This window comes from Dendropsophus ebraccatus, chromosome 15 (genome assembly GCF_027789765.1).
Source record: "Dendropsophus ebraccatus isolate aDenEbr1 chromosome 15, aDenEbr1.pat, whole genome shotgun sequence".
Lineage (NCBI taxonomy): Eukaryota > Metazoa > Chordata > Amphibia > Anura > Hylidae > Dendropsophus > Dendropsophus ebraccatus.
The window spans coordinates 37,588,779-37,651,595 of record NC_091468.1 but is presented as its reverse complement, the minus strand read 5'-3'; the positions used below and the strand labels follow the sequence as shown (position 1 = coordinate 37,651,595).

Genomic DNA, 62,817 nt, shown 5'->3' with positions numbered 1-62,817 from the left:
GGCTATGTTCTATATTGGTCTCATCTGACCACATGACCTTCTCTAATGCCTCCTCTGGATTATCCAGATGGTTAATGGTGAACTTAAAAACGGGCCTGGATATGTGCTGGCATGAACAGGGGTACCGTGCATGCCCTGCAGGATCCTAATCCATAACAGTGTAGTGCATGGGTCTCCAAACTGGTTTTGCAACAGCTGGTGGGCCGCAGTTTGGAGTCTCATGGTGTAGTGTGCTATTAATGGTAATTGTTGAGACTGTGGTCCCAGCTCTCTTCAGATCAATGACCAGGTCGTCCTGTGTAGTTCTGGGTTGATTCCTGGCCTTTTTCACAATCATCCTTATCCCACAAAGCAAAACCTTGCCTGGAGCCCCAGACCAAGAAACATTATCAATCATCTTGTGTTTCTTCCATTTTCTAATAATTGCACCAACAGCTGTTGCCTTCTCACCAAGCCACTTGCCTATTGTCATGTAGCCCATCCCAGCCTTGTGCAGGTCTACAAGTTTGTCCTTGGACAGCTATTTGGTCTTGGCCATGTTGGAGAGACTGGAGTGTGAATGATTGTGTAGATAGGGTTTTATTTTTTTATATACAGGTGAGTCCCCCCACCACCACCCACGGAATCATCTCTGATATGATGGAAGCAGGGGAACTGTATGGATATGCGCCATGCATATCCATACACTTCCCCCACTCCCAGTATCATATCAGAGATGCTGCTGGTCAGGGGGGTGACTCCGTTACAGGCCTTTCACATTCGTGTTTCATACAAAACACGGAACATGCGGCCTAACAGGTCTGTGAGAGCTAGAATTCTTGCTGGTTGGTAGGTGATTAAATACTTATTTCATGCAATAAAAGTTAGGCTGCATTCACACGTTCCGTGTTCTGTCCATGAAACACGGACGACTAATTTCTGTCCTGGACTGTTTCAATATCATGCTGGGAGCGGGGAAATTGTTTGAATCTCCATGGCACTCCAGCCACACGGCTGCTTCAATACAGTGCTGCAGAGATTCAAACCGATTCCCCCGCTCCTGGCATAATTTTAATACATCATGCCATGCGGCAAAACAGTCCAGGAAGGCATTCCTTGTCCATGTTTCACGGGCAGAACACAGAACGTGTAAATGCAGCCTTAGTTTTTCCCCTAAGCCCATAGGGCAAGGCAACTCGCCATCCATGGCTCTCTCGATGTTTCCTCCAGAGGTTTTACCTCACCTCATCTAGCAGACACTGCTTAAATGCTGTGTGAAACCAGCTCAACCCCTTTACAAAATGTGTTTCAAAAAATAAATAAATAATAAAATAACAAGAAGCCATCATAATAGGCAATACATTTGGTGGAGAAAGGTCACATGGATTTCATATGCAGGCTTCAAGAGGAATGGGAATTTTAAAAGAAAGACCTATACTTGTTACAAAAAGTTGCATGCATGTAAACCCCTTAAAAGGAGAAGTCCAGCGAAAATTTTTATTAAAGTATTGTATTGCCCCCCCAAAAAAAGTTATACAAATCACCAGTATACACGTATTACGGGAAATGCTTATAAAGTGCTTTTTTTCCCCTGCACTTACTACTGCATTAAGGCTTCACTTCCTGGATAACATGGTGATGTCACAACCCGACTCCCAGAGCTGTGCGGGCTGTGGCTGCTGGAGAGGATGATGGAAGGGGGATGCTCGGTGTCCCTCCAGTGCCCTGTGTCCCTTAGTGTCCCCCTGCCATCATCCTCTCCAGCAGCCACAGCCCGCACAGCTCTGGGAGTCAGGTCCTGACATCACCGTTTTATCCAGGAAGTGACATCGCCATGTTATCCAGGAAGTGAAGCCTTGATGCAGTAGTAAGTGCAGGGAAAAAAGCACTTTATAAGCATTTCCAGTAATAAGTGTATATTGGTGATTTGTATAACTTTTGGGGGGCAATACAATACTTTAATAAACATTTTCCCTGGACTTCTCCTTTAGGGTGAGTTCACACGTAGCAGCCATAGTTCTGCCTGAAACTGCAGCTTTCTAAATTAGTAATGGCAATGAAGCTTGGCAGGTAAGCAGCGGTCCTGCCCATAAGATTGCCCCAATAACAGTAAAACAGTTGTTTAGGGTCAACTCAACACATTATGTACACTTCCTGTTCCTCAGTATAAAAAGAAAAGACGACACAGCGCTCATTGCCATATATACAACAGATTTTAATTATACTGAAAATAAATTACAGGAAACAGCTTTCAATTTTAAACAGGACAAAGATTCACAACAAAAATGCTCAATTTTCTTCTCGGCCCATTGGGTAGAGACAGCAGTGTTCAAGGCAGGGGAATTATCACAAATATATCAAAACTTCAGATTGGTTGATGCATTCACACACAAGAGCCACAAACAGCCCCCTGTGCAGGGACTCCACTTAGCCTACCACAGAACCAGGATTTGGCATGGACTACAAAAAACTTGATACAAAATTGGTATTTATATTATTTATATATCATATACATGCCCTATCTGATCTTGTATAGAAAATAACTAAATGCTGTACAGATGATTTCAACTTTCTAAAGCTTGTAGCCTATGCTAAATGGATGGACTGGTGCCGAACCCCCTCCCTTCCCTCGCAACCCCCAATAAAATTAAACAGCATACAGTATTTACATGAAGGCCAAAAAAAATAAGAAAAAAAAATCCACTACCCCCTCCGTGCCAGATCTGCAGCTATGTTATGGCAGGTTTGTGGATTTTTAACAAAAAGGCATTTTTATTTTCACAAAAAAAAAGAAAAGAAAAACCTTCCATACAACGAGCAAATTTTTATGCACACACTGAACTAAAGGGATCATGTACAAGAAGAAGGCAGTGAATCAACCAATAGATTTATTTAGAACGTAATTGTCTATCATAGATGACATCTGCAATATAACGGAATATAAACATTAAAATGGTAAATGAACACTACATTCATTTCTTAAAATAGAATTTGATTCTATGAAACATGTAAATTTTCCATGAATGCTTAGGAGCCTATTCTGAACATGGAGAGAGAGGTTATCCTCACCACTAGGCCACTGTTGGCCAACCATGCCAGCTGTAACTCTAAGCATTGATAGGCCATTGTCCTGGGACACTATAAAACAAATAGGGGACCAGCACTTATGATCCAGTTGGGAACCACTGTGCTAGTGGGCCACCACTCACAAACAGGATTTGCCACTTGGGGGTGGGGGGCAAAGCAGCTTTCATGACTACTAACAATTACGTAGCTTATCCACTTGGAAAACAGATTGACGGCTGTAATATGATGTGCCATTCTCTACTACACCTTCAGTGGTAATTGTAAACTTTGGTTTATTTTATATTCATTTTATACAGTTCTCATTGTACAAAACAAGCATAGGTTAGGGAAGGATGCAGACAAGAGATGGATTGTCAGTCTGTCTTTAGCCGGGAAGCTTGAGTCACTTGCTCTGTAAGACCTGCCTTGATTGAGTTTGTCACAGTTTGTCTTATATTATCCTCCATGAAGGTGTCACTCATTGGCTTCAACACCTGGCGTGTGAAAATAGGCAAAAGAAAAGCAAAATGGTAAAAAAAATAAAATAAATTAGGATATAAAATAAACACAACAACACACATACGATAAAAAAATGAAGGCATGAGAAACAATTGTGCTCCTACAATGTGACACTTCTCGTGTGGATCTGGTAGCTTGAAGCGATGCAATTAAAACGACTACTAAGCAGGCGTATATATATGAAGGTATATAGCAGAGGTAGGCAGCCGGTGGCTCTCCAGCTGGTGGTGCATGCTGGGAAATGTCTGTACTTCAATAGCTGGAGGGCCATTGGTTTCCTAAACCTGCCATGTAGAAATCAGACAATGGTATCATAAGCCCCTTATATCTGTTCTGCTTCAGTGATAGAAACCAAATACTGAGAAGCAAAAGGTAAGGTGAGTACGCTTTAGTTTTTCTTCTTGTTATTGTTCGATGACCTTCTGAGTCTCTGTGTAGACGGTAAAGCGCGGCGAGGCAGCCGACGTCTACAGACTTCATAGAGTTTGGAAAGCACCTAGAACATGAAGGGGGTTAGTTAGGTACAGAAAAGCATTAGAAGATGGAGGGGGATAAGTAGGAATAAAGTATGAGGCACAATTCAGTCATGGAAAGTGACAATTGTTGGGCAGCCCACTTATTGAGGTCTGAGTTGGTATTTTTGGGTATGTTTGTGACACCTTCTGTGATGGGGTAGGTTCACACTACAGAATACGCACGGAGAAGTTCCGGCAGATTCTGTCGCTCGTACCCGCTCTGCTGTGCCATAGACACTATTCTATGGCCAGACAGTTTCCGCTGTCAGAATTGACATGTCAATTCTTTCATCGGAAGGCGGAATTCACCTGCCCATAGAATTGAGTCTATGGGACAGGCGGAGATGCGAGCAGGTACAAGCAACGGAATCCGCCGGAACTTCTCTGTGTGAATTCGGTAGTGTGAACCCACCCATGCTTGGCATTAGTCTCATCACAGAAGACACAAAGAAAATATGTAAGCCATATGTAACAGATAGGCCTTAGTGTTAGAGATGAGCAAATTTACAGTACAAACGAAGCAAATCACTTTTGTTAGCTCAACAATCTGCTTATCAGCCTGCTGCTTTTGAAGTCTGTGCCGCTTTACCCTTGGTGCCTGGAAAAGTTGAATCCAGTCCTGGGAAACTTCCCCCAGGACTAAATCCAGCTTTTCCAGGCACCGGGGGCAGAGACTACAAAGGCAGAAAGCTTATAAGCAGATTGCCGAGGTAACAAAGAGAATCACTTCGTTTGTACTGTAAATTCGCTCATCTCTACTCAAGTGTGTTTAAAAAAAAAAAATAATAATAATTATTTGGCAAAGCTGTGGCCAGATTTTCACAGAATGAAATGAATATTTTCAATATCTATAATGCCGTATTGTCAGAACCACAGGGGTCTGATGGTCACCTCAATTCTGACTAGAGCAATATAATCAGGGGCGGATTAACTTCACTATAGTCCCCGGGCTGTTGACCGAGCTTGTCCCCCCCCCCAACCCCACTGAAACTATGGCAGCACTAACATGGTGTTCATAGTACAGGATAAATAATGTCATGATCCCCTGATTTGTGCAAAAGCAGTGATTTTTGCAAATCATGGCAGAACTGTAGCCAGGAGGCAATATACCACTACCGCCCGCAAAAGACCTATTATAATCCGCTACTGTTTATAATTACTAGGGGTTCCAACCTTTGGGACAGCCATGCTGCAGTGCTGGTTTGGGGGAGCTGTACCATGTACCCATGTAAGAGCATATGGACTTTTGCAACCTAGGAATAAGAATTCCTGTTTATTATAGAGATGCAGTTTTCTGTGGCTGATTCCATGATACATTTCAGTCCTGAATTGTGGCTCATGTGAGGAGATATACATGGCAGCACCTCACCTTCCTGGGATTCCTCTGTGCAGCATAGAAAGAGAGACAGATGTAAGTCACAGCATGTTAAGAAAGAGGAATGGTTAGGGGAAATGTTAGAACTAGCATAGAGCAGGAGAGGATAACTAAAGGGTAAAACCTGCAAAATACACTTAAACAGGACCCTGTATAGTTCTTGCAGTATCAGAGCCCACAAGGCCACAGGGGGTGGCAGAGAGAGTGTGAAAGTGTGTCAAGAAATCTTGTTAAAAAAAAAAAGTATATATAATTACATTACAAGTTAAGTTACACAGCTTCCTCCTGAAAGTAATCACCAGATCCAGATCTTTGGACAAATATTTAAATACTCTTGGACAGTCCATGAAGGGAATTTTTCCAGTGCAAAAAAAAAAAAAAAAAATCTGGCTGAGGATATTCTAGCAGGACAGTGTGCTTATAATTATATTACAGCTCAGCATAAATGCTACTAATGATTTATAATCAGTATAGTAAGTTACTGACATGTATAACTAAGAAACTGAATGACTGTCCATGAAGCATGAATATAGCATGTGGCTGGATGACCTGCACACACATTCACCGTCGCTAGTCCTACAGTGCCATCGGTTTTATTTCAGCACAAATTCATCCATTTGTTTGACAACTGTAACTGGGTCACATGATCAACAGAATGACCAAACAGAAAATATACATTTAAAAGGGGTACTCCCATCTGGGGGTCATTATACCCTATTTAGAGTATGCACAGGACACGGTAAAACAGAGACTGGGGTGGCGGTCAGACCACTGGGGCTCCCCTGTGAACTCAAGAATGGTGAACTCTGAAATCCCAGCAGAAAAGAGCTGTCAGATGTACTAATCTGCCCTGCATCAGCTGACTTCCAATAAACCACCAGATGCCATCACCTATCAGATCCCTCCTGACAGCTTCTCCCCACTCTATATGTACTGTATGCTGCGGATACTGCTTCATGAGCTGAAAACTCATCTGGACACAGGTTGCAAGATGTGTTGTATTACCCTTCATAAAGGTTGGGTTGGTCAGATAGTATATGGATTGCCGAACAATCTATGCCATTCCAGCTCAGCTGCCTTTAGGCTTTACAATAGCATTTCATTAACATCAGTTAGTAGGAGCTTTTTAGCACAAATGACTTCTTCTTTATTCATAATAGGAGAAAAATATGGTTAAAAGTGGTACCATGCATAGCACATGTAGGTAAGATCAAAGAGGAAGAAACCCCTTTCTGTTCAAGTCCATTTAAATACATAGTAGGATGATAAAATAGAACATGAAATAATCAGAAAGGCAGGCTTTAGTGTAACATAAGAATCATGTCCAGGATTTTCCTTTACAAATGTGGCCACTAGATGGCGATGTGTAATGTTACTTTGGACAGGCAGCTTTTCTGGCTATTGAGGTTTATTTGCGGCCACCAGGGACAGCAGCATAAAGTGCAATAATAACAGCATAACTATCGAAATATGGCTATTCCTGAGAAGAAAAATTCAGTGCATGTTATTCAATAAAAAGTCTACAATGGTGGTAAAAGATAGCTATCGGCCAACCACCATCTTATGTGTATGCCTAGACCAAGACACTTAGGCAGATTTCCTACTACAAGAGGCATAAGACCCACCTAAAGTTGTCGAAATGGAACTGACAGAATAACTACACAAAGAAACATGACTGGAGATACCAACCTGTTCCCAAATTATTTCAGCAATTTGATCTATTAAGGTTCCCAAATCCCGAAATTCTCCAGAGTACTTCACATAAGCCCAGGTGCAGAAGGACAGAAGTGCTAATCCCATGATCAGGTTACAAATGTTTGCTATAGAGTTCAGGCCAATGAAACCAGTCAGCCCTGAGATAATGTACATGGCAAACATGACAGCAAACAAGGTGGCAGGGGTGCGAGCAGCGTAAAAGATATTTTTGCCATCATTGTGTTTCATGAAGTTTGCATAGGATTCTTCTAGCTCTGCCTCCAGCTGCTCCTGGTATCGGCGACAGAACTCCTCTCCACCCATCTTCTTCACTGAGCGGAACTGCTTGACACAAGTTTCCTTTAAATCCAAATGCTTTCGTTCAAGATCCGCTGGGGCAATGTATGGCTTGTCTCCTCCACATACCTGTTGGGGACAGGACTGCTTTAAAAACACTATCCAGACCATTGCAGAGACAGACACATTAAGAGCTGCATCTACCACCATGGAGATCAAATTGGTCAGACCCCCATGGATCAGGTGTGTCACTCACATGTAGCTTGCTTCCTATGTCCTAACATAAAACCCTACCATTCCAATAAAGATGACAGAGGGATTCAGAAAGAATTTTTCTTATCGGTAAGATAAATTACTGAACCCAACCATTATGGCCTCCTCAAAATGTTCCCAATATTGTAAAAGTCTGATCAAATGTAGAGCGGTTACTGGTTTTCTAGAGGAGCAAGAGAGACAAAGTCTGACATCAGAGCCATAGAGTATAAAACCCTTACCTGCTCCATGTGTTTGCTGTATGTGTCTTTAGCTCCAGCAACAGCTGCAAGGTTATTGGCTTCTGCTGTTGCCTATAAAAGGGAAAAAAAACACAAACAATTTACAACTTTTTTTAGTTTTTTTTTTTTTCTGGAAAGAAAAAAAAAAACTTTTTTTTTTAGACTCATACCTGCAACATAGACTTTGGGTGGGGGAGCTCTTCTCCTTGATAAATTTTGATGTATGCCTAGAAATAAGGAGGAGCATATTAAAAATGGAGGAAGCAATCTCTCTCTCTCTACACTTCCCTATTCTGCCCACTCCCGAAGCTGGAACTTCTCAGCCGCTCTCTGAAGTGACAGACTGCTCAGCCAATCACTGGCCCATGTATGTGTAAAGTTTATTTATTTACACAGTCATCAGCTGTTGGCGCGGATCGATATTACACATTAGTGACGCGCACCTGGCGGCTGATGATTTTTAGGCAGGGTCAAAAGACACAATCACCCGATGATGGTTTTCTTCATTACAGAGTGATAATCTGCCAAATCAGCCCGATTTGCCAGATTAAAGCTCGGTGTAATAGGGGCCTAAGGCTTTTGGTAAAACTTATACAGATAACACACAGATTACAGACTACAGCCCAGTATAATCAAGAAAACGGGTCCATGGTACCTGAGTGAATGGAGTGACAGCGCACATACTCACTTAATACTCCTTCATATGGGACTGCACTTAGCCATCTCTGGCAGTCTCATAAAGAGTGACTATAGCTGAGAAAGCATGCTGCCACCCCATTCACTAATGGCACAAGCGACCTCCATTCCCTTAATTGTAGGGTCACAGAGTTCTCTCCGATTAGAACATATCACCTATCCTGTGGATTGGTGATTAGTATAGTTGAACAATGTTCTGTGTCCTTCGCTTATGTATCCCAACAACACACAAGTTGTCTATATAGTATCTCTCGTGTGTAACTTACTTTAAAATATTCAAGCAGATCTCGACAAGTCACCTTGGATCCACCAATTTCCTTTTCTACCAAGTTCTTAGGAGAGAGCAGCAAAGGGACCAGGTTATGAAGTTCCTTCTTGAACTCGTCATCAATGTCTAATATGGATTGAGATGAAAATTTCATAAAACTGATCATACTGGGTGGAAGGTTAGAACAGCAAACCAAATACTGGCTGCTACATAAAACAAATGCATGTACCATGACTAGAGATGAGCGAACCTGGAGCATGCGCGAGTCGATCCGAACCCGAACTTTCGGCATTTGATTAGCGGTGGCTGCTGAACTTGGATAAAGCCCTAAGGCTATGTGGAAATCATGGATATAGTCATTGGCTGTATCCATGTTTTCCAGACAACCTTAAAGCTTTATCCAACTTCAGCAGCCCCAGCTAATCAAATACCGAATGTTCGGGTTCGGATGGACTGAAACCCGAACCTGGTTCGCTCATCTTTAACCATGACCTGTAGGAGACTTACCTACTAATCTGCCATCAAAATTAGGATTGGTTGCCACTTTAAGACCAGGATGGGGCAAGAGAAAACAGCCGATATTAGTAAAACAAGAGTGTATATGCTTCCTGACATTCTGCAGCTCCTCGTGTTGGTTCTGTTTTACCTGCACAACAAGAGGGGAAACTTTAAGGCTTCAACTTGCCACGCATTTATATATGTTCCTTGTATAGATACCAGGTGATTACTAATATTCTGCTCCCACAAAGGCAATCCAAAATGCTGAATTCTAGAAATGTAATGGAATACTAAAGCACCAGTAGTAATACAGTCTCAGCTGTTAAAGTAAAATTAACACAAAAACAAAGATGATACAAAATAGTGGAACTATCCCATTGGTGGACTTACAATATATATATATAAAAAAAACACAACACCATCTCTTTACCTGCAACCGTTTTTCCAAAAACAGTTTCCCACCCTCTAAACCATACGTGTGTTCATACGGATAACTCCAGTCTCTGATTAAAAACATAAGGGTCTGTAATAAAAAAAAATAAAATAAAAATACACACAGAGTTAAGACTGCGAGAGCAAAAGACGTTCTGCAATATAGTATCTTGTTCTCCTACCACAATAATGCCCGTGCTCCAACCTGCTTCTCCAGCAACTGGGTCACTGACGGCCTGCTCAGCCAATCAGTGCACGGTCCCGCTGCAGCCACTGACTGGCTGAGGGGGCAGTCAGCAACCCAGGGGAGTAGGCAGTGGCTGCATTCTCATAGCAGAATGAATGTCTGCTAGAAGAATGCAGAGCCATAGGCCATAACAGTACTGGGTACTGCAGCGGACTTCACACCATGAAATCTGCAGCAATACGGTACGTGTAAACATACCCATACAGAAAAAACTAGGGACAGATAAATAAGATGTATCTCACCTGAAAGGGTTTTTTGTATATTTCTTCCATTGCAAGACGACCATACTCAGTAAAAAGCTGGAAAATAAAATTTGTGCACAGTTTATGGAATTTTCATCAAACATGTCCCATGTGGATTCAAGGCAAATCATTTCAGTTACACAGGCCTCTCATGTAATATTTACTGAGCACTGATGTGGAAAGTGTGTTAGATCAATGCATTTAGTGTTAATCCCTTTTAATACTCCATAAATGTAAACTACTGGACATGTAGCATTATACACGTTGTAAATGACACATGGAAAAGTGGTTTGAAAAACCCTGTTTGAAGCAGCCAGATGAGATAAAAGGGAATCTCTGGCTTATTGCTTTGAGTGTATTTGAACCTTGTAAACCAACACCTACCTGTAAATGCTGAAGATCATCTTCTTGAATATTCTGTGACAAATTATACACCTAAAGGGAAACAGAGCCTCACCATTAGTATAAGGCCATCAATAAATTAAGTGGTCAAATACAATGTATTTGTTATGTCAGAGCTTTTGGTCATGATTCAGTGTATATGTTTTCTACCAGTCTGAACTCAATCGCTACACAACAAGTGCTGGAATAAGACAGGTTCCACCACACCTGTCTGATTTCTTCTGCAAGCCTAGGCTGGGCTGTAGATGGGTTAGACTGAATAGTGATGATAGTTGCCTTCACCACTCCCCTCCCTGCCAGTCTGTGTGGCCTGGATACCAGAGGGCTGGTACAATCACACCCTGGACAGGGACTCTGGCATCTCATAAAAAGTCCACTTGTGCCCTGGGACATTGCTTGCAATAGTCTCCTGTAGCTAGAGCTGGCGTTTGTATTTGATCAACAAAGAAAACCGCCTAGTGCCAATCCTCCATCTGGCATTCAATGGGAGCTTGTCAATACTGGTCATAGTCCAATAAATCCCATATAGCAGAATATTCATAAATTACTGCATTTATTTTCCAACAGAAAAAATACAAAAATTCTTTTCGCATATTTGTCAAGCTTGACAAAAAGAATAGACTCTTGAAATGTTGCAGACTAGCAGCGTTGTTTCGACGCTGAACACCTTTGGCTGGATGTACAGTGTGAAGCTCGGTTGAGCTAAAAAAAGACTATGCCGCCGTGTGATTAACGCAATCATCTGAATTGTGCACTTAAGGGTGAATATGTGAAAAGAATTTTTGTATTTTTTCTGTTGGAAAGTAAATGCAGCGATTTATCAATATTCTGGTATATGTGATTTATTGGTTTTGTATTTGATTGCTTGGTATTCTGACCTCTTTGCATGTCCTTCTTACCTGTTTATGCACTTTTCTGCCATCTCAAATTTGACCTGTATCTGCTTGAATATTCTTTACTCTGTGTGTCTGTCTTTTCTCGTGTTGCACTTGCCCAGCACAGGGAATGTCACCCAGTTGTTGCTGACCTCCTAGGGTCTAGCTGACAAGTAGGCAGAGACAGTCTTGAGGGTCCTGGAACTAGGACTCAGAATGTCCCTGTATTTCATCCGGGTTCCTTACAGTATTTGTATTATACAGAACATCTATCCGGTGGGTAGACCACCAATAGCTGATTGGCAGCGTGCCATCACCTAGTACCACCCCAAGAGCGGCCCACTACACAAAGTAAGGAACCAAGAGTAGGTCATCACACATGCCTAGAATATACCCTTAAACAGCACATTTTTCTACATGGGAAAAAGGAACGGTATGAAAACTATACATTGATTTCTATGAAAGAACGAGTTGTGGGCATGCTATGGGACCCCTGCAGAGAAGAGGTAAGCTGCCCACTTCACTATTTTCAATTGTAGCTCCTGTATTATCTGTCTCTAGATTTATAACCGAGGTTTTACGATGTAGAAAACGTTATGAAGAAGGCGCTAAACTTAAATACATCAGTATAACAATTCCTTATTTCAGCTAACTCCAAGCTTTGGGGTCCTCAGGGCGGAGTGACTCTTTGTATGAGTGTCCACTCAAACTCTTAGCCCAAAATAGGTAGGGATATCTATGGATAAAAATACTAAATCATTTCCATTAAAACTAAATCAGTTCAGCTTCTCCCACTCCATAACATTTCATCTGATTAACATGACAGGTTCCCTATAAAGCCATCTTTCGGCTCCAACCTGCTTCAGCTGAGACAGATATGTCGATGATATTGACGTTCCTAACAAGAAGCTAAATATAAGGGCATTAGTACCTGGACAGAGCTGGTCATTGTGCTTAAGGCAAAAACCGTTGCACAATCTTTAATTGTAGACTGGCTGTCAAAGGCTCCCTGAGTGTCCATAAGAATAACTGCAACCTGTTTAGAAAAAAACAAGAAGAGGGAAGAGGGCATGAGCATAAAGGCATCAGTAAATTCTTACTGCAAGGCTGGAAACCATCCCTCAGCCCAAATCTAACATAGCACCGATTATAAAAATAAGAGGTACTAAAACGATTACCTACTAAGGCTGGGTTCACACTACGTTTTTGCAATCCGTTTTTGGAAAAAAAGGAATGGAAAAAATGGATACCTTTGTATGCACCCGTTCTGATCAGTTTTTCTGATTGACTTCCATTATTAAAAAAAAAAAAAAAAAATTCGGATCAAAACGAATCCTTTTCTAGCATACACAAAAACGTAGCTGACCTTATTTTTGTGTACATTAAAAAAAAAAAGTGTTTATGTTATATATAAAGAAAGCCAATGGAAAAACGGATGCACACAAATGCATCTGTTTTTTCCATCTTTTTTTTTTTTTTTTTCAAAAAAACAAAATGGCAAAAACGTAGTGTGGACCCAGCCTACACAATCGGCCAGAGTCTGAGCTAGTTCTGGTCTCCATTCACTGTGAGGCAGGAAACTATCTACCTCAGCCATCGTGCTCAAACATCCAAGCTGTGCAATAGGAACTCTGCTTGGCAGCTGCAATCAGTACATAGACTATATATATTCAGCTCACTTCTTAGTCAGCATACTGATTTGCAATGTTTAGTACTAAACTAAGCTAGATTACACAGCCCAAAATTATTTCAACCCCGCAGCTATGTAATAAAACTAACCAAAAAACAATACAAGTATTTTTCATGCTTATTAACTAAAAAACATAACAAATCAACTGCAATAGGCAGGAGTAGCAGATGCATTCATCTGTCAGTAATATATTAGCATTGCCTGTCCCTATGGGCTGAGAACAATTACTAGTGGACAGATGACGGATATCTGGTGCCACCCTCCTCTTCCTGCAATCTAATAACAGGAGTGAGGAGGTCACAAACATACACCAGAAAACCCATACTAGTGTTGTAGAGCTTACCTTTGTTCCATCAGGTTTGTCCACAACAAAAACTTCGCTCCAAATCTGGATTCCAGTGGTCTCCCGCTCACAACCCCCTCGCCACGTAAAACCAGTGAGTGGCTCAAAATTTCCACCAATCCAACTTGTGTAGTTCTGGAAATAGGAAAGAAGAAGAAAGCCATGAGTAATGTTATTGATAAGGATTTGTACTGAAATCTAAGGGCATGTGCACACAGGCAGAAATCCTCAATGTAATAAAATTACCAGCAATAGGTAGGGAAGGAGCATAGGCCAGACAAAATAGTACAGTCTACAGAAGTTAAAAGGGTATTTCAATCTCATCATATTAGGGTAAGGGCTGTATTACATGATCCAATGCCTGGTGTAAGCAGCTCTGATCTGCTAGATCAGTGCTTGCTTACACGTCTTGATGCAGCAAGGGCTGTGTATCATAAGTAATGTCCAAGCAGCCCTCAATGCGTATATAGAATTTAGCATTACTTTACCTCTTCCTGCTTCCGGTGTCCTTCTGGCTTCTTTACAGCCACAGCTGGCACTTCTGACACATCTCTGAAGTAACAGGCTGCTCAGCCATTCAACGTCCGAGACAGAAAAGTGCCGCAGCCAGTGATTGGCTGAGTGGCCTGTCACTCCAGAGATGGCCTCAGAAGTTCCAGCGGCGGCTGTGGTGAGCAGGAAGAAGCCAGGAGGAAACTTAGGAGAGTGGACAGGTAATTATAGCTTTATTTTCTACATACTCTCATCAGCCGTTGATTTTTAAACTTAATGGAAGACAACATAGGCTCTAATTTGGCAAATAACTTCTCCGTGTAATAGGACATAGCCACAACATACTGACTGGCATGGGTTGGACTGCTGGAACCCCCACTGACCCAGAAAACAGGGACAGAGTTGTCTCTAGTAGAAATGGTGAGCACTGTGTGTGAGCAGTCAGTGCCCCGTTCATCCTCTATGAACAGAACACAGAGAGAATGACGGGTAATAGACAAAAAGCCATTTATACCTGACTGTACATAAACCGAAGCATAAAATCGAGCAAAAAAGATTTCCCTTTACGAAAAGCACCAGCGACAGACACAACGACAACATTCAGATCACGGATGTGATCCTGCATCAAAATGCTCTCCAGGGCCTTTTCATCCAGCTCAAAGTTATGGTCGTCTTCATGGGCGAGGACAACCTGGATGGGGTGAGGTTTGTCCATCACCTCGGCATCGCTCTCAGAATTAAGTTGGATGTCTTCCACATGATCTTCATCTGCAAGAAAAGGGACAATACAAAGTTAGCTACAGGTAAGACAAGTTGCTTCCTATACACCCTAAACAATAGTCACACTGTTCTATGTGCAGTGTAACAATGATCTAGTATTAAAAAAAAAAAGGCAACAAAGGTATCCGAGGAGCACAGAGTGCAGTGCTGTAAGTAACTTCATACATCTGCCCAAAATAAACTGATCTACAAACACCCCTACCAAGGTAATATCCCAGATCACAGGCGGCTCTGTATACAAAGCGGCCAGATGTTGATATAGGTGTATAAATAGTACAGCACCCGCACAGCGAGGCACGGCGTAAACCGACTCCTGTCCTGGAGCCAACTCTCACTGTGACCCTGGAAACTCTATATCAATCCTCAGGCTTCAGAAATAGACTGGAAATGCTAGCTAGAAAGAAGAGCCAGGATTAAGTAATGCGGCTCCTAACACGCCAAAGGAACAGGGCGGCAAACATCACACCAAGTCAGACACAGCGCCGGATATATTAAGAGCAATTGTATGTACTGCGTCCAAACAGAGCCCATCTGATGTCTTCTTCAGTATAGCATCATGGTTCCCCATACATTTGGTTTCCAGATAGCATACTTGACCACTTATTGACTGCTGGATGTTCATTGCCATCTGGATTGTGGCATGGCATATTTTCTAGCAAATTCTTGTACCACACAGAGCAATAAAGCTTATACATTTTTACATGATATCTATGTTTATAATTACTGTTTGATGCAAAGTTGCAGGAGGGTGCTTTCCACTGTGTCCTGTAAGCCGTGAAGAATAATAATTTATATTGCATAGCACTGTAGAGGCTTGTGATGTGTCTGTCTATCTGTGCCCAGTTTTGTTTTTTAGCTTTCCATTACTGGTAATCTTATCAGCAGATGTGCAAGACAGTCATATTTATGGATATGTAAGTGGTGAGTTTCTAATTTCCTGCTTAGAGCCACAAACGCAAATTTGTGCTGAACATTCTGACAGACGTCGTCACACACTTTTGCATCATAATGCAATTTAAGGGGAAACTATTAAAACTTACTAGCATTTAACCTGCCGACATCGTCCTATAGTAGACTGAGGATGCTGAGGATGAAGGAAAGTGTCATCCTCAGCACCATTTCTGTGTAGTTTTTAGTTTAAAGGCCATGGAGCATGATTCTAGAGAAGAGGGGAGATGGTGACACTGAGGGTCCGCGGGCCAGTGCTTGGGAATAAACCGGCGCCTTGCGTGGGAACGAAAGGATCACAGAAACGGCATCTCTGCAGCGGTCTATTCATGTGAAAAGCCACAAAGCGATGTACTACTGGTACATTTGCTTTAATCCATATGCTAATGAGGTTGTTGTTGCACTGGAGCAGGACTACCGCCCCCAGTGCACCAATCCACTCCTAGCCAGCCCACGCCTTTCAATGAACATTGAACCAGTAAGAAACTTACCTTCATCCTCAGTGCCGTGTGCGCTATAGAGACATATCAGCAGGTTAGATACTGCTAACCTGCTGATAGTTTCCCTTTAAGTTTTATTTGTACATGTCCAAGTCACCCGGGCAATAAGCCTTAAACTACACATTTTATGATAACCCAATGCTTGGCTGAGCTTTCACGTCTATGGGGAAGCCCGCTATCTAATGTATACAGGAAGGCCATACGCCCTGCTTACAATACAGGATTGTAAACTAGTATAACATATATGGGACATTTGGGAAGTAGAGTTACTTTCAACAATGAAATTGTGACGCTCACACCTCCTCTTATAGCTGTAGTGTTAAAGGGATCTGAGGCAATAGTGTTTCTGCATTGTACCATATTAGGAACACATCCTGACGGGTTTTAATATTACATGGTTGTGCCTCAATGATATTTTTACAAGGTTAAAAACTTTTAACTCGTTTTTACATTCAAAACAATGAAAAATCTGCAACACTGAATCCTCTAACTAATAGTGAGCCCCCACATAAGGCTTCTCCCTGGCGGTGGTAGCACTTTCCCAGCACTATTTCTATCCTTTAGAGAGCAGCCATAAATAGCAGCGTGTTACGCTGAAGACTTTGGATTCCGCTGGGATCTGCAGCTTCCACAATATGCAAACAGTACATTTGATTAGGAGAGAAGAACGCAGCAAAAAATAGAGAAAATTTCCCTGTGCATGTAAGCGTGTAGTATTGTTAACCCACTTATACCATCGGCTGCCATCTGTATAGTGCAGGAAACACTAACTCATATAAATAGGTCTTTTCAAAAGGGGTGTAAAATAAAAAAGTATAATTACATCCAGACACAAGTAGAGCCAGCAAGCCTGACTTGGCCTAACTCCAGCTCCGAACATTATTGCTAGTAGGTTTTCCATGTACTTAATATCTATATCTACTACGTTTCTACCAACATGTCAGCAAAAAATTTAGAATTTATAGCACCAACATATTCCATATCTGTACATGATGTAGCCACTTCATTCAGTCCCTATCTACACACGCAGATTTTGGCCCATATTTTAAAGCACCAATAGTCAACCCTCGTCTGCATTGTTAGGCCTGTTTTACATGGGGCTATTACACATGCATTTCTGTTTTCGTATTATGGCTGCAAGCCCTGGCCTGACTGCGGGACTGATGACCCTATACGGACACCTGTCAGATCAGGATTTGCATACATCATAGAGGTGTGTGAATCTGGCCTTTAAGGGGCTGTCAGACCTCACAAAGGCAAGGCTGGTAAAAATATCCAAAAAAAAAAGTTATATTCAAATCTCATATCCCTTGTGTGCAGCTCTCACTGCTTTCATGTCAACACACAGGAAGTGCTGGCACAGAGGTGACCGGTATCTGTCAATGACTGGCTGAACAGGAACATCCCTTGTGTGGAGATGAAAGCAGAGAAAGTGCCAGGTGTGGCAGGGAACCGGGGCAGGTGAGTATAAGTTTTTCAGCCAGTCAGTCATGGATAAAGGGAGACTACAGAAAGTTCCTTGAACAAGACACTTGTCAACTGGTTGCATGTGAGGAACAATACAACCTACATAGTGAAACACAGTTTTTGGAAGAAAGCTGCCCTGTTTTATAGTCCACTATAACCCCTTTATATTTAAGGATGTGTAACTTCTGTGTACATCATTCCTCGCTCTCTGCTTCAAGTGCCAAGCTATGCATAACGGCCGACTCCAGCTGACACCTGTAAACCTTGAAATATCAACATTGTAGACGTGGGTATATTTGTGTATTAAAGGGGTACCCTCCCGGGATTACAATCATGCCTTCTGCCTTGCATAAATGTCAGTGAGAGAAGATTTCTTCCCTGAACGCAGCCCATGCATGACTTACCTCTACCCTTCATGACTCCAAATTTACACCCAAAATACAGGCAGTGCAGGCATGCATTTCCCATTGAGGAAGGGTCATATCCAGAGGAGACGATCACAGAAAATAGACATTGTTTCTCCCATATGTCCCAGATGAAGCTCAAAGCCACATGCTTTGACTTGTAAAGCTAATCTGCAGGCTTCACACTGGAATAAGGCATGATGGATACAATGGATGAAAGTTCACAGTAAACCCGTGATAAGGAGGCCCGATAACACTAATGGAGTCACTTATAAGGGCCGCATTTCACAATGTCAAAGGAAAGAACACTTCTGATATGGTGCCAGGTCTTCAGGCAACAACCTCACACATTTTATACCGGCGGCATTTATAAACATGGCCGAAAAGTCATCCACAGAAGGTGTAAAGGGCGCCAATACCGCAAGAAAATGACCTATTGTTTATATCAAACAAAAAAAACTGAATAATTTTGGTGCTTTTTTTGCTTCTTTTTTTTTTAATTATTTGCAAATGTGGCAGATTCCAGTCTGGCTGCTGGGCCTAAAGCTAAGCTAGGCTTCCTGTATTGTACAGATCATCTCAGCAGTGCCCTACTTATCAACACAGATAGGGGTACAGTGACAGGCGATACAGTATATAGGTAAGAGAGGATCCGACCATTCACCAGTCACAGCTCCCCCCACAGTCTATTGACCCTTGATAGACCACGGCTAGAATACTCTACCAAACAAGTCAATAGGTCAGCTCCAAACTATTGCTTCCTATGGGTCTTGCTATAAGCCATGTTCTTAAACCAGGGACGTGGAACCTTCAACCTTCTAACTCCCAATTCCCATCATGCCCAAGTGGCATTTTAGTTTGCAACAGCTGGAGGACTGAAGGTTTCCCATCCAGGTTCTAAATGAGGATTCTCTAAACAAGACGGCTGCCCCATAATAATGTGCTAAAAGGGAAAATAAAATGAATAAATAATTACAGAAAAATGGACAGTGTCTATGACAGGGCTTAAAAGGGGCACTCCAGTCAATTTTCTTTTTCTTTCTAGTCAACTGATGTCAGTTGGGTTCACACTACGTTTTTGCAAAAAAACGGATGAAAAAACGAATGAAAAAAATAAATAAATAAATAAAAAATAAATAAATGTATGCAACTGTGTGCATCCGGTTTTCCATGGACTTCCATTATTTAAAAAAAAAAACAAAACACGAATCAAGACGGATGAAGGTTTTTTTTGTTTTTTTTTTATATAGGGAGTCAATGGAAAAAAGAATGCACACAGTTGCATATGTTTTTTTCCAAAACACAGATTGCAAAAGAGTAGTGTGAACCCAGCCTAAGAGATTTGTCATTTTCTTCTATTTATAAATCTCAAGTCTTCCAGTACCTATCAGCTGCTGTATGTCCTGCAGGAAGTGGTAGTGGAAGTTCTTTCAGTCTGACACAGTGCTCTAAGCTGCCACCTCAGGAACTTTCCAGAGCAGGAAAGGATTTCATTGGGGATTTGTTACTGCTCTGGACAGAGGTGGCAGCAGAGAGCAATGACTGGGCAACAGTACACCACTTTCTGCAGGACATACAGCAGCTGATAAGTACTGGAAAACTTAAGATTTTTTAAAACAACTACAAACTACGATTTTTAAACTACAAACCTGCATAACTTTGACTCCAGTTGATTCTAACTAAATCAACAACAGATGTGATATAAAGCAAGTTTGCAATATATATATATATATATATATATATATATATATATATATATATATATATATAATAAAGTTTCATGTCTAAGACCTTAGACAAAGGAGGATTTTTAAGCATTTTTGAGTGTTAGCTCATTCATCAGCAGATTGCTGGGCCTATTTGAAATCAGCCAATAATATGGTACTATGAGAACGAAATCTAAAACCTCAAGAATCCTATGTGCATATATATATATATAAAGGTTTATGTATGACATCTGTGAGGGCAGGAGAGGCAAGCCTTTTATTATTGGTGAAGGAACATTGCAGTACAGTAGTTGTATGGTCGCTCTCAATAACAGTAAGGAAACCTATAGGAAGTTGTAGAATGGCACTGTAGTGAAGAGGGATCAAACTTTATTTATAACCGCCATAACAGCCACATTACACCTCTCTCCACACGCCATTGTTCTGTTTTCTTCTGACGCCTTTGTGAGGGAGCTGCGTATTCTGTGCCAAGGCCAGAAGTGGATGCCATCAGCCAAACCCTTCCGAATATTCTTTGGGAAGGGCTTTGGTGATGTCACAGGATGGGAGAAAGAACTCTGCTCCCTAAATATACGGCTTATGCATAAAAGCCTACAATAATGGCGCACCACTGACCCTGATGGGAACGCTGCAGCAGTAATGTGAGGTTACAGAAATAAGGTCCCAAATTGGGTAGGGCCTGGAGCGTTACTCGTGAAATACATCATAGCATATACGGGCCAATGTTTCCATCTTCCATGTCCCTTCTCAATATCATATTATAAATATTGTGGACATGTCACGGGAGAAGTGTTTGAGGGGGTGTACATCTCACCTAGGTTACTGCTTAGTGTGAGATGGTGAGTCCAGGAGGGATCTGTTGCTCAGCAGTGTTATGCTGCTGAGCTATTATTTACTGTTGCCGGGCCTGGATTTACATGGAATGGCAGGTAGGTTTTGGTAGTGGGACTTGCCATTCCCTCCCCTCGATCCAGTTCAGGTGTTGGGATCAGGTGAGCTCTGACCCTAATCAGCCTGAGAAGGTAAAAGCTCACACAGTGTGCAGATGGTTGCTCTCAGCCAGGAGTGAACAGCCTGGGTGTCTGTTTGGGAGCAACCTGTGAACATAGCCTCTGCTGGAGCTAATACACACCTTGCGGTATTCAGGTGAAAGACGTCCTGTTTTCAAGTGTTAGATAGGTGAAGAAACCTGTTAGTAAGTGCCTAGACGGGCAAGACCTTTTTGTTTGTTTTATTCTTAAAAGCACGGTGTTGCTGTATTTCTGTTTACTGGACTGTTTATGCTGCAAATAAACGCCAAGTTGATCTTTTATAAGTCCAAGCCTGATGTGAACTGTGTCCAAACACACCATCCCCCGGGAAGATCCTTAATATTAAAAAAAAATTATATATATATATATAATTATATATATATACACACACACACACATACATACAGTATATCTGAGTTTATAACTAAGCTTATACTAAACATCTCTAGTCCCTTCATGGGGCTCATGTGATCAATATGTCAATACACACACTCATTACACCAGCATCATCTCCCCATTATACACCAAGATGAAGAATAGATGCGTGGGGATGGTTTACAGGGATGTATGTAAAATTGGATGTTAAGAGCAAGAACAAAGGGTTCACAAGGCATTACAATCAAAAGGATTAATGCGGATAGAGGGATTAAAAGGAAAAAAAAAAACCCTCTCCCGGTGTAATGTAATTCAGCGACTGCTCCGCACAATATAAGTGGATGACGATTAAGTGAACGGCAGCGTTTAATAAGGGCTTGGGAAAACAAAAGGCGATCGTAGCCAGCAGCGGAGGTATTCCTTTACATACTGCCTGTCCGACACCAGCAATGATGAGAAAAAACACCAGGCACACTGAGGGTTAAGTACAAGAAAAAAAAATAAAAATTGAATATTTTAGTGTTTTATTATTGCCTTCTCTAATAAACACATTTGTATTATTGGAGGGTTTTTCCTGTTTTATAGCTATAAAGAACCAATGAGTTGTCAGCAGAGTCAGGGAATGGACAAGGATGCAAATACACATACAGCAGGAGTTACCACAATGCAAACAATCCTATAGAAAACCATTGACATCAGGTTGAATACTTTATTGCCCCCAAATCCCTACAGCACAGGTGGGAACTCACTGCTCTCTAAAACTACAATTCCCATCATGCCTGGAGAGCTGAGGCTTTACAACCTTAACCTATACAACCTTATCCATAGTATCCAGCGCACAGGGTGAAATTTGGGTAAAAAAAATACATTTCTACCACTTGTGAACTGTAAATCTGGCTAAGTGTTAAAAAATTAACAGTGCTGATCCTAGGAATATGTCACGACTCTAAGTGGATACAGAACTATGTGCGGCAGATACACCAGCAGTAAATGGAGGGGGGGGGGGGGGGCGCACATGTGCAACTCACTGCTTCACTCTAGACTTGATCATTGGGGATCCCGGCTGTCAGAACCCCTCAATGTAACACTCACTCCCCCAATATCCTGGGAATAGGTGCTGTAACTCAGGTCTCCTGTACATCGCACACTTGCCTCCATATAACAAATGGGTATAACACAGCTCTATGGTACAGCTATGTGCATGACGACTCGGGATCCACTGGTCCCTAATAGCTATCAATGAGCAGCAGAAGAGCAGAGCTATAATGGCTGCTCGGTTTAATATAACACTGTTCATGTGGCAGTAGTTATGTATTGGCTCGGAGCGTCTCATCTCCCTATGGAGCACAATGGATAGGTGGTGATTAATCTGAGGTCTATAGATGGGAGACACACACATCCCTGTACTCATACACACAGTATACATACTCCACTCAATATAACAGGGAAATCACTCATCACTAATTGGTTGAATAAACACAATGCAACAATGCAGTTTTCTTCCTACTTTGTCCTATTTCTGTCAAAGGCCGACACACTATTTGACTCCTGTGGGTAATAGTAGCTGGGAGTGTGCATGAAAGGGGCATAGGATACGCTACATCTACAGTATACACTTCTCATACCCATTGTGGTCCATAGCTCCATAAAGGCGGTTTCTTTTGAGAAATAGCAGGTAAAAATGAAAAGTTCTTCTATAGCAATATATTCTGTATGATCAGCAGGTTTGACCACTTCCTCCCCATATACTGCCAAGTAGACACAATGAAGTAATCCGCCATGTATTTCCCATACATAAATATTAAAATGGAATTTCCAGGATATTTTCATCCTCAGGACAAGCCATCTATATTCGATTGGTAAGGGTCTGATGTATTGCACGGCCATGGTGCCGCCATGCACAGAAAATGGAGCTGGAAGATTACAGAAGACATCTGACTGCATGTAATATAGATAGTACCTACCCATACAGCCATATGCTACAGACAGTGCTGGGATCTGATGACTGCTCCAACCATTTCCTATAAGGCAGCAATCATACCAGTATACACTCATGAAGGGCTTACCTGAGAAATGATTCATACAATTGCAGGGGGGTGTGCAGAGTAATGGCTATAACATTATCAGCTATAGCTACAATCTGTAATTGGTAACATTCACTCAATCATACGCCTTGTTCAGAGGGCGCTGGGTGTACAACCACCATACAAATACATTAGCATAAGGAAAAAAATGTACCGAGTCAGACTTAAAAAAAAATCTTTAAAAAAAAAGTAGAATTTAATTTTGATATGAATTTTACAAGTTTTGCTCATGAATATATATTATGAGCAACATTCTAATAGGACACTGGCCCTATTACATAAGGGGGGGTCGAGGAAAAGTTGTCGGTCACTATTTGGCAGTTTGTTTCTGAGCTGGAAGAGTCCATTGTGTGGGGGGAGATCTGTGCTGTTCTCTTCCTGGATGCTGGATGATTGTATTTCAGCAGTAGTATAATATGAAGATATCCTGTGTAATATAGAGGAGGAGGAGAAGACATAAGTAGTGTAGACATAAGTAACCTCTGTCCTCAGTGTGGTGTTTTCTCTCTAGGAGAAGATTGTGTGTTTTTCTTCAGTGTTCTATGGCTGCAGGTGTGTGTGTGTGTGTGTGTGTGTGTGTGTGTGTGTGTGTGTGTGTGTGTGCGCGTGCGCGCTATGGCTGCAGCAGGCTGTGTGTGTGTATGTGTGCTATGGCCGCAGCAAGCCGAGTGAGTGTGTGTGTGTGTGTGTGTGTGTGTGTGTGTGTGTGCGCTATGGCTGCAGCAAGCTGTGTGTGTGTTCTATTGCGTGCCCCCACAGTGACCTTCTATATCACTGTGGGGGCACTGTGTGACCTCTATATCACTATGTGTGACCCCTCTGTATATCACTATGGCTGACCTCTATATTACAGGTATCTGGCATTGTTAGCAGTGTTTCTGTGTATGGTGAATATTTAGTTAGAAACATAGAAGATTTTCAGCCGGAAAAGACCACCTGCTCCATCTAGTCTAGTTCTGAGTAGTTCAGGACATGGAGGCTGGAGACTGGCTGCATCCACTGCACACACAGGAGAATCTGCTTTATATACAGTATTCCTTTATCTATTCAGAAGTCGCCCCAGGATCATGTAGGACATTAGGGAGAAGCTGCTGAGCCAGTGTGATAAATAGCTCCCCTGGTATATGACCGGCCATTTATGAAGGAGCAGGAGTCGGAGCTGCGGCTTACCGACTCCACAGCCCTGTGTGAAAGGTATGGATGTTTATGTGTATGGAGGTAACAGTGCAAAGTAACACACCAGCTGATTATTGCAGATCACTTCTAGGCTTTTATTCTACAGCTCACATATCATCCTTCCACCTATTTGGACTCCATAACCTAAGTCCAGATCAGAACTCCCCAGAATGTCACCCTACAAGAACTCACCACTGGTGTTACATTTTAGCTCTCGTATCTAAAGTGTTTTTGATTGCCTTTTTTAAAACTTTTTATTTTGTGATCTTTTGTACAGTTTATTCTTGTTTGTGTTTCTTTTTTATGTCTGACTTGTTTACAGATCCTTCCTTAGGGTATGTTCACATACATGTTGGCATTCATTGCAGTAACGCAACTTAACATTAAATTTCAGGAAGGCTAATTTCCAAAAACTAAGAGAGGACCTTGGGAACATAGACTGGGACAATGCCTTCAGAAATAAAAGTACACAAGAGAAATGGGACATATTTAAGAGCATCCTGGGTAAATCGTGTGAACTACACATACCATATGGGAATAAACGTAGTAGAAATAAGAGAAATCCAATGTGGTTAACTTCAGCTGTAAGGGGTGCAATAAATGATAAGAAACAAGCATTCAGACAACTAAAACAAGAAGGTAGTGGGGAAGCATTGAGCAACTATAGACTGAAGAATAGAATGTGTAAAACGCAAATAAAAGAAGCAAAAATAGCAACAGAAAGAAGGATAGCCACAGAAAGTAAAACAAATCCCAAAATGTTCTTCACCTATATAAATAACAAAAGACTTAAAACCGAAAATGTTGGTCCCCTCAAAAATAATCTGGGTGTAATGGTGGAGGGGGAAGAGGAAAAGGCCAATCTACTAAATACATTCTTCTCTACTGTATTCACAGAGGAGAATCCCATAACAGACGACATGACTAGGGATAATGTTAATCCTCCCATAAATCTCACCTGCCTAACACAACAAGAAGTGGGGAAACGCCTTAAAAACATTAAAATCCATAAGTCACCGGGCCCAGAAGGTATCCATCCTAGAGTTTTGCAAGAATTAAATACTGTGTTGGACAGACCGTTATTCCTAATATTTAAAGATTCTATTACGACAGGGATTGTTCCACAGGACTGGCGCATAGCTAATGTGGTACCGATATTCAAGAAGGGGTCAAGGAGTGATCCTGGAAACTACAGGCCCGTAAGTCTAACATCTATAGTAGGTAAAGTATTGAGGGGTTTGTAAGAGATGCTATACTAGAGTATCTTAATGAAAATAATCTTATGACGCAGCACCAGCATGGATTTATGAGGGATCGGTCCTGTCAGACTAATCTGATCGGCTTCTATGAAGAGGTAAGTTATAGACTGGACCTGGGGGAGGCTGTGGATGTTGTGTATCTGGACTTTTCAAAGGCATTTGATACTGTGCCGCATGAAAGGTTGGTCTACAAAATGAGGATGCTGGGACTCGGGGAAAACGTATGCAAATGGGTAAGTAACTGGTTGTGTGATAGAAAACAGAGGGTGGTCATTGATGGAAAATATTCAGATTGGGTTTTAGTTACTAGTGGGGTACCTCAGGGGTCAGTGTTGGGTCCACTTCTTTTTAATATTTTTATTAATGATCTTGTAGAGGGGCTACAGAGTAGAATCTCCATTTTTGCAGATGATACTAAACTGGGTAAAGTAATCAGTACAGAGGAGGATAATATCATATTACAGAGGGATTTGGAGAAGCTAGAGGCTTGGGCGGAGAAATGGCAAATGAAGTTTAATGTGGATAAATGTAAGGTTATGCATTTGGGCCATAGAAATAATAAGTACAGTTATGTGCTAAATAATAAAACACTGGGTAAAAGTACTTCCGAAAAGGACCTGGGGGTATTGGTGGACAGTAAACTCAACTTTAGTGATCAGTGCCAGGCAGCAGCTGCCAAGGCTAATAAAATAATGGGGTGCATCAAAAGAGGTATAGATGCTAAAGATGAGAACATAGTTTTGCCTCTTTATAAATCACTCGTCAGACCACATATGGAATACTGTGTACAGTTTTGGGCACCGGTATATAAGAAGGACATAGGTGAACTGGAGCGGGTGCAGAGGAGGGCAACAAAGGTCATTAAGGGAATGGGTGGGTTACAGTACCAAGACAGGTTATCAAGCTTGGGGTTATTTACGCTAGAAAAAAGACGTCTTAGGGGCGATCTGATCACAATGTACAAATATATGAATGGACAGTACAGAGATCTTTGTAGTGGTCTTTTTACTCCTAGGTCTGTAACAATGACAAGGGGGCATCCTCTACGTCTAGAGGAAAGAAGATTTCATCATCAGCATCGACGCGGATTCTTCACTGTGCGAGTGGTAAGACTGTGGAACTCTCTGCCACATGAGGTTGTCATGGCCGATTCATTAAATAAGTTCAAGGGAGGACTTGATACTTTTCTTGAACAATATAATATAACAAGTTATGGGCATTAGATTTCTGGTGATACGTTGATCCGGGGATTGTTCTGGTTGCCATTGCAGTCGGGGGGGGGGGGGGGGGGGGAGGGGGGGGAGTTTCTCCATGTGGTGGGGCGGTTGTCTTCTGCCCCGTGGGGGTTTTTCGCCTTCCTGGATCGACACAGTGGGATTCTCCTAGGTTGAACCTGATGGACTCTTGTCTTCTTTCAACCTTGTTTACTATGTTACTATGTTCAATTAAATTACTGCAATAATTTTACTGTCAAAAAAATCCTGATCTGGAGTCCTTTAGGAAATAATCAGTATTTCCTGACCATAACAACTATTTATGGTCGGGAAACCAGCAGGAATTCATGTCAGGAAAGCATCAATAATTCCTGATGCTCCCATAGACGTAATGGGGGAATCTGTTCAGGAAATCCAGAAATAGGTCATTACAGAACCTGTCTTATTTTCCTTAAGGACGTCCATGTGCAATACAAACCTATGGGTCAGGAAATCTATCCAGATTTCTTATTAGGATTTTCCTGATAGGTAAAAGGGGGGGGCTCATAAAGATTGTTAATGCAGCCTTTCCTGCTCTCAGCTGTTGGCTGTGTAGTCCACATTACATGGGGAGATGTGTAGCCAACAGCTGATGATTTGTCAGGACAGCTAGCCGATGAGCAGGGTATGTATGTTAGTTAGTTGATCGTTTGTCATATTTTGGTCAACTACCACTGTAGGTAGAAAGGCCATAAGGATACATGCACTATTTTTGGGGTCTGTATTTTTAGCTTTTTGGGATTTCTGTTAAACTAAAAAACGAAAAAACAGCTGGTACTTCGTATTCAGTAAAATTTTACAGCCATAACTAGAGATGAGTGAATTTACGATAATAACGTAACAAATCGCTTTGTTATCTCTGCAATTCGCTCATCAGCCGGCTGCCCCAGGTGCTGGGAAAAGCTGGAGCCAGTCCTGGGAAACCGGAAGAAGTTTCCCAGGACTGGATGCAGCTTTTCCCAGACCCGGGGAGGAGCAGCAGGGAATGGCAGTCAGTTAAAAGGCAGCCGGATGATGAGTGGATTGCAGAGATAATAAAGCGCTTTGTTTCACTATTACTGTAAATTCGCTCTAGTCATAACCTTACACACACAAAAAAAAAAAAAGAAGTTTTTTCTTCTAGTTTTTAGGCTTTATTTGTCCCAACAAGCTGGTGTGCAAATTCATAATAGCATTTGCTATAGAATAAAAGGGTCAGAATAATGCTATTAAAAAAAACAAAAAAAAAACATAGCGTGAAGACATTATCCAATAGAGGAGCCTAAGGAAGAAAGACAAAAACAAACCACATACTGTACCTGGTGTGTACCTACTACAAGGGGATTTTCTTTATGACATAACAGAAGACTAAAAGCAATTAAATATTAAAAAGAAAACTTGATAGTTGACAATGGCTATTGTTATACCAAGATTGTCACATGACAACAGCCGCGCATGCGAGGCTACCCACCCACACAGAAGGACTACCCCATTAGTGTAAAATATAATAGGTGTCAGACACTCCACCAGCATGCTTCTGTGGCCTGTCTCCACAAGCTGTGCCCAGGCTATACTATTATTACTATACACAGTAATGGGTGGTGTTTGTGCTACTTACACATTTCTGACATTTTTTGTGGTTATGAAGAATTTCTTCACCTTCTAGTCCACAAGTTACGGTCTTAGGGAATTGTGATATTCCAGCTATGAAGAACAGTAGGAATTTACATTGGATACAAGCCCAAAGCAATCCCTGCCAGTGTGGAGGTGCTCAGCGATTTGTTGGGCAGCCCATCTCTATGCACCTTATCAGATGTCAGTGTCCGCTTATGAGGGGTAATCGCTCTATTATAGTCACATTAAGGACACCTCTGGATGTGCAGTCTAGATAGCATGGTCTGATGTGTACAAGCAGACTGAGAAGACACACGGTGAGCACTATGATGGGACTGTCATCCCACTAATGTGCCCCGTGCTGAAAAACATGTATACAGTATATAATAGTCAACAATACATACATGCTGTTCTGATGACTATTAGCTTTCGCACTGATAAATGGAGGCTGTGAGATTTCCAACAATTTTAGGCCACCACAGCTTTAGCCATTATCTTTAATGCATTAAAAGGATTTCATTATTGCTTCTGGCTGATGACAGCCTCTGTGTGACACCCATGGGCTATTATAGCATCTGTTTCATGGATTTGTCATAATAAGGCCATAATAAAAGCTCAACACGGATGTGGTGACAACTGCCACATACTAGGATGAATCCAACTAGATACCACAGTATACTCTCACTATACCGAGTCCCACTCACAGAAGTATAGAGCAAGATGCAGAAAACATAAGTTTTAATTAGATCAGTAAGATATAGTAATGGCCCAAAATAATGAGGAGAGATAGTGAGAAATCAATTCTTACCCAATTGGTCACTGATAAGATATCATATAGATGATATCATATCATACAAAAGCAAAGTATGTATAAGGGGCAACATTGCGTTCCCCACCATTCGTGCCCCTTATACACATACTTTACTTTGATGGCGCTGAAACTTCAGTAGGATCCCCTGAAGAATCCCCTAACAGGATGCAAACCCATTGGGACACAGCTACCATTGTATAGGGTTAACTAGGTGAGGGTAGCGGAGTCGCCCTTATAAGAGCGGGAGCTCTGTCAGGAGGGACTGGCTGCCCCAAGCATTCTAATATCATTTATTGCTTCTCCAGCTGTCCAAACAGCACCAGATGCCTCCAATCGCCAATGGTGGACCCATACCCTTAAAAAGATGGATGTGGATGAAAGCTATGGATGTTCCACGTGCACCCTATAAAATATCTTCTCATCTGACCTATGGAAGGGTATTATTTTTGGCTATTACTGTGTGCTTACTAAACTTTAACCTTTTAATTCAGAGTTATATTTTATCCATACAGTGGCATCAATCGCATATAGGTTAGCATGTTAAAGTATAGTTCAAGAATAATATAATAAAGTATATGTATTTTTCTCCATGGAGGCTCCACAGGCTCTTCTTTCACATATTCATGTGATTTCACTGCATTGAGCGCTTTAACCGGCAGCCGGAAGTGTTATCGTTTGGCTGGTCTTCCTGAGATCAGTGATCCGTTTCTCTTATGGCTCTACTAGGCATTGCCACCACCTAGAAAGAATCCTGCTCCACACTGATGGGGGACAACACCCCGAAACAGCTGTATGTGGATGGTTACCTAGCCTTGGTTTTTCCCTTGTCATTACATTGACTTATAGGACCACTTAATATGGTTGTTTCCCTACAGGAGCCAACCCTTGGATGAGCCCTTCCCAGAGGGATATCTGGCTAGTCCTGTGTTTCAAGCCTCTTAAATGAGGCTCCACAGGCTCTTCTTTAGCATTTCTCCATGGAGTGGAATAGTATAATGTACTATGCTACACTGGAACCTCAGTTTATGCACGGTGCTGCAACTAACTCCACTGAAGAGAACAGAACCAAGTTTTAAGACCACACAACCCGAGGGCAGGAGTAGTAGGAAGAAAGCAGCTATGTTTTCCTGATACTCAGACACAATAACAACCGGATGTATTAGACCTATGTAAAGTCAGCTGCATAAACATCAATAAAATGCTGGAGACTGTGCCATAACACACGTCCATGTCTGTAAGCTTATATATACTCCTCACAGTAGATCCCCGGGCTGCACAATTTCCATGAGATACCCAGATAACAGCCTCGGCCACATTAAAGCGCTCACGATTATTCTCACAAGGTCCCGTGTGTTCACCAGCTCTCAAAGTCCACAAGTCTGCACCAATTGCACAATACAACCTTCAGCCGGGTGCACATGTGGCATTCCTGACAATGAAGAACAAATCTTACAATAATACACTGTGTGCACCAAATACCGCTACTGACATATGCTGCGGCCTTCAGGTATAGCGGAATCATGCCCACACTGGACATCTATGCCTAGAGAGTAGCTGTAATACTTCTAGTGACTTGTGAATAGAGAGATGCCAGCTGACTGTCGGGAGCAATGCCAGCCTCCCCGTCACACCACATAAATAGACCTTTATTTCTATTTTCATGAGTGGCATCACAGAAAGGTGCCATATAGAATCATGTGAGCGTCTGATCAGCTTGTTCTTGTTATCAAACTAGACGTACTGCAATGTAAATTATTTTATTCGGATGCTGTAGGGGTTGTTTCTTAGGTTATATGTACCTCCACAAGACTAAGGACTACATGAATGGCAGATTGCCTGGCTGTACAGGAATCGTACATATATCTATATATACACACACATTATCTTAACACAGTCTACAAAGGGTTACAGCAATAACTTGGGCAGATGTTTGGGGGCAGTACCAGTTCTCCCATAGAAGGCAGAGCGATTGGTTAGTATCTGGATCAGCTGTGACATCTCCTGGGACAGAGCAGAACTAGGTCAGGAGAACATTCCCACCCACTGGCACATCTGCACTGCTCTCACCATGTGCCTCTATTCTTAAGGAAGAGAAAGCATACTCTTTTTATGGAGAGATGAATATACTCACTGCACATATACTTACACATTGGCTTCCTTCACGCAGTTCTCTACACTACAGAGGGCATCCATTATTCAGTGGCACCAGTGTTATAACATCTCACCAATCCAGCTGACTGCCTGTATATTCTACCGAGAAAAAAAAAATCATCCCCATAGTGCCTGACATTACCTGCTCAGTCATGCAGTGGTTTTACAGCATTACTGTAAATGAAGGGATTGTACATATTACATATGCTTTGTGGAATAAGCAGGGCAATGCATACTCCGGGCCTGTGATCTGATCTAAGTGTCGCCATCTGTCTCCTATTCCCCACCTGCTTTATTTAACTTTAGTACTGGAATACCCTGCTACTGCCATATCCTTAAAGTGCTATTCGCATGGCTAGGATATTCCATTACCTTATAATGCCACTGATCCTGAGTGCTGACCCGCTTCATTGTTTATGACCATTTGACGGGGGTCCAATGATCATGAAGAATGAAGGGGACCCCCACAATATTAATAAAGGGATGTCATACACCACAGCTCTATGATATAGGAATAGCCCTTAAAGGTAATGTATCATTTATATTCTTTTACTGATACTAAAACTTGTTCTTTTATCCTAATCTGTTTCTATTTTCTGACTGTAATTTATTTTATTTCACCTTTCTGTACATTGTAATGGAGGCTGCCATCTTACCTGACCTGTTTGTAACAGCAATTAGTGACATGCTTTACAGCAAGACTCATGGACATAGAAGATGATAGACAGGACCTGTCCCATTGAAATAAATGTGAAACATTACTGAGCGCGCTCTGTGACCTTTAAAGAGGCGTCTCCACAGTAAGCTGCTATCTACTGGTGTCACATGCCGCCGCAATGCTGTACAGTAGCCTTGTCTTATCACCACTGACAGAACCGGAAGTCTCCAGTGGTGGGAATGAAAACTGCAATAATTTTAAGATTATTTTTTTTATAATATAGAGAGAAGAATAGAAAATTAAAGCGTAACTATAAAATATTTTGACCATTTAGTTTTAGTTAGCTTAGGTCATGCTAAGAATTTTTGCAATATACATTAATAACCTAAAATGAACAGTTCATATTCATAGAGAGCACTGATGTAGTGCACAAGATGCAGTTAGCGCTCTCTAATGGCATCTTTTCTTATAGCCCGCTGCTCTTCTGCTTCTCTGTTACTCTTAATAGAAATTTATGATTAAGGGTGCCTTCACACATCGTATCACAGCGGATTTTACGCTGCCAGTTCAGCAGCAAGAAGGTAGCCACGGCTTACTTAACTCAGCATCTGCCGGGCTGACAAGCAAATAAGCAATAAGTAAGACGAGGCTAACAGTACAGAGTATCGCAACGGATTTCGCTGTGGAACTCGCACTACAGTCCGTTTGAAGACACCTTAAAGTGCCAACTGGGCATTAACGGTTTGGGGGGGTGGTCCCTATGCTGAAAATTTTAAATCAGAGGACAGCACCAGACACAGTATAAGGCCACGCCCCCAAGGAACAGCACAACACAGCTATATTCAGCACTATATCTGGCCATCATATATGGAAAGGGAAGATGTTTGATAAAAAGGAGAAGGAAGTATATATAAGGAGTGTATATGTTACAGTACAAATGCAGACACCTCATGTGAACCCACATGAATCATATATTACACCAAAAGAACTGTACTTACAGGGCTTGTCTGTGCAGCTTCCAGGACATTAGCTGCCAGTCCCATCAGTTAGGTAGGAAATATATGTAATTTTCAGATTCCCACCTGTATTACTGTAACCACCAGGTGAATCATTCACCAATTCCCAGAGTTGTTGTGTACAGGCCATGTTCAGTAGCGAGTGCTGTGTCCCTGTATTACATTGCTACTATAATACCATAAGACTAATAACAGGAATAGCCTCTCCACTTTCTCACCAGCAGACCAGGCTCACACATGCAGATTCTTGACCGAATTATTACAGTAACCAGATTTCCATAATGCAGATGCAAAACAATTGCAGTAACTATCACTTTCACTTGTGAATAGAAGCTGATGCAGAGGAAGGAGCATGAGAAATAGAAAAGGAGCAAAAATAACCTGGAACAGTGAGTATGGGCAGTGAGGGTCAGCACCCGCTCAGAGGGTCATCCACAGGACCAGGGACAATACATGAAGCTGCCTATGATATGTTGAGCACCAGTTATTAAACGCATTGCTGAGGAAATCATTCGCTGCCTGTGTTTTCATAGGAATCCGCACAGGAAATTTTCTTTTCCTGCCCTAGAGCAGAGATTAGGGAAACAGCAGCGGAGTACTGACAAGACTAAAAGGAATGGAGAAAACATGGAGTGACTGAGGTTTGTCTAATACTTTAAAGGAACTCTTAAGGCCTCAGTCACACATCCATAATTGCGGCATGTGCATCCGTAGTGCTCTGCAATTCACAGAACATGGCATAGAAGATGGGACCTGTCTTTTTATGGCACGGTTCACTAATGCAGACCCACAATTCCGGCACGGATTACGTCCATGTACAGACATGTGAAGAATGCCAATGAAATGTACTGGTCTTATGTTCAGTTCGGAATTGCAGACAGAACTATGGATGTGTGACTGAGGCCTTAGTCTGTCCATATTTTACTAACATGATGACTGTAGACAGCCGGCAAACCACAACTTACAAGGCACCCCAGGCCGAGAAGCTCCGTTATAGTCTGTCATGAGACAAACCCTTGGCATCACATGTGGCAGCAAGTAGATGACATGCAATATCTAAATCACAGCTACAGCATGTCACAAACAACAGCCAGAATCACAATGTATGTTCCAAATGAATAAAAAAAAAAAAGTGTAATAAAGGGATAATAATAAAAGGTTAATAAGTCAGCGGGTTAAAAGTTGTCGTCTTTCACTGACTTTGCAGGGCAGAGTAAATAAATATATATGTGCGTATATATACACATACATACACACACATTTTACTCAGCAAAAAGTCAGTGAAAGATGCCACTGCCTTTAACCCACTGACTTATTAACCCTTTATTACCTTTCTGCCATACATCATCTTTTGTACACGGAACAGGAAAGCTCTGCATGTCATACTTCCTATAGTCTACCAATGCACGGAGGCCTATGGATGATGTAACAATCCATACCCTGACCTGTGTGTGTTCTGGGATGGCTGTGGAGTCAGATCACATGAACCCATCTGTGCTTTTCTATACTTACTGGGCAAGAAGCAATTCCCCGCTGCCCTGACTTGGCACAGGGGCCGCTATTTGCTCTATGTGTAAATATGGACAGCTTCTTACAGACATCACTTCTCCCTGTGGATAAGTATAAAGGAATTTCTCTGGGAGGAGGCAGGCCCTGTTCTGTTGTTTAACTAGAAAATGTACTCTTCCTAGAAGTGCCTGGTAAAGTGTATGGGCCCTCAGTGTACAAACACTAGTGGGGCTGATGTAATACCCGACCTTTGTAAGAAGACACTTTGCAAAGTGCAGGAAAGCTTAGAGACACCAGGAGATCAACACAGATTCTTACAGCAAATCCATGATTACCTCTGTCATATCTACAAGGTGTTACACCCTGCCAATAACAAGGCACCCATTCCAATGACCGCAGGGTATGCCAGAGCCTCTATGACTTTAGCTTAGAGGGGTGGTCCATCTACCAAAAAGGGGTTGTCTCAAAGGTATGTTGATGCTAAAGTGAAGCCAGGGCTAAACCCTGGCAATAAGATGTCAGAGGGAAGACAGTACTGATCAGACTGATAGGGTACGAGGACAGGGGCTGTACGCAGGAGATAAACCCTAGATAGACTAAATGCTAGACTTGTTTACTGCTACTCACAACACTGGTACATGTGGGAAAACCTTCAAAAAAAAAAAAAAAAAAAAAAAAAGGATTACGATGTAAAACCATGGCACATCCGTAGTGTATACTGGACCAAATGTAATCTACTATACTGGATTCCTTGGAAAACAGAGCAAAGTAATGAATGGCAATGTTCGATCAACAGATATATTGGGATAGTGACATCTACTGTTGACGTTTATTGTTAGTCTATAAAACTAATAAAAAGGAGAGTAAACATAAATGTGACGTGACTAGAGGACAGCTGCATCTGGGAACAAATGCCCCTCTACCCGACCTGCAACCCCCTTCTGTACCACACCTATTCTTCCTACACTGCCCCTCACAGATGACACAAAGTGCAAACTTTACCAGGAGAGAGAGATAGAGCCATGGGTGTGCAATGAGTAGCATACTGAACTGTAGTGTATATATATTTTTTTGTGAGAATTTTAAGCACTGCGAGTAAGTTACAGATCACTTATTGTCGTACTGCTAAGAAATCGGCAATGGAAAAAAAACATAGATCCAGACTCCAATGTGTCAAAACTCACTGCAGGGAAATCCAAGGTTACTCAGATTTTATGCAGGGTATTTCTTTCCTGCAGAAAAATAAACCATGTAAACATACCCTCAACCCACTAACCATTTCACACGTTCCTTCCCCATCAGAGCATACCGAACATATAACCAGAACAGATCAATAAGGGTGCCTTTATCCGAGATTTATCTGGCAGTTTTGAAGCCAAAGCCAGAAACAGACTAAAAACAGAACAGGTCATAAAAGAAAAGACTGAGATTTCTCCTCTTTTCAAATACATGCCTGGCTTTGGCTTCAAAAATCTTAAAAAGGGGCATTTCCAAGTTGCAAACTTGTCCACAACTGAAAAACTGATCCACTGGGACGGTCATCAACCACGAATACGGAGGAAAACTATCCGTGTTCAGCAGTAGTGATGAGCAGACTAGCTGAACGCTTGGCATCTGACTCCTGGGGGCTGGAGAAGTCGAATGCCAAGAAAAACATGGATACAGCCATAGGCATGGTTCCCTAGCAGCCCTATGGCTGCTTCCCCGGCCACCAGGAGTCACATGGTGAGTGTTCTGAGCAGTGATGAGCTAAGTTGCTGGAGCATTCAGAAGACCCATGGAGAACGAACATGTGGTGTGTACCATTCATTTAGGTGACAGTTTGTCCCTGTTCTGGCGATCATTGGTTGGACCACCACCAGTTAGGTTATTATCCTCTATTCTGTGCATATGAAATACATTTGCAACTTGAGAATACTAGCCCTTTCTTGAAAAGCAACTTTGTTTGGTAGTTTACTAAATATTTAACGAAATAAAGCCCCCCTCCCCCCACAACAACCCATTCCTCAATATAATAGGCCTAACATGATGTAAACAAAACCAAGAAGCAACACAAATAAAATAGGGGGGGATGGTTACAAGAATAAACATCTTGTCTTTTTTTAAAAAGTAAAGAAACTAAGTTCAGATGATGGCTCAGTAGTGCCCCATTATACTAGTATGGGATGTTACATGCACTCATTTCCTAACTATACAGAGAACAGCTTTGCCTGTGTGACTTTCCCCTGGTGAGAGCGACTCTCCTACAGGCTGGAAGCTGCACTTCCCATGAGAAAGCCGCCTGGTTACCTTCCCTGCATTACAGTCCATGCCCAACGTCACAACACAAAGTGCAAACAAGTGTTCCCTCATTCCTCTGCCATGACTGCTCTCCTACAGACAGCAGCATATGGTGACCCAGCGCTGACAACCCCGGGTCATGGGCAGCAGCTGTCACACCGCCCTCCTGCAGGGTGACAAGGACTAAACAGGACCACCTCCACCTCAGCTATGCCAGATATATCACCTCATACCAGTGTAATAAGACAAGATGCAACACACAAATAACACACAGCAAAAAATGGAGCAAAGAGTCAAAGAGATTTAGCTGAATGTATTTGTAATTTTCATATTCATATGTAATTGTAACCTCTTTACTGTGTATTAAATAAAAACACTGCGGGATCTGTTGGCACAAATACAAATAATAATAATAGATTATTATTATTAATGTAGCTGCCAGTAAGTAACTATGGCGCTGACTTTACATTCTTATATCCCATCTATATTATCATGGACTGGATTACAACACGCACAATCCTTAGCACCCAGGGTGACTGACAACTGCTTATCCCATTCTAGCCATTAACATACATGTATACTCAGATTGGCAGCACATCTATGTACTGGGTAGTCAAGAAGAACAGCCACCAGGTGGACAATAATTTGCCCATCAGCTCTTTTGAGTGACTGGCCAGCTTAAAAGCAATCTGAGCAGTTTTTATACAAATGTGACCAGTTTGGGTTAAAAAAACAAACAAACAAAAAAACACATATACTGTACTTACCTGCCTTGATCCCCCACTGCTCTAACCAAGCCCAGTCCTGCTGTGCAGAACTTCCTGGTCTTGAAATCAACACAAGTGCCCAATCAGCCAATCAGTGGCCTCATGGTGACCCATGTCAGACACGACTAGAATGGCAGCAGTGAGGGATCAGGGAGGTGAGTACACTGCTGGAGCAGGCCAGGTTCTGATGACTGCTGGGCCCCATCCTTTAGGAAGGGGGTGCTACAGATAGCTGGTTGTGGGCAACTACCCTCAGGTAAGTCCGGTCCAATGATCAGGTACAGCAAGGAGTTTGCTGCTTATTATCGTCACTGAAAATAGTGGTTGTTAGGTAAAAATATCCCTAGCAACCAGTGTGTCAGACATGACTTAGCTAGATGCAGAATGGTACTGTGCCCTGGCCTAGCAGCACTATGGTCATGCCAACCTCACCCACAGCTTATGGCCCAGACACTTCCAGGAATACCGGCCTCTCCTTCAGTACACCAAGTCCCAGAGAGCTGAACTCATTGCTATATCTGTCTGTCACATGAGCTCCGGTGCCCCGCGGGGGTCAGCTCCATGCCCAGCAGTGATGTGGTGCCAGGGGCACCGGCTATAGGAGGGCATGGTAGGCACTGCACTGTGCCATATGGTAGAGCGGCCAGGGCTGTGTGCCTTGTTGTTGTGCCGCCATATAGGGTACACGGGAATGCATGACAGGTGAGGAGGGCGCCGGTCACGTGGGGGGCCCGTTAGCGCTCCCGCACTGATTAGAGACATACGCCGCCGCGCGTCACATGACCCGCACAGCACCTACGCGCTCCCTTAACCCCTTCACACCCGCGAAGGACGCCGAGTAACGTCAGAGCGGCGCACACCGTCCCGTGTCCCCCGCTCACAGCTCCGCCGTTCTCCGCTGCCGTCTCCCGTCAGTGTCCGCCGCTCACAGCCCTCACCGCCCCCCCGCCATCCTCCGCCATCCTCCGCCATCCTCCGCCAGGACACCCGTATTACCTGGCCCGTCAACGTGATTCATTTCCCAACGTCCGTTCGAATCAAGCCGATTCCGATTCCTCAGCGATCCTCTCTCCGCCATCTTGGCTCTTGGTTTTGAAATTAGCCCCGCCCGCCCTGGCTACGTCACGCCTAGTCTCCGCAGTGTGAGAGGTGCTCCTGGCTTTCCGGAGGCCACGCCCTCTCTGTGTGTGCGCATGCGCCGCAGCTAGGACCTGTCAGGCTGTCGCTCGCTTCCATAGACGCACTCGCGGCACAGTGTACACCTAGCGTCTCTAAGGCGGTTCTGCTCATACCTGTAGACACATGGCTGTGGTGGAGCATGAGTGTGTGACATGTATGATGACGGCAATGTATTACACGCTGTGTTATCGCTGGAGCGTGATGCCCTTTGAAGGACACGGGCTGTCACTGGTGAACATCCAGTTCTCAGGTCATAAGAATCATGTGCCCCAATGTAGAGAGCAGATCCGTGAGGAAAAGGCCAAACTGCTGAATGCCGCCTTCTCTGCTGTATTACACAACAAAATCCTATGATAGATGACTTGAGGAGGGAATTTGGGGGGAATTTATTATTGTAAGACCCCGCCTCAGTGACCCACACCAGATTTACTAAGAGGAGCATGTCTTTTAGTAAATCCAGGGACCCTGAGGCTGCTGCATGGCACACACAGAAACCCGCAGCGGTTCAGGAGCTGGCGTAGATGCCAAGAAGCGAGTGTAGTCAGGTGATCAGGGCGAATGTTCAGGAGACCGAGCAAAAAATCTGTGCCCTTTTCCTAAAATACGCCTGGCACACATTTGATAAATTCCTCTTATGTCAAATTAATTTTCACCTGCTTAAAGTGTCACTGTCGTTTAATTATTATTATTTTTTGCAGAAATCAATAGTACAAGCAATTGTAAGAAACTTTGTAATTAGGTTTATTAGCCAAAAAATGCATTTTTATCATGAAAAAGAAGTTTGAAGCTTTCCCCCCTGTCTTCATTGTTTTCTATGGAGAGAGGAGGGGTGGAGGGAGATGAGACACCAAAACAGGACAACAAAGAGTTAATTTACAGCTGCATCACCAGGCTATCTCCTCTGAAGTCAGCACTCACCTCTGAATACAGGCTGTTACACAGGTCCTGCAGTGTAATCATTTGTTCTCTGCTCTCTGCTGGCGACTAATCTCCCTCCTTCCCTCTCCATAGGTTACACAGGGCTCGACTGATGTAAAAGAGTCGAGATTTCCTGATAATGAGCAGTGAATGAGAGAGAGAGGAGGGAGCTGGGGGACCTGGGGAAAGGCTTTTTTGAATGCAGATAATGGCATATTTGGCTAATAAACCCAATTACAAATTTTCTTAAAATTGCCTGGACTATTGATTTCTGCAAAAAAAAACAAACAAAAAAAAAACAATACGACAGTGACACTTTAACCCCTAGACGACCTAGGACGTACTGGTACGTCTTGGAATTCTGTGCCCAGACGACTAAGGACGTACTAATACGTCCTGAGCTGTGAACCTGCTTCATAGCAGGTGGGGGCCGGCTGCGATCAGCAGCCGGCACCTCACCGTTAATGACATGCTGCAGCGTGCCATTAACTCCTTTAACGCCGCGATCCTTAAACGCTGTGGGGTGGCTGCGGCGTTTAAGTGTAAGTGATAGGGGGAGTCCCCTGTCACTTACCGATCGGGACCCGGGTCTCGATCGTTAAACGGACCGCCGGAGGTCTCCCTGTGCGGTCCGATCGGCGATCTGTTCACTGAGCCTGCACAGGCAGGCTCAATGAGCAGAGCGCCAAAAACACTGATCAATGCTATGCCTATAGAATAGCAATGATCAGTGTATAAAATGAATCTAATGTATGTACAAGTCCCCCAAAGGGACTTAAAATGTGTAAAAAAAAAAAAAAAAAAGTTAAAATCACTAATACACTACCCCAAAGCCCCTCCCCCAATAAAAGTTGAAATCACCCCCCTTTCCCATTATATAAATAAAACATAAAAATAAATAAATAAACATATAATATACCGTAGCCTGCGTAATTGTCCCATCTATTAAAATATAATAAGTGTCATTGCGAACGGTGAAAAAAGTGCGCGGATTACCGATTTTATGTTACATTATATATAAAAAAAAATAAAAAGTGATCAAAACGTCCGATCTTCACAAATATGTAATTAATAAAAACGAGATCATGGCGGAAAAAATGATGCCCCATACAGCCCTTTAGGTGTAAAAATAAAAACGTTATAAGCGTCACAATAGGCCCATTTTATTAATAAATAATTGCCAACAAAAAAGGATTTCATAAAATAAATATATATAACATTAGAGAATCTGTGTAACCTGCATATGGTTGTGTTCGGACTGACCTATAGAGTAATGGTATCATGTCGCTTTTACCATATAGTGCATTACGTAGACACAGGAACCCCCCAAACGTTACCATATTGCATTCTTTTTTACAATTTCACTTATTTATATCTGCATAAATAATAATTTTGGGATTCCATCATACATGTTATGGTAAAATGAAAGACGCCATTACACATGATAAGGCCAGGTATTGGGATTTTACCTACTTGCACCGTACCTATATGACTACACCTATATATACTGCCCTCTGAAGAGACTGGAGATGATCAGAGGGTGACAGAGAGATGTTCTGGATGAAGAAGAGGAATGCTGGAAGCACGTCAATGAGAACAGCTCCTGTAAAGTTATCATTTATAGTCACAATACCCAAGAAGAAGAGAGCCAGTAATCTATAAACAATTTTTGAATAATAAAACATTGTGTTACCTTGACTGCGCAGTACAGGATGCTACTGACCATTTATGGACTGGCCTACCAGAGTGTGACATGTGTGTGTCTTGTGACTTGGAACCCGCCTGTATTGGATGTTACATATTTCATATGAATGAGTAGTACCGCCCCATATTCTGTCTATAAAATGTGATTACCATAATAAAACTTGGGCCATTTTATCCAGGCTTATAATCATGATACATTGTCGTATCTGTGTCCGTGATTTATAAGTGACGAGTTGGTAATACTGCAGGTTACAGCTCTAGATATATTTAAAAAACATCCATCCTGGGTATTTGACTTCTCCATAGAGACGGGTCAACATCTAAATTTAGACTTATCAACACAGTACAACTATTCCTGTAAAAAACAAGCACTTACATGGCCTTGTAGATAGTAAACTGAAAGTGCTAGAGCTCTTAGAAGGGGAGGAGGGAAAAACGAAAGCGCAAAGATCAAAATTTTGCGGTCCACTGGGTCATTTTGGGCCTGTTCCTCAAAGGGTTAAAGGGAACCAATCACACTAAAAACATAATTACAGATATAAATACGTCCCTATATGCCCCCCAGCACTGTCTTTGGACATATAAGTAAGTGCTGTGAACGTTACTTATATGTCCCGATAAATTACTTTGTAAAAGTCCTAAATAGTCATGCTTGGGGGGGGGGGGGGTTGAATCTTGCCAACAATCAAGCCTTCCTGGCAGCGTCGTTCACATTGTTAACTTATATGTCCAGCATGATTGGTACCCTTTAACCCAAAAAGAAGGGCAGTGTGGCCTTAAAGTGTCACTGTCGTTACAAAAAACTTTTGACATGTCTGGGTCTAAGTGTTCACAACCGTACCGATCGGGGAGAGGACCGTCCTGCAGGGTGTCCACTCTCCGCTCTGAGTTAGCAAAAAGAGTCGGTCTTATAACTGAGCTCTATGGACAACTCCCTGCTCTTTCTCCCGATCAATGTAGGTCTGAACACTCAGACCCGGACCAATCAAAACTTTTGATGTGGATATATTGATGAGCTTTAGGGTTTTCCTACCTGCGTAGCCAAGGCCCATAGCTCAGTAAGGTCTATAAGCGCTTTCCTTTTTACCTGCAGACTGATTTACATTGCTAGACTGCTACCCATGATTTAAAATTGTAAATATGTGTAAGGTGTTGTTGCTATAAAGAAGCAGTGTGTGTATTATGCCATAGAGCAGTGTTATTCAACCCTTTTTTAACTTGAGGCAAAAAAAAGTCATTCAGTGACTCACAGGTGATGTCTTCTTTTATCTGAGGTGTCACTTTTCCTCTCCTTCTGGCCAAGACCACCATGATGATTTCTTGCAGCAACAGTTTATCTCTTCTGAACCTGCCAGACAAACATCTTAGGCTCCGCACTTTTACAACAACTTCCACTTCTTTGTGTCATGTGCAGTAAAGTCAGCAGGTATGTGGGTTGCCCCCTGTGTGTACGATCCCCTTCTGTGCCCCCATATAGCAATAATTCCCCCTGCTTTGCCCACATATAGTAATAATGCCCCCCTGCTTTGCCTTCATATAGTAATATTTATCAATAATTAATAAGTAATAATTTCCCTTATGCTCTGTCCCCATAGTAACAATCCCCCCTGCGCTGTCCTCAGTAACAATCACGCCTGTGCTGCACTCCCATAGTAATAATCCCCCCTGTGCTCTGCCCTATAGTAATAATCCCCTGTGCTCTGTCCCCATAGTATTTCCCCTCTGTGCTGTTCCCATAGTAATAATCCCCCCTGTGCTTCCCCCATAGTAATAATCCCCCCTGTGCTGTGCCATTATAGTAGTAATCCTCCATGTGTTTTTTTTGCCCTATAGTAATAACCCCCCCTGTGCCTTGCCCCATAGTAATCCCCCCTGTGCTGTCCCCATAGTAATAATCCCCCCTGTGCTGTCCACATAGTATTAATCCCCTTGTGTTCTGTCCCCACAGTAATAATTCCCCCCATGTTCTGTCCCCATAGTAATAATTCCCTTGTGCTCTGTCTCCATAGTATTAATCCCCTTGTGCTCTGTCCCCATAGTAATAATCCCCTTGTGCTCTGTCCCCATACCTATTCCCCTCTGTGCTGCCCCCACAGTAATTTCCCCCCCTGTACTGTCCCCACAGTAATTATCCCCCTGTGCTGTCCCCATAGTAATAATTCCACCCCGTGCTGTACCCCATAGTAATAATCCCACCCTGTGCTGCACCCCCATAGTAATAACCCCCCTGTGCTGTCCCTATAGTAATTATCCCCCTGTGCTGCCCCCATAGTAATAATCCCACCCTGTGCTGTACCCCCAAAGTAATAACCCCCCCTCCCTTGCTGTCCCCATAGTAATTATCCCCCCTGTGGTGCCCCCATAGTAATAATCCCACCCTGTGCTCTGCCACTATAGTAATAATCCCCCCTGTGGTTTTCCCCTATAATTTCCCCTGTAATGCCGCCCCCCTTCCCACCTAGATTGCCAAATACACACACAAAAAAAAAAAAATAAAAACATTATACTCCGGGGGAGCTGCGGACGGTCATCTGGGCAGGGGATGGGGCGAGCTAAGGGGTAGATGATGGGGCGAGCGGAGGGGCAGATAATCAATCAGGCAGGCGTGCACGCCGCTAACTGAGGTCCAGGGGGTACCACCAGTACCCCCTAGCTGTCGGCTCCCTGTGCGGTCGCCCGGCCCGCCTGTCGCTAGAAATGGCCCTGCCGGGGGGGCGTGGCTTAGCGCTTGAACGGAGCGGTCGCATGTAGGCACAGCTCCCGTCCCGTGCCCGTCTTAATCAGCCTCCTGCTTGACATCCTGACTCCTACCATAGCCTACCTCACTCCGAACATCATGGGCAAGATCGGGAAACAAGATTTTAGTAAATCGAAGGATCCTCCTGGGATGGAGAAGCTCCGACATTATGCCCGTGAGGAAGAACAAGATGGCGCCGCTGGTCTACCTCATACTGCGCAACAGGGAGATGGCGCTGACGGGGACTCTGCCGCCGGACCCTCTAACCCTGAAGGAGATCCTGAGCCCACGATGAGAGAAATCCTGCATGCCATCACCTCATGTAAGTCAGCTCTGACAGTTAAACTAGAGGAGGTGAAGATAGACGTGGGGCTCCTGCGACAGGATCTACAGAAGCTCAGGGGGAGGATAACACAAGCTGAGGGCCGCATCTCTTCCCTAGAAGATGATGTACATCCCCTGACAAATACAGTGTCCTCCCTGGAGTCACAGCTTACCCTCTGCAGGCAGAAATCGGATGACCTGGAGAACAGGCTCCGCCGAAATAATGTTCGGATCATTGGGATGCCTGAAAGAGCGGAGGGGCAGAACCCTACTACTTTTGTGGAAAGATGGCTGAAGGAAACTTTTGCTGATACTAGCTTTTCCATCGCTTTCACAGTTGAAAGAGCCCACAGAGTGCCTGCACGTCCTCCCCCCCCCTGGAGCAGCCGCGCGCCCTTTGCTTGCACGTATTCTGAACTGCAACGACAGGGATCTTATACTTCGTGCTGCCAGACGCAAGGGCAATATTATCTATGACAACGTCAAGGTCTCCATATTCCCTGATTTCTCCGTGGAGCTGCAAAAGCAGAGAGCCTCCTTCACCTCGGTCAAAGCCCGCCTCCGAGATCTCGGTGTGGCTTACTCCATGGCTTACCCGGCACGACTGCGTGTTGCCGATGGGGATCGTGCAATCTTCTTTACCACCCCTGCTGAAGCGGATGACTGGGCTAGACGACAGCGGCGTCGGTCACCCAGACCGGAGTGACCTACCAGCAGCCTCCTGTGTGTCGGAGGCTACCAGCCGGATGAGTGTTCTCATGGTAACTTGGTTATGTGGCCTTAGCCCATTTCAGTTCTGATATCTGTTCTGTGTCGGCCGGTAGGAGCCATATACCGCTTTTGTGACGACGGGCTCTGCCCCATTAACAGAGCCACTTCAATGTCACCAGTCACCACCTATGCCTTGAATAGTTTTAGTCTTATCCTGATTATATTGAATACTGTGTCTACTGGACAATTCCAAAATGCTGTTTTGTTCCGTTTGCGGTTTGTTCCGTTTAAAAACTTTTACCGAGTACTCGCTATCGACAACATAAGTGCTATCTATCTAGGGAACTGTCTGATTTTATGGTCGTATGTCCTGCCGCTACGATTACAAATTTGTGATAATGGCTGATTGCACTATATTATCGTGGAATGTCAGAGGCTTGGGGTCTCCTAAAAAGAGGGCACTAATATTTTCCCATATAAGACAATGTAACCCTATGATAATATGTCTACAAGAAACACACTTGGTCCCTGAGAGATCTCACCTTCTTAGTAAACCGTGGATACAGTGGAAGGCTCACACCTTCCACACATCATATTCGAGAGGGGTCTCTTTCCTTATCCACCGTACCCTTAGATGGGAGCCGATCTCTACTAGAGTTGATCCTCAGGGCAGGTATATCTTCATCCACGCCTATATAAATAATGTTGCATATGTTCTTATGGGTCTCTACAACCCCCCTCCTGCAAACCTAGACATAATACACTTAGCAATTGCCTTTGCAGCTGACTATCCGAATGCTAGATGTATTTGTTTGGGGGACTTTAACCTAGTACCAGATGTAGCCCTGGACCGAACTCACTCTAATCCCTCTGGCGCTGCCGGGCCTCTCCCCCCTTCGCAATGGTCGCCCCTTGCACGCTTGGTGAAAGAGATAGGCTGGATAGACGCTTACCGTGTGCAACACCCAACCCGTAGAGTGTACTCTTGCTATTCGCCTGGTAAACAGGCCCATTCACGAATAGACCTGGTGTATTGTAATTCGCACATGTATAATGCTGTTAGGGATGTTTCATATATGGTTCGAGCTATATCTGATCACTCTCCAGTAGTTGTTCAGGTTATTGCTACCTCCTCTATGGGCCCCCACAGGTGGAGAGTTAACCCCTTCTGGCTGCAACTAATAGGAGATAATGACCGCATACCCGACCAGTTGAAGGAGTTCCTAGCTTTACATAGCAACTATGGAAACCCATTAGTCCTCTGGGATACGCTAAAATCATACTTAAGGGGCTGCCTAAAATCCACTATTTCCTTTATTAAGAGGGATACCTCTAGATTAGAACAGGACCTGGCAAACCAGTGTGCAGAACTGGAAAATAGGTATATTTCAGACCCCACGGATGGCAACAGGACCCAGTGGCTGACCAAGGGCCGGGAATATATGCAATTTTTGAATCTCAAAATAAATAGAAAACAGTTTTTTGCAAAACAATTCTTTTTTGAGCATGGGAACCAATCTAGCAAGCTTTTGGCGCAGTTAGTGCACCAGAGCTCTGCATCCCCGGCTATCCTTAAGATTAAATCGGAGGATGGGGATATATTAATAGATTCTGTACAAATAGCAGATAGATTCTCTACATTCTACCAATCCTTATATTCCTCGCAGATTAATTATTCTGAGGATGATCTATCGCATTATTTAGATACCATTGAGTTCCCTCAATTAACAGACGATAGAAAAGCCTTACTAGAAAAGGATATTTCAATGGAAGAAATCATGGAAGCCATTAGCGATTTAGCTCTTGGGAAAGCCTCAGGTCCGGATGGTCTGCCACTGGAGGTCCTACGCCACTACTCCGCAGATTTGCTAACCCCTCTACATCAGATGTTCAAAGGTGCATTTCAGATGGGAGCTCTCCCCGAATCTCTCTATGACGCCACAATAGTGGTTATTCTGAAGCCGGACAAGGACCCAGAGGAATGCGGCTCGTATAGGCCGATTTCGCTCTTAAATATAGACTATAAAGTCCTAACAAAAATATTGGCCAACCGTCTTAACATGGTGGTCCTGTCCATAGTACATGAGGACCAGGCCGGATTCATGCCCACAAGGTCTACTACAGACAATATCCGCAGAGTGCAAGCTGCGGTGCAGACTGGGGTGGCTTTGTGTGGGGATTGGGCCTTGGCGTCTCTTGATACCGCCAAGGCCTTCGACTCCATAGAGTGGCCTTTTCTCTTGGCGGTTCTCCGGAAATTTGGGTTTGGGGATAATTTTCTCAAATGGATATCTATTCTCTACAAGGCGCCCAAAGCCCAGATACTGGTTAATGGTATTTGTTCCCCATCATTTGCCCTAGGCAGAGGAACCCGCCAAGGGTGCCCTCTGTCGCCGCTGCTTTTTGCGGTGGCGATCGAGGCACTCGCCCTGTCTATCCGCCAGGACAATGCGGTAGTTGGCATGCCCTGTGGGGATAGAGAGGACCGCATAGGATTGTATGCGGATGACTTAATATTATTTATGTCACAACCGGATACGACACTCCCATATCTCATCCATAAGATTGACCACTTTGGAGACTTCTCCGGCCTCAGAATAAATTGGTCCAAATCGGTATTCTGCCCACTAACAACTGGTCCCTGGCCCCCAATAGTGTGTGGTTTAAGGGTGGTGGATCAATTTAAATATCTCGGCATCCACATCCATAGAGACGCCAAGAATGAACTAGTTGGTAATATTTCCCCATTGCTACCTTATGTTAAGGATAAATTTAAAATCTGGAGTACTCTTCCGTTGACTGCTCCAGGCAGAATGAACCTGATTAAAATGATAATCCTCCCTAAATGCCTCTATATATTACAACATGCCTCTGTCCCGATACCCCTCACTTTCTTTAAGTCCCTTACGTCCCTGTTCCCATCCTTTATATGGGGGAACAATAGATCTAAACTCAGGTTGGCAACTTTGCAGAGGCCTAAGGATGCAGGAGGCTATGCCCTTCCGGATATGTACTTATATTATCTGGCGGGCCAGTTGAAATTGCTCCGACCCTGGGTGCTGACCGACTCATTGCCTAACTCCGAATACCGTCTGGCACACTACTTAGGGATAGGTCACATCCGGCTCTTGCTAGAAGGCACCTCTGGGGCGAAGAAGCCGTACCTACCCATACATAAGCTAGTGAGACAAGTTTGGTTTGCAGTTAAGAAACTCCATGGGTTTGCGGATGTTATGTCGGATCTCCCCTTATGGGATAATCCTAATTTCCCACATCTCACAGCAGATCTAGAACCGGCCTTCTGGCGCCTGCACGGCATAACATCTTTGCAGGATATATATGTCTCTGGCACTCTGAAAACCTTTGTCCAATTGCAAGAAGACAATCACTTACCTAGACACTCTCAGTTCCGATACTTTCAAATTCGCCATGCTCTCACTGCACAGTTCCCCCCACCGAACCCACCCATTTCAGACTACCCTCTGATAGGGGTCCTGCGATCTCAGGGTCCGAAAGGCCTCATCTCCTCTCTATACACTCACCTTATCCAACTGAAGGTTTCTAGCTCTCCTCTGCCATCAGAAGCTTATTGGAAAACCTGTATACCCACATTAACTGATGAGGACTGGCAGGAAATTCTTTGCTCCCACACACTGGCATCCCCTGCAGCCAATAATAAGATGACCCAAATGTTTGTCATACATAGCTGCTATCTTACTCCAATTAGGTTGTGTCGCATGGGGCGGCTGCCCACGGATGAATGCCATCGTTGTCGCAGACCTCAGGCAGATTTCTGGCACCTGATGTGGCAGTGCTCCCATGTGTCGTCATTCTGGCGGGAGGTCGTGGATATGTTGACAGCGATAATTTCAAAGCCAGTGCCCTTAGTACCCCTAGTTTGCCTCTTTGGCGTACTGGCAGAGGAGGAATGGACGCACCATGAGCGGACTTTCCTTAGAGAGGCTCTATTTATGGCCCGCAAGGTAATTGCTTTGCGATGGATGGACCCAAGACCCCCCACTCTCTCTAAATGGAAAAAACTAATTAACACGGTGGTTCCATTCTCCCAAATAATATATATGAGGCGAGGTCACCCTAACAAGTTTGGGAAGGTATGGGGAGCATGGTGCGCCTCTCCACAGGCGGCATACACAACCTCCAATTTTAGGACACTGAGGGACGCCCTAGAATCTCGCTTGGTAGCGTAAATGTATACTCGATTTCACTTTATGTTTAGTTACTCTACTTTTGTTCAGTTAAGCGATAAGTTAGTTCGCTGTATATTTTTGCTTAATTACTTTGTGATGAGGAAATGCATAATTTGTAAACCTCCGCTGTGACGGAAATGTTTCTTTCTTCTCCTCTCTTCACATTTTCAATAAAACGAATTTAAAAAAAAGAAATGGCCCTGCCAACAAATGATGACCAGGGCAAAGAGACACAATAGTACTAACCTGATGCTGGTATGCAGGCATAACACTACAGAAAGCTTACAAGAATATGCACAAAATCCCCTGACAAGTCTATGGTCGAAGTGTCAATCAACTCCAGATAACACCATTATAATAATACCATTACACCATGACCACTACCATTACCACCATTCTGTTTTTGAATTAAACACTGTGTATACTATACCAATATCCCCCTATAAATTATAACTTGCACTTTATATACAAAGACGCAAAAGTCTTTTTTTTCTATCTGAACTTGACCACAACATTTCTCTGCAGAATCCACTAGAGAAAAAATTTAGGTTTCCCTCTGTGTCCTATATATAATTAAAACCCCTCTGTGCCCATGTAGTAGTTATGCCCCCATATAGTAGTTTGCTCTCCTCTGTGTCCCCATGTAATAATTTTGCCCCCATACAGTAGTTTTCTCTCCTCTGTGCCCCCATGTAGTAGTTAGGCCCCTTCTAAGCATCCATATAGTAGTTAGGCCTCTCTATACAGATAGGTCCCCCAGTAGGTACCATCCCCCATGTAGTCTTCCTAGTAGGTAGGCAAGGCTCTCCCTTGTAAATAGAGAAGCTATCTTTTTTCAATATAATGCACATTCTACTGAACAATTTACATATGGAGATGTTGCGGCGCTGTTATCTGTGTCAGGTCACATGGACACTACAAAGAATGGACTGTGAAATATTCAGTAAAATCCTCTAAACTACAATGCTTCCTGTATATGTAGCATATGGATTATAGACAAGTACTCTCTTACATGGGGGCACTAAAAAAGAGCTTGTGGTGGAAATTATTCACCCTACATTATAGCATTTGGCTATATCTATAGTTCATGGCCCGTGCTGTTGTAAAGCATGTATCCTCCTGTTTTATGGGAGTGCTTCCTGGCAGTGGCGTAGATACTAGTAATCCCTTCATGTATTTGTTGTAAGGAGACTACAGTCAGTTCTCATGCACATAATTATCCTAATATGGTTTAGGGATTTAGATTATGAACAACAAGCGAGGAATTGTAGTCATCTGAGAGAGAGAGAAAGTAGATGATTAGAGTTATACAGGCAGAGATGGGAAGATATCTCTAAATGGCCGCTGCCTGGGAAACATCTTCCTTTCTCTAAACCAGGGGTTGGCTTGGCTTGGCTCTCCAGCTGTTGCAAAACTACAGCTCCAATCATACATGGACAACCAAGCTAAAGCTTTTTGCTAAAGCTGATGGTAGTTTTGCAGGTCATGTTTTGAAGATATCCCATTCAACGAACAGCTGTGTCAGTTACTGGTGCACTGACTATAATTATATCACCTGTGAAATCCTCAAAACATTACCTGTTGGTGGGTCTTCAGGACTGGAGTTGAGAAACACTGCCTTAAAGGGAACCAGTAAGCAGAAAAACAGTGCCATATGTATAATGTCATACTGTAGCTATAGGGAAGCTGATTATAGCTATAGATATATATGAGAGTTGTCCTTTCTTATAGCTGCTTTTAATCCAAGATCTGTCCTGGGGTTCGTTCGGCAGGTGATGAAGTTATTGCCCTAAAAAACAACTCTTAAACTTGCAGCCCTGTGCCAAATTGGCGTGGCCTAGAGTGTCTATGCCCCAAGCTTGCACTGTCCCTCCTTCCAGCCCTCTTCATCATTAGGAACGCCCCCCAGGCAGGATTTCTCCTATTTATCACTTGTCTCAACACTGCACATGTGCAGCGTTTAGACAAGTGATGAATAGGAGAAATCCTGCCTGGGGCACTCCTAATGATGAAGAGGGCGAGGAGGAGGGACGGAAAGGCGGTGCAAGCCTAGGGCATGGGTGCTCTAGGCCACTCTAATTTGGCACAGGGCTGCAAGTTTAAAAGTTGTTTTTTTAGGACAATAACTGTATCAGCTGCCGAACAGACCCCAGGACAGATCTTGGATTAAAAAAGCTTTAATCTACCTTTTGATATGTTGCGCAGATATGTTAAAAGTTAAGAACGGTCAGGGTCTCAGTGCTGGAACCCCCTTTGATCATTAGCTATAGCCTGGTGAAACGTTCTCCATTAACCGACCTGGCATTCAGTCTGACTGAATACAGGAATTAGGCTTAGTTAGACGGCGTAACGAGCAGGGGGAAAAGCATGTTGTCATGAGTTTCACCCACCTGCTCTACGTACTGGTTGGCATCATCAATGATACCTTTTTTGCTCCTTTATTTTAGTAGTCTAGGCTATGCTAGTACACTAGTTTAATGTATATACAGGGCAACATGATGAACCTTGCTGGCACTAGGAGTGGTAGTCTGTTCAGTGTGTCTACACTACACATATTCATTGAACCCATAACCCCATTAAGGCTAAAAGAGAATTCTCTTGGTCACTGTGTGATAGATATACATTGGGTTTTGCAGTTTGATTCACTTTGCCATGAAACACTAAGAAATGTGTACTACACGATATACAATATGAGTGGCACCCATCATGGATATACATGGGGGCATCCTCCAAAGTTTACTGCTGACAGTGCAGTGTGAATAAAGCCTAACCCTGGAGCTTAGCCAAACACAGGGCTTACCCGGGCAAGTGCCGGATCCTACAGCACCTCTAGGGGCCCAGAGAGGGAGAGGGGCCCGGTGTTCTAATTTTCAGCTCCCTTACTGTGAGCGCTGAACATCACAGGAGATGGAGCAGGACCTGCACAGAAGGAAGAGTGAAGGACCTGATTGCTTGACCCGGAAGTCCTCAATCTTACAGTGTGAAGAGTAGCCTGACAGAGAGAAGGAGGAAGAAGACTGAGCTGTAGGTGCTATGTGTGTCAGTCAGTCAGTGCCTGTGTCAATAAGGTGTGTTTGTGTATGTTAGTGGTGTCTCAAGTGATTGTGCATAGTGTGTGGATGATGGGCCCACTCCCCACTGAGGCTCTGTTTCCCAAGGGTCCGCAAAAACCTGGAGCCGGCCCTGCAGTCACCATTTCCATCATGAGAACATATACAGTGTAAAGGGGCATTCACAGGTTCCATAGATACAGATACTACAAGCATGAAGCTGCAGGCCGTCATAAAGATCTCCCGGCATTACGTATCATTATGATGCCGGGCGCTCTGAACCTGTTCATATCTTCCCGATACTGTACTGACTTCACTCTCTGTAGCATCCGCGATCTATGGAGCACTTGAATGCCTCCTAATAGTAATGAGCAATGAGCTTTAGTAGTTACTTGTGAATGAGCTGATCTCCAAGAAATGACAACAAGAAAATGAATTATTAATAAGATATGTGGTTTATTGTTTCTGTTAAATGGCAGAACAATGGTAATGCTGCAATGTTCTCATTGATTTATACTACAGCTGTTCAGCAACTAAAGTGTCATGACTATGTGCCTATGTGAACAAACACAGTATATTAACATGAGGTTGTCCCCAGCATTAATATCATTTCAGTGGCGTGATAACAGCCAGCTTGTGATGGGAATGATATGTAAAGCAGGCTATCTGGACAGGGGATGTGGCAGACATAACACATCTGTTGTGGTTTCTCTGCTGCCCGCTGAGTATGCGACGCATGTTGTACAGGATAAGGGTACTATTACACTGAACGATAATCGGCCGAATTGGCCCGATTCGGCCGATTATTGCTCCGTGTAATAAATGCAACGATCAGCCGATGACAACGATCATCGGCTGATCGTTGATATAGGTTAGAACCTATGTTTGTCGGGCGCCGACCGCGCACCGCTGCGTGTAATAGCGGTGCGTGGCCGGCGACTAACAATATACATTACCTATCCACGTTTCAGGGCTGCTCCTGCCGTCCGCTTCTTCCAGGGTCCCGCGCGCGCTCTAGCTTCACAGCGGCCTGTGATTGGCTGAGCGGCCTACCAGCTGACAGGCCGCTGTGAAGCTAGAGCGCGTACGGGACCCCGGGAGAAGCGGACAGCAGGAGCAGCCCTGGAACGTGGATGGGTAATGTATGCCAGTTTAGCAAGGGCTGCAAGGACATCGGTAACGATGTCCTTGCAGCTCTTGTCAAACGATTATCGGGCCGTGTAATAAGCCCAGTAAACAAGCAACGATCTAGCAGATCGGCGCTCGTTTACAGGTATTATCGGGACCTGCTCAGCCCGTGTAATACCACCCTTAGTGAGTGGCAGGGCCAGCTGCTGCAAAAGATCCTTTTAGCTCTGTCGCTTTTTTATCAGGCATACATTTTACGTATAATGCAATGTTGTAAGTTAACGCTATTGCTGTGGTTTTTTTTATCATTTAAAGGGGTATTCTGGTGCCACAAAATTTTTAAAATTTTAAATGGACTTAGGGGCGCACTTAAAGGGGTTATCCAGTGCTACAAAAACATGGCCACTTTCTTTTAAAGACAACAGGACTCTTGCCATTATTTCAATACAACAGCCATTGTTTTAAAATAACAGCAAATATTTGCCATTAAATGGCGGCCATCCACTCAATTTCAACATTGTGTGAACAGATCCTTTCTGTGTTTTTAATCCACTCCTGGTTTTGGTTGCAATATGAGGACCATAATACTGACTGAAATATTACGTAGTGTGAACCCAGCTTTAAGGAGTACTCCAGAGATTTTTAAATCAACTAGTGCCAGAAAGATACTGTATATAGATTTGTAAATGACTTCTATTTAAAAAGCCCCAATATTCCAGTACTTATTGGTTCAACCACCTCTGAACAGGTCCTTGCTACAGGGTTATAGAAAGAAGGAAGCAGTTTTTTCAAATTTATTTTTTTTTCAATATAACATGAATCAGTTTAAGGGTAGCTTCACACATACCGTATCGCTACGGATTTTCTGCTACGGATCCGCAACAGATTTGACAGTGCGGAGTTAATGCTTTGTTCATTCATTTAGTCAAATCTGCTGCGGATCTGGCTTGGCAGAGGGGGGCCGGCATGAGGGATGGCTGGAGCAGTCCGACACGAATGCGGTAAGTATAATGCACCAACACTTCCGGGTCTAGCGTGGGTGAGGGGGAACACGGGGAAGGGGGCCATTCACATACATAACACACATTACAAAGTTGTATAACTTTGTAATGTGTGTTATTTTGTGAATAAATGTTTAGCCCCGCACTACCCTTTTAAGTAGTTTTTACTACTACAGTAATCAATTCATTAAGATGGTATTAATATTCAGTCATTATGTGGTGGTGGTATGGGGTCACAGTGTGGCAGTATTATTTATCCATTGAACTGTGGTATTACTGTAATATTGGCCTTGGTTGGGTTTTATTTAGTACTAATGTTAATATTTTTTTCTTGTATGTAAAGAATTAGCGTAGCCACCTTGGAGGAGAGTTATCAAACTGGTGTAAAGTGAAACTGGCTCAGTTGCCCCTAACAACCAATCAGATTCCACCTTTCAATTTTCAAAGAGTCTGTGAGGAATGAAAAGTGGAATCTAATTGGTTGCTAGGGGCAACTAAGACAATTCTACTTTACACCAGCTTTTTAAAACTCCCCCCCCTTGTCTTTACTATTAGTATAATTCCTATTAGGCAGCACCACTGGAGCCCACATGCCCAACAAGCTGGTGAGCATGGTGTATACAAGTCCAAAATATGCCCTTGGGCCCCTAGGAGTCTACCTTTGTTGCCTAATTTTACAGTTACGAGTAAACCATACTCACTTTTTTTTTTGAGGGACGAGACTACATAGTCCCAACAAAACCGACTTGTTAGGAAGTAGTGAAGCCAAGACGTGACAGTTGTGAGCTGCGGGAATTGCACAAACGCTGAACCAGTCCTTAAGAAAATTGGATCAGGCTAGCTTTATCCACTCTTTAATAAGATTACACACGACCGCATCCAAACACAGGTTATTTAATGTAATTTATACAGCATTATTCTTCAGTCTTAGTCAAATGCTCTAACATACAATCATCTAATGCACAATATATCAATATAAGAGGATACATACAACAAGCTGATATGTGCATATGATTTTGTTAGAAGTGTGGGATGCACTATAGGCAAAGTATTTGGGGGGGAAAAAGTTGATTAATTTTCCTGTAATTCCATAGATTTGTAAGGGGAGAAGCTTTCCCACTTGTTTAATGGCATCCAATGTTGCGTGTGGCAACCAGCGCAGGGAGGTCTGACCCATGGAGGGTGATTAAATCTGAAGGGACATCACTTCTCCGCCTTTTGGCTAAGGTTAATATTAGTATCTGTTCTTATCAGTTTAATATCTGATACGTCTCCTATCTGGGGACAATATCGTACATGGATTTTTAAAACACGGAGATGGGAAAAATAGCTTGCTTTGTCCTCCCCAGGCATTGACCTGGTATTGCAGTGCTTCCAGGTTCAGTGCACTCCCAAATGTGTTTCCAAAAAATAGACCCCCCCCCCCACAGGGTGCGCAGCTGCACCCCAAGTGCATCTCCAAAAAATACACTCCCACCGGGTACATAGTAGACCTTTTATACCACCCTGCGTGTTGTAAGCACCTTCCCAGGTGAGTGCACATAAGGTTGTACATTTATCATGTGTGAATGGAGCAAAAGTTGTTTACATCTAGTATTCTGTGATGTCATCAAGGCTGTGATGTCACATATAACTGCTAGGCAGACAGCAAACTCTGTAGTTGCAGCCAGCCAAGTAGGTACAGTAGGTAGGCAGGTACGTAGGTAGCAAGGAAAAGGTAGGTACTGTTTAAACCGTTTAATTTGGATTTTTTTTTTTTGGGGGGGGGGGGGCAATCTATGCTTTTGCATACCGCTAAATATGTGAGACTTTGCCATAGTTTTTTTTTTTAGAATATTAGTTTAATAATCTCTAGCTATCTATAGGTGGATACATAGATAGATAAACAGAGAGAGAGAGAGAGAGAGAGAGAGAAAGATAAATGCATGTACTGTATGTTGTCCATGGTAAAGCATGCACAGTGTGAATGGGGATGTGGTGAAATGTGGGTTGTGCTGCTATGTAGATGAGACCGGTGCAGTGGTTCTGTAGGTGTCAGGAGATGCAGTGTGAAGGGAGAGCCGCCGCCAAAGAAACTCCTCAGACATGTATAACGTGTTGTCTGATCTGACGTGTGGCGTCTGCTTAGAGGCCGCTCTCTTATCACCTCTTAGCCTTTTGGCTAAGATCAATGCAGCATCTATTCTTATCAGTTTAATATCTGATAGGGGCCTAAAAGCTCCTCTGCCACATAGGAAAACACCATTATTATAGGTGGGTGACCCTATTACTGGCTTTGCACTGGGGCCCAGAAGTGTCAAGTTCTGTCTCTAGTTGTTAGATGAACAACTTCAGTCAACGTCATGACCACCATACCCTTGTGTGCACTTGGCAGAAAATAGGGGTTTGAGTAGAGGTTAAGAAACTCTTTGTTAGATGAACTGAAGTGCAGATATCATACAGTACTGTTTACTTGGTAGATCGCTTTACTTCACCAAATCTCAGACAACACAGGTCCCAGGAAGATAAGTGTTAGTACTACAATCTCCTCATATGGTTGCACATAAATAAAGCCCTTTCCAACATCTCAAACATAACTTTTCATATATTGCTGCCCATGGTGAGACTAACCATGCATTCCATACCTGTTATTATCTATTCAGTCTCCTTACCCCAGTTCTCAGCTGCTGCTTTTTTGATAAGAACGTAAAAAACTCCCCCCTCTGTTCCGGACAGCTGACGTAAACAAGTCCCTGGCAGGTTGTATCTGTATTCTTTGTAAGGCTATGTTCACACAACGTCAAAAAAAAGGAATAAGACGTCCACTTTCTGTGTTTAAAAAGACGTCCGTTATTGCATCATTTTAAGTGGCTTGACTAAAATGCATTGAAGTCTATGGAATAACGGACGTCTTTTTCACACATTATATAGAATGACGAACATCTTTTGAGCCAGACGCATTCAATACAATGTGTGAAAAAGACGTCCATTATTCCATAGACTTCAATGCATTTTAGTCAAGCCACTTAAAAAGCGGACGCTTTTCTCCTTTTTTGGACGTTGTGTGAACAAAGCCTTAAGCTGGGAGGGTTAATTTGAGGTCGAGTTGCTGATGAATTCACTAGGATCAGCCATCAGCCATCTCAGAAAGAAGGTAGGGGGAGAGGGAGACAAAGAGAACAGCTTACAAACAGTTTTTTGTGTCTTCAGCAGAAAGCAACAGCTCAGAACTGGGGGAAGGAGACTGAATAAGTATGTAATGAATTGTTAGTCTCACCATGGGTGGCAACATGTGAAAAGTTATGTTTGAATGGAATACCCCTTTAAAGGGCTACACTGTCCACTCCTGCTAATCCACCAGCATTGCACATGGAGGTACACAAACATTTTGCAAGCCACCAAGATAAACAGCAAAGCAACACCAAGTTCTTTTTTCTTTTCCATGACTTGCAGGATAAGTGAGTTCTCAACAGAGCAGAGGAAGATTTTTTTTTTTATTCCTACAATAAATAGTGTAAAATGGCTATCACAACACGGCCCTGTCTATGTCACCAAGATAAAACGTGCAATAGCACAATTCTCCAAGCACACATTTCATAAGCCATTAGCTGAAAATAGCTTCAGCACTTGCAGACGTTCCAGCTGTTCATTATTCACCCGCCAGTCGGAGAAAGGAGCACTGTTTAATTCTCAGGTTTTAATCTTACTACTGTACAAGTAATCCTAAGACTGCGGAGGAATGTCTGGCTTAGCCTTCCTGCCTTCTTGCACGCATTTCTTCCCTAATAAGAGCAAATCTCTGCACAATGGTTTTAAGGTATCAAATAAGCGCTGCAAGACTCCTGCAACCCAAATATTTAGAGGAATTGCTACCATCTAGTAGGAAAACACAAGATGCCATATACAGACACCAGATACTGAGGCATATGCCAACTGGTGGCTGCTGATCCACTGTCTTGGGTCTCCAGGTGGCAGTACCACCCTCCTTTGTGCCCTGCTAAATATTTAATTTTTATATTTTTCTGCTGATAATGTAGATTAGTTATATAGTAGTGTCTATAATTTACCCAGTCCCTTTATTTGTAAGGAGGTTGGACGAATCTAACCTGCTGATATGTCCCTAATGCACAGGAGACGCTGAGGATGAAGGTATGTCTCTTACCTTCATCCATAGTGCCCTTCCAGTGCACTTAGTCGTGTTCCCCACAGTCCGGTGAGATTATTAGGAGCACTGCTGTCCCCATAGTGCTGATCCGCCCCTGGTTGCCCCGCCCCTTTCTATTGATTTTAAATGGAGCAGGCCAGATCAGCACTATTGGGGCGACCAGTGTTCCGAACGCCTACCCTCCCGACTCCTTATGGTCTCACCAGACTGTGGGGAACACAACTAACTGCACTGGAATGGTGCCAAGGAGTGAGGTAAGGCACATACCTTCCTCCTCTGCGTCTCCTGTGCAACAGGAACATATCAGCTGCTTAGATTTATCTAACCTGCTGATAGTTCCCCTTTAAAGGGGTTGTTTGTATAATAGTAAATGTCACCCATAGCAAAAGTAAAAGTAAATGTCACCCATAGAATAAAATAACATAAATGCATATGTATAGAATGTACCCATCATCCTTCCCCTCCCTTCCCTTCAAATTTATCAAGTCTTCCAGTACTTATCAGCTGCTGTATGTCCTGCAGGAAGTGGTGTATACTTCCAAGTCTGACACAGTGCTCTCTGCTGCCACCTAGAACACTAGCAAATCCCCATAGAAAACCTCTTCAGCTCTGGACAGTTCCTGACACGGACAGAGGTGGCAGCAAAGATCAGTGTGTCAAACTGGAAAGAATACCCCACCTCCTGTTGGATACACAGCGTGCCGAAGTCCAGTTTTTCAGCATTTGACTCCCGATGGCTGAAGAAGTTGGATGCAGCCCTAGGGAGTCCTGAAATATATGGATACATATAGGCCATAGGCTGTATCCATGTTTTCCAAGACTCCCTAGGGCTTCATCCAACTTCTTCAACCATTGAGAGTCAATACAACTGGACTTGAGCACGCTCGAGTTGCGCTAGTAAATCACACTCCCACAAGGCATTGCTCCTTAGTATATGTGTCTTGCTGGAGCCTTTTCCAGGCATCAATGACACTACAAACTCAGCGGGAGAAGTCTTATTAGACTTGAGGAGGGTTTTGACGAAAATGACCATCAGATCCTCGATGGTCGGAAAAGTTGTGAGATATAAAGAGGCCAAAAGGACTATAATAACAGTCTAGATGACAAGGGTTTATTGCTGTATTATACGCCTACAATAATAGATAGATTTTCCATGCTGTATGCCAGTATTTGTCTCCTGTCATTTTTCTATAAAGAGGAATGGAAATGACTGTGTTTGCAGCTCTGCGGGTTTCTATTCAGGTGTGACTTAATCAGCGTCAGAACCTATAAAAAACGTAATTATGAGACGTTAGCGAGTCTTATGGTGCGGTGTGAAAGAAAACATGACAAGTTCTGTGCCACGCTGGGCTACAACACAAGGCACAGTTCACACCACATCATAAAAGGCCAGAACACTGCGCTCACTGCCACACACCTTCACCGTGCCTGCGCTGTGCTGAAAGCAAACGCCATTTACCATAGACTTGTCAGGGTCACATTGTGCACATAAGAATGGATCCAAACAATATTGTCAGATATTTCAAGTGGCTTTTGACTGGGTAATGTGTAAAGATGTGGCGGGAACAAAAGCAGGCAAGGTAAAAAGGCTCCATGGTATCAAAAGAAAAATTGTTCCACTTGTTTTGTTACATGTATTTTCTGATTCTATTAAAGTAAAAGCTACTCGTTGTTTTATAACACTGGAAAACCTTGCATAGTGTTGTTTCATATACATTTATTAGAATGTGGCTCTAATTGAAATAACAATGCTGGGCATTGTGCCTCTCTTATTCTACCTGGAAATGGATGTGACGAATTCATACTCCTGTCAACAGGGTGGCCCCTTACATAACATAAATGGGCCGGTATCAGAATGTCTAAGGGTTAGAGATGAGCGCAACTCGAGCATGCTGACGTCTGATCGTTCTGTATATGAATACCGGTGGCTGAAGAAGTTGGATGCAGCCTTAGTGAGCTCTGAAAAACATGGATACAGCCTATGGCCATATCCACGTTTTCCAGGCAGTCTCAGTTGTGCCCATCTCTACTAACCAGGGCTGTGAAGTCAGTAAGCCACAGCTCAGACTCCAACTCTGATTACTAAATTTTATCAGGGACTGACTCTGACTCCGACTCCAGCTCCTTCATAAATGGCCAATCAGACACCAGAGAGTTATTTATCACAATGGTGCACAGTAGATCTGGCTCAGCAGTTTCCCCCAATGTCCTACATGATCCTGGGGCGACTTCTGAGGGAATAAGGAAAGATATAAAGCAGCTTCTCCTGTGTGTGCAGTGGATGCAACCAGTCTCCAGCCTCCATGTCCTGAACAACTCCTAACCAGAGTAGATGGAGCAGGTGATCTTTTCCTGCTGACAGTCTTCTATGATTCTAACTAAATATTCACCATACCTAAAGAAACACTGGTAACAATGCCAGCGACCTGTGATAGAGGGGTCATCCATAGTGATATACAGGGGGTCACACATAGTGATATAGAGGGGTCACACATAGTGATATAGAGGGGTCAGCCATAGTGATAGAGGGGGGGGTCACACATAGTAATATGGAGGGGTCACACATAGTAATATAGAGGGGTCACACATAGTGATATAGAGGAGTCAGCGATAGTGATATAGAGGTCAGACATAGTGATATACAGGTCAGCAATAGACCCAAATTTATCCGCTCTCTTTTAGCATCAGCACTCTTGAATCATCACAGCCCCACAGGAACTACCTGCTCAGCCAGTGAGTGAGAGCAACTGTGTCCCGCCTCACTCACTGATTGGCAGAGTGGGCATTTCTGAGTGGGGTTATGACATCACAGGATTAGGAGTCCGGCTAGGGACCATGAGCCGTGACGCTGCACTGCAGTAGCATGAGGACGGGTAAATAGGACTTCTGTTTTATGATTCCACCACCCCCTGTCCCCCCTGGAATTTTCACTGTTGCCCAAAATACCCCTTTAATTTCTGCCTCTCTGTCTAACTGCCTGCTGCAGCCATAGCACATACACATACACACAGCCTGCTGCAGCCATAGCACACACACACACACACACACACAGCCTGCTGAAGCCATAGCACGCGCACACACAGCCTGCTGCAGCCATAGCACACACACATACACACAGCCTGCTGAAGCCATAGCACACACACACGCAGCCTGCTGCAGCCATAGCACGCGCACACACAGCCTGCTGCAGCCATAGCACACACATACACAGCCTGCTGCAGCCATAGCACACACACACACAGCCTGCTGAAGCCATAGCACACACACACACAGCCTGCTGCAGCCATAGCACGGACACACACACACACGCAGCCAAAGCACACACACACAGCCTGCTGCAGCCATAGCACACACACATACAGCCTGCTGAAGCCATAGCACACACACACACACACACAGCCTGCTGAAGCCATAGCATGTGCACACACAGCCTGCTGCAGCCATAGCACACATACACACAGCCTGCTGAAGCCATAGCGCACACACACAGCCTGCTGAAGCCATAGCACACACACACACACACACACACAGCCTGCTGCAGCCATAGCACACACACACACAGACACCACACAGCCTGCTGCAGCCATAGCACTCACACAAACACAACACACACCCTGCTGCAGCCATAGCAAACACACACAGACTACTGCAGCAGCCATAGCAGACACACAGCCTGCTGCAGCCATAGCAAACACACACACACAGCCTGCTGCAGCCATTGGACACACCCACACACACAGCCTGTTGCAGCCATAACACACACACACACACACCACACACAGCCTGCTGCAGCCATAGC

At 43.4% G+C, this 62,817-nt stretch overlaps 1 protein-coding gene and 2 non-coding genes across 5 annotated transcripts; 2 read left to right on the top strand and 1 right to left on the bottom strand.

Annotated features, from left to right (window-relative positions):
• Window positions 1-2,173: 2,173 nt before the first annotated feature.
• ATL2 (atlastin GTPase 2) lies at window positions 2,174-39,073 on the bottom strand. Of its 3 annotated transcripts, XM_069954258.1 has the most exons (14): window positions 38,911-39,073; window positions 14,640-14,893; window positions 13,634-13,768; window positions 12,532-12,636; window positions 10,708-10,758; window positions 10,324-10,380; window positions 9,833-9,925; window positions 9,412-9,550; window positions 8,903-9,030; window positions 8,111-8,167; window positions 7,941-8,012; window positions 7,144-7,575; window positions 5,449-5,463; window positions 3,556-4,060 (listed from the first exon to the last, which is right to left on the bottom strand). In XM_069954258.1, the coding sequence occupies exons 1-14, from the start codon at window positions 38,990-38,992 to the stop codon at window positions 3,953-3,955; spliced, it is 1,728 nt and encodes a 575-aa protein (XP_069810359.1). In that variant the 5' UTR covers window positions 38,993-39,073; the 3' UTR covers window positions 3,556-3,952. The 3 variants fall into 3 exon arrangements, with proteins under 3 accessions (XP_069810357.1, XP_069810358.1, XP_069810359.1); XM_069954256.1 differs by lacking the exons at window positions 3,556-4,060; window positions 5,449-5,463 and adding an exon at window positions 2,174-3,539 and having other exon boundaries at window positions 38,911-39,068; XM_069954257.1 differs by lacking the exons at window positions 3,556-4,060; window positions 5,449-5,463; window positions 38,911-39,073 and adding exons at window positions 2,174-3,539; window positions 18,225-18,394.
• Window positions 39,074-56,076: 17,003 nt separating this feature from the next.
• On the top strand, window positions 56,077-56,268 carry LOC138774598 (U2 spliceosomal RNA). The gene has a single exon (XR_011360340.1). It is a non-coding gene; the product is annotated as a U2 spliceosomal RNA (small nuclear RNA).
• Window positions 56,269-57,015: 747 nt separating this feature from the next.
• LOC138774616 (U2 spliceosomal RNA) lies at window positions 57,016-57,213 on the top strand. The gene has a single exon (XR_011360344.1). It is a non-coding gene; the product is annotated as a U2 spliceosomal RNA (small nuclear RNA).
• The last annotated feature ends 5,604 nt before the right edge of the window (window positions 57,214-62,817 follow it).

What these genes read in the sequence shown, in the direction of transcription:
- ATL2 (XM_069954258.1), bottom strand. Translation starts at nt 38,992, where the DNA reads ATGGCGGAGAGAGGATCGCTGAGGAATCGGAATCGGCTTGATTCGAAC. An exon ending in CAATGACCAGCTCTGTCCAG is followed by an intron (nt 10,759 to 12,531) that starts GTACTAATGCCC and finishes GTTTCCCTTTAG; the next exon opens with GTGTATAATTTGTCACAGAA. An exon ending in TATACAAAAAACCCTTTCAG is followed by an intron (nt 9,926 to 10,323) that starts GTGAGATACATC and finishes TTTTTATTACAG; the next exon opens with ACCCTTATGTTTTTAATCAG.